The 72089-nt window shown below is 34.2% G+C and overlaps 5 protein-coding genes and 1 long non-coding RNA gene across 6 annotated transcripts; 1 reads left to right on the forward strand and 5 right to left on the reverse strand.

Annotated features, from left to right (window-relative positions):
- The first annotated feature begins 24172 nt into the window (after positions 1–24172).
- On the forward strand, positions 24173–24444 carry LOC142219545 (uncharacterized). The gene is made up of 2 exons (XR_012717625.1): positions 24173–24249; positions 24336–24444. It is a non-coding gene; the product is annotated as an uncharacterized LOC142219545 (long non-coding RNA).
- An 8529-nt stretch (positions 24445–32973) lies between these two features.
- LOC142232185 (turripeptide OL11-like) lies at positions 32974–33389 on the reverse strand. The gene is made up of 2 exons (XM_075303253.1): positions 33148–33389; positions 32974–33068 (listed from the first exon to the last, which is right to left on the reverse strand). The coding sequence occupies exons 1-2, from the start codon at positions 33326–33328 to the stop codon at positions 33034–33036; spliced, it is 216 nt and encodes a 71-aa protein (XP_075159368.1). The 5' UTR covers positions 33329–33389; the 3' UTR covers positions 32974–33033.
- A 10596-nt stretch (positions 33390–43985) lies between these two features.
- Positions 43986–45084, reverse strand: LOC142233042 (uncharacterized). The gene is made up of 3 exons (XM_075304153.1): positions 44788–45084; positions 44269–44421; positions 43986–44207 (listed from the first exon to the last, which is right to left on the reverse strand). The coding sequence occupies exons 1-3, from the start codon at positions 45020–45022 to the stop codon at positions 44164–44166; spliced, it is 432 nt and encodes a 143-aa protein (XP_075160268.1). The 5' UTR covers positions 45023–45084; the 3' UTR covers positions 43986–44163.
- An 8867-nt stretch (positions 45085–53951) lies between these two features.
- Positions 53952–55072, reverse strand: LOC142233818 (U-Kazal-Dg21.2-like). Its single transcript, XM_075305195.1, has 3 exons — positions 54779–55072; positions 54323–54475; positions 53952–54261 (listed from the first exon to the last, which is right to left on the reverse strand). The coding sequence occupies exons 1-3, from the start codon at positions 55008–55010 to the stop codon at positions 54218–54220; spliced, it is 429 nt and encodes a 142-aa protein (XP_075161310.1). The 5' UTR covers positions 55011–55072; the 3' UTR covers positions 53952–54217.
- Positions 55073–59891: 4819 nt separating this feature from the next.
- LOC142234695 (uncharacterized) lies at positions 59892–62750 on the reverse strand. Its single transcript, XM_075306185.1, has 3 exons — positions 62425–62750; positions 62214–62366; positions 59892–60055 (listed from the first exon to the last, which is right to left on the reverse strand). Exons 1-3 carry the CDS (start codon positions 62660–62662, stop codon positions 60003–60005), a joined length of 444 nt encoding a protein of 147 aa, XP_075162300.1. The 5' UTR covers positions 62663–62750; the 3' UTR covers positions 59892–60002.
- A 3766-nt stretch (positions 62751–66516) lies between these two features.
- Sgs5bis lies at positions 66517–71915 on the reverse strand. The gene is made up of 3 exons (XM_075306919.1): positions 71624–71915; positions 71404–71556; positions 66517–67119 (listed from the first exon to the last, which is right to left on the reverse strand). Exons 1-3 carry the CDS (start codon positions 71838–71840, stop codon positions 67076–67078), a joined length of 414 nt encoding a protein of 137 aa, XP_075163034.1. The 5' UTR covers positions 71841–71915; the 3' UTR covers positions 66517–67075.
- Between the last annotated feature and the right edge of the window lie 174 nt (positions 71916–72089).

Raw genomic sequence — 72089 nt, forward strand, 5'->3', positions numbered from 1 at the left:
CGATACTAACATATTAAACGTACTCCATGTGCAAAATTTGAAGCATGTCAGAGCAAAACTCCGGCTTTTGAGGCCATATAAGCGCAAATAGGACGAAAGATATATATGTGGGAGCTATGTCTAAATCTTATCCGATTTAAACCAAATTTGGCACACATAACGCCACCGCTAAACATACCTCTCGTGCAAAATCTGAAGCAAGTCAGGGCAAAACTCTGGCTTTTGAGGTTATATAAGTGCAAATCGGACGAAAGATATATATGGGAGCTATATCTAAATCTGAACCGATTTCAATCAAATTTACCAAGCATTGGTAGAATGCCAACTCTACTCTCTGTGCAAAATTTTACGAAAATCAGTAGTAAACTTTAGCCTCTGTTGACATATGAGTCTAAATCGGACGAAAAATATATATGGGAGCTATATCTAAATCTGAACCGATTTGGATAATATTTTGCAAGTTTTTCGAGACTCATAAAATATTCGGATGTACGGAATTTGAAGAACATCGGTTGATAAACACGCCAATTATAACCAGATCGGGCATAAATATATATGACAGCTATATCTAAATCTTAACCGATTTTTTCCAAAGTCAATAGCGATCTTTGTCTTTGGTCTTTGTTCCCCAAAACGACCCTGTGCCAAATTTGAGGACGATCAGACTTAAACTGCGACCTGTACTTTGCGCTCAAAAATACATGAACAGACAGACAGACAGACGAACGGACAGACAGACAGACAGACGGACATCGCTAAATCGACTCAGAATTTAATTCTAAGACGATCAGTATACTAAACGATGGGTCTCAGACTTTTCCTTCTTGGCGTTACATACAAATGCACAAACTTATTATACCCTGTACCACAGTAGTGGTGAAGGGTATAAAAAGAGTTGTTCCACCAAGACAACGCACCGTGCCACAAGTCATTGAGAACGATGGCAAAAATTCATGAATTGGGCTTAGAATTGCTTCCCGACCCACCGTATTCTCCAGATCTGGCCCCCAGCGACTTTTTCTTGTTCTCAAACCTCAAAAGGATGCTCGCAGGGAAAAAATTTGGCTGCAATGAAGCGGTGATCGCCGAAACTGAGGCATATTTTGAGGCAAAACCGAAGGAGTACTACCAAAATGGTATCAATCGTTGTATCGCACAGAGAATACAGATTGGTTGTGATAACCGAATTTACTGCCAACCTCATTTTGGCAGTTGTGTCACCCGACTGATTCGGTCGACACAACTAATATCTCGTATGGTGTTGGTTGGGTCTGCCGACGAAATCGGTTGTAGGTACCTTCATCATTCGGGGACTTATCAGCCAATCTGTTAGCACTACACAGGCTATCTCCATATGACTATGATCTAGTTTTGATAGTGATCACGGCCAATTTGATAATTTTAATATAAAACTAAACTATCTTTCCCATATTTCCACAACATCGAACCATCTTTATTCATTCCAAACTTCATACAATTCATTACAATGTTGCAACTATAAATTGGTTTCATTTGTATTCTCAATGCAAAAGGTTTGAAAAAACAAATACTTAGTGGCACTTCAAATTCAACATTTGTGTGCGGTAAAAAATGAACCAAAAATCCTCCACACTTATGCTCACGAATCCAACATTTGGCGTTGACCTGTTGCTCGTTGCCGCTATTCAAACATCCACGCATGCGTAGCATCTGGCATATTTCATACTATGCTATACTCGTATAAGGTCTAATACGTGAGACTTTGGACGTACCCCACATGCATGTTCTACGAATATAGTATGGTTTTGTGCAAACCGTCCATTTCAATCATGTTGTTCAAGTTGCTCTAAAGGTTTAATTTGATATCAAATCTAAACTCTTGATTTTATTCACTTCAGCATTGGTTGATGGCATACGGTGGCATAAATGCAAACATTTACTTAAGCTGTGGCGTTGGTATTGTTGTTGCTGATAAAAGTAGCTTGCATTGTTTATGCTTAGTCTAGAAATCTTTTGGTGCAGCAAGTGTATTTTGTTTTAAGTGGTTCAAGTATTTGTTTCCACTATGACGTCATAGACAAAATTTATATAACTAAGATATATGTCATTGCTTTCTATAGCACATTTGGAGCTCCCAATTGTACAACCTTATTCTAAGAAGATTTTTTACTAGATTTTATGGTCGTATGGTTTGTCTACATCTTAATCGAAATAACTGATGATTGACACTTGGGACAAGCACTGCCAACACGATGGCGGTTCGGAAACTTCTTAGCCTATCAATGAAGGAGAATAGTTAGTTTTTAAAAAATATTTTTATTTTTCAACATAAACTCCTGAAACTTCAATACACTTAGTCCAACGCTTTTCTAGCAATTCTATCCCTTGATTAAAATAGTTTTCCTCAAGGTCTTCAAAATAGTGGTTTACAACTGTAATTGCATATTCATTTGAGGTAAAACGATTGCCAGCAAGGAATTTTTTTAAGATTTCGAAACAAGTAAAAGTCACTGGTAGCTAAATCAGGAGAATAAGGTGGGTGGTCAAGAAACTCGTACTTTAATTCGTTGATTTTAGCCATTGTTAAAACACTCTTGTGCGCAGGTGCGTTATCTTGATGAAAAATTATTTTGTTGTGTTGTAAGCCAGGACGTTTTTCTCGAATTTGTACATTTAATTGATCCAAAAGGTTACAATAGTACTCTGAATTTATTGTGTTACCCTTTCAATCAATAAAATACCTTTGAAGTCACAAAAAACCGTTGCCCTTACCAGACGATTGAATTGCTTTTGCCTTCTTTGGGACACTTCCTCCAGCTTTAGCCCATTGTTTGGATTGTTCTTTTGTCTCTGGAGTATAGTGGTGGATCCATGTCTCATCAACAGTTAAGAAACGACGCTTAAAATCCATTTTATTTCGCTTAAAACGATCCAAACAAGCTTGAGAAATGTTCATACTTATGCGTTTTTGAACGACTGTTAACAAATGTGGCACCCATCTAGCAGAAAGCTTTTTCATCTGAAGTTCTTCATCATCGATCATTTAATACCATACATGCATTTTGGCTATAATTTCTGTTGTTGTTGCTGTTTTTGGACGTCCACTACGTGGTTAACCTTCAATGCTTGTACGACCACGTTTAAATTCAGCAACCCAATTTTTTACTGTTGCCTATGAAGGAGCACTTTCACCTAACACATTCACCATATCATTATGAATTTCTTGTCCCGATAAACCTTTTTTATGTAAATATTTAATGACAGCACGCATATCTAATTTTTCCATTGTAAAAAAATTGCGGATGCGTCTTTTTTTTAACACATGTTTCTATATGAAGGAGTTGCCAGATCGAAACAAAATTTAACATGTGTTCATAACAGAGATGGAAGTTTCCAAAACACTTAACTTTTTTCTGTTTATACCGCGCTTTTTGTGCTAGTCTAAGGAGTTTCCGAACTGTCCTCGTACATACCCTTCGTCCCAATTTTTGTTGATGCGCTAAGAATGCTTATTTTGGAGATACCTCAATCAGAGAGGCAAAAGTATTTTATAAACCTCAAATACCTCTTGATTTGCAATTTCAAGCAAGTCAAATAAAAATTGCGTGTGTATACACAGAAAAAATTTTCACGAAAATATTTCCAATTAAAATTTTAATTGAGTTTTAAAAAATATTCAATTAAAAAAATTAATTGAATCAATAAATTTTTTAATTGAAACAAAAATCAATCACAAAAATTAATATTGTCAATTAATATTTTAATTGGATCAATTAATTTTTAATTGACCGTCAATTAATTTTTTAATTGATACTATCATTTCTGTGATTGAAGACATTCCAATTAAAAAATTAATTGGATCAATTAATTTCGTGATTGAATCAGAATTTTTTTTTTGTGTGTAGATGCACTGAAAAAATATTGTCGTGAGGTCAAAGATTTCATGTCTTTAAAATACGAATACAAATTTTGCTTAGCATAGAAGACGCATTTCTCTAAAATAAAGTTTCCTTGTCCAAAAGTCGATAAACTTTTCAATGAAGTCGTATTGGCCTTATAATTAAGTGATTTGACTTAAAAATGGGTATCTTAACATGAAAGAAAAAAATTATAGGCTAAGGTCTACTCGACTTTAATAACTCAGAAAAATTCTTTAAATTTAATGAAAGTGTCTTTAAATTTGTTGTCTTTTTGCATCTTGACTACAAAGCAAAAAATCGTTCAAATATAGGACATGTTTTTCAAAACTTTATTTTAAAGAAGTTTTTTACTTCAAACATAGCATAATTTCTACTGGAAGTCGAGTCGTAATTTGGAAAATAAAGTTGCGGTTACCACGTTTTTAAAGGACTTTGATAGCATATGAAGAAAACAAGCTGAGAAAGCTAAAAATTAAAATTTGCTTCCTAGAAGCAACTACACAAAACCTAAATTTAAAAGAGAATTGTGTCTTAAAAGTATCCTTACTTGTATTCTCCGCTTCTTTGGCTCGGAATCAATACCAAATTTTTTAAAGTAAAGACAAAAATTCTTTGGAACCGAGTATGCTTTTTTTTCAGTGTGCCCAAGAAGTCAAATCGGGAGATCGATCTCTATGAGGACTATACCACACCATGTACGATACACCTATTAGTGAACATTAAAATTGAACCTCAAAAAATTCACATTTCAAATCTGGTGATCGATCTTTACGTAGGCTATAACCGTAGGCTATAACAGCCCGATATTTCAGTTTCATTAAGACTATTTAATCGATTGTAATACCACAGTGGAGAACTTCTCTCTTATCACTGAGTGTTGCCCGCTTCTATGTTTCTGTCAACGACAAGAGACCTCTTTTTTATAGGCGAGTCTGAATCAGGATGTGGAGTCGAGCCAATTTAGCTCGACTCCGGCTTCAACACCGACACCGACTCCAGAATTTTTCATCAACCTCGACTCCGACTCCGGAGTCAACTCCGGGTAATATAACTAAATCGCTTTTTAATAACACACATTTGTATTTTTAAGGTGTATCCTCCACCAAAAATGGACCAATATAAATTATCTTATTTATTTATGTGCGCATAAGAGCCCTAAATTTGCATTTGACGCCAATTGCCTACTGACAAACCCTAGCATTTTAGAGGCCCAAAAGAAATTTAGGGCAATTGGCTCATATTGTCAACAAATTAAATTATGACATAAAACTACATAGAGACCCATCATAATATGAACAGAAAAGGAAAGTCTAAAGTCGAACGGGGTCGAAAATATTATACCCTGCTCCACTTTGGAGATCTACGTTTTCTATACCATATGAAAACCTTCAAATTTGTTGGTATATATAAAGCTTTATGTCTCCGTATACATATATTTATATATATCTGAATTGATTTAGAAAAAATTTTTAGAATTCTACAAAATCTCTACACCCTCAAAAAATCCGCTTCTGTAACATATACTCCCAAACACATATTGCTTCAAGCATATATATTTTCAGGATTGGCCCAAACAAAATATTGTTTGTATTGATCAAACATTTATGCTTCACCTTAATGAAATTTTCTTTGTATGGATATATTTGTAAGGTGCCAATTGGTTACTCCCATTATTTTACTTGCAGCATGGTCTCTCTTTCTAAACACATATATGTTTATAGGCTATTTCCAAATTAATATATGTTTGCATCTAAGCATATTATATTTACAAACATTTTATGTCCCAAACATAATATGTTCTAACATATTAACATATATGTCCGAAACATATTATGTTAGTTTATGAACAAAAATTTGAGTTCCAAACATATAATTTTTACACCCAAACATATGCAAAACAGTCTTTTTCGTCCGTGTAGAGTTAAAAATTAAATAGGCTAATCAATGCCCTGGGGCGGAGCACAATCACGGTTGCCACTGTTTAGTATATTGATAGAATTCTTAATGTTTTGGTAGATTTTTCAAAATATTTCTCCCCAACTGAGAGTTATTTCACAAATTTCCTCTAGAAGTGAAATGTGGACAAATTTTTCTTTAGAAATAAAATTTTGACAAAATTTTCTATACAAATAAAATGTTGACAAAATTTTCTATAGAAATAAAATTTTGGCTAAATTTTCTATAGAAATAAAAATTTTGACAAATTTTTCTATGGAAATAAAATTTTGGCAAAATTTTCTATAGAAATAAAATGTTGAAAAAAAATTTTAGAAATATAATTTTGAAAAAAAATTTCTATAGAAATAAATTTTGACAAAATTTTCTGTAGAAAAGAAAATATTCTATAGAAACAAAATTTTAGATTTTTTTTTTTGTGAAAATAGCCAATATCTTTAAAAGTTTTAATTTTTGTTTTAGGCCATACTATCAATGTCTCCCTTTTGTAGAAGTAGTAACTTTTTCCTGCACTGAAAAAAACATGCCCGGTTCCAAAGATTTTGTCTTTACTTTAAACAATTTGGTATTGATTACGAGCCAAAGAAGCGGAGAATACAAGTAAGGATACTTGTAAGACACAATTCTCTTTTAAATTTGAGTTTTGTATACTTGCTTCTAGCAAGCAAATTTTAATTTTTCGCTTTCTCAGCTTTTTTCTTCATATGCTATCAAAGTCCTTTACAAACGAGATAACGACAACATTATTTTCCAAATTAAGACTCGACTTCCAGTAGAAATTATGCTATGCTATCAAGTAAAAACTTCTTTAAAATAAAGTTTTAAAAAAACATGTCCTATATTTGAACAATTTTTTGCTACATATGGAAAAAGACAACAAATTTAAAGACAATTTCATTAAATTTAAAGAATTTTCTGAATTATTAAAGTCAAGTTGACCTTAGCCCAAACATGTTTTCTTTAATGTTATGATTCCCATTTTTAAGTCAAAACACTTAATTTAAAGGACAATACGACTTCATTGAAAAGTTTACCGACTTTTGGACAAGGAAAAAACTTTATACTAGAGAAATGCATCTTCTATGCTAAGCAAAATTTGCATTCGTATTTTAAAGACATGAAATCTTTTTCCTCACGACAATATTTATACCCTGCGCCACACTGTGGAACAGGGTATTATAAGTTAGTGCATATGTTTGCAACACCCAGAAGGAGACGAGATAGACACATGATGTCTTTGGCAAAAATGCTCAGGGTGGGCTCTTGAGTCGATATAGCGATGTCCGTCTGTCCGTCTGTCCGTGAACACATTTTTCTAATCAAAGTCTAGGTCGCAGTTTTAGTCCAATCGACTTCAAATTCGGCATAAGTATGTGTTTTGGCTCAGAATAGATCCCTTTTGATTTTGAAAGAAATCGGTTCAGATTTAGATAGAGCTCCCATATATATATTTCGCCCGATATGGACTTATATGGCCCCAGAAGCCAGAGTTTTAACCTAATTTGCTTAAAATTTTGCACCAGAAGTACAATTAGTACTGTAGTCAAGTGTGCCAAATTTTATTGAAATCGGTTCAGATTTAGATATAGCTCCCATATATATCTTTTGCCCGATATGGACTAATACGGTCCCAGAAGCCAGAGTTTTACCCCAATTTGGTTGAAATTTTGCACAGGGAGTAGAATTAGCATTGTAGCTATGCGTGCCAAATTTGGTTGAAATCGGTTCAGATTTAGATATAGCTCCCATATAGCTTTCGGCCGATTTACACTCATATGACCACAGAGGCCAATTTTTTGCTCCGATTTAGTTGAAATTTTGTACAGGGAGTAGAATTAGCATTATAGCTATGCGTGCCAAATTTGGTTGAAATCGGTTCAGATTTAGATATAGCTCCCATATATAGCTTTCGCCCGATTTACACTCATATGACCACAGAGGCCAATTTTTAACTCCGATTTAGTTGAAATTTTGCACAGGGTGTAGAATTAGCATTATTGCTATGCGTGTCAAATTTGGTTGAAATCGGTTCAGATTTAGATATAGCTCCCATATATATGTTTTTCTGATTTCGACAAAAATGGTCAAAATACCAACATTTTCTTAAACTTCTAATACATGTATATCGAGCGATAAATCATAAATAAAATTTTTCGAAGTTTCCTTAAAATTGCTTCAGATTTAAACGTTTCCCATATTTATACCCTGCGCCACACTGTGGAACAGGGTATTATAAGTTAGTGCATATGTTTGTAACACGAGACGAGATAGACACATGGTGTCTTTGGCAATAATGCTCAGGGTGGGTCCCTGAGTCGATATAACCATGTCCGTCAGTGCGTCCGTCCGCCCGTCCGTCCATCCGTCCGTCCGTCTGTCTGTGAACACATTTTTGTGATCAAAGTCTAGGTCGCAATTTAAGTCCAATCGCCTTCAAATTTGGCACATGTTCCTAATTTGGGTCAGAATAAAACCCTATTGATTTTGGAAGAAATCGGTTCAGATTTAGATATAGCTCCCATATATATCTTTCGCCCGATATGCACTAATATGGACCCAGCAGCCAGAGTTTTTTACCGATTTGCTTGAAATTCTGTACAAACATAACACTTAGTCGTATAGTCAAGTGTGCAACATTTGATTGAAATCGGTTCAGATTTAGATATAGCTCCCATATATATCTTTCGTCCGATATTGACTAATATGGCCCCAGAAGCCAGATTTTTGGCCGAATTTGGTTGAAATTTTGCTCTAGGAATACAATTAGTAGTATAGTCAAGTGTGCAAAATTTGATTGAAATCGGTTCAGATTTAGATATAGCTCCCATATATATCTTTCGCCCGATATGGACTAATATGGTCCTAAAAGCCAGAGTTTTGGCCCAATTTGGTTGAAATTTTGCACAGGGAGTAGATTTAGCATTTTAGCTATGCGCGCCAAATTTATTTGAAATCGATTCAGATTTAGATATAGCTCCCATATATATCTTTCGCCCGATATGCACTTATATGGACCCAGAAGCCAGAGTTTTATCCCGATTTGCTTGAAATTTTGCACAAGGAGTACAAGTGGTAGTATAGTCATGTATGTCAAATTCGATTGAAATCGGTGCAGATTTAGATATAGCTTCCATATATATTTTTCGTCCGATATGGACTTATATGGCCCCAGAAGCCAGAGTTTTAGCACAATTTGGTTTAAATTTTGCACTAGGTGTACAATTAGTAATATAGTCATGTGTGCCAAATTTGATTGAAATCGGTTCAGATTTAGATATAGCTCCCAAATACCAACATTTTCCTTGTTAAATCGCCACTGCTTAGTCGAAAAGTTGTAAAAATGACTCTAATTTTCCAAAACTTCTAATACATATACATCGAGCGATAAATCATAAATAAACTTTTGCGAAGTTTCCTTAAAATAGCTTCAGATTTAAATGTTTCCCATATTTTGTTACTAAAATTGTGTTCCACCCTAGTGCATTAGCCAACTTAAATTTTGGGTCTATAGATTTGGTAAAAGTCTATCAAATTCTGTTCAAATCGAGTGATATTTAAATGTATGTATTTGGGACAAACCTTTATATATAGCACCCAACACATTTGACGAATGTGATATGGTATCGAAAATTTAGATCTACAAAGTGGTGCAGGGTATAATATAGTCGGCCCCGCCCGACTTTAGACTTTCCTTACTTGTTTTTTACTAAAATTGTGTGCCACCCTAGCGCATTAGCCGACTTAAATTTTGAGTCTATAGATTTTGTAGAAGTCTATCAAATTCTGTTCAGATCGAGTGATATTTAAATGTATGTATTTGGGACAAACCTTTATATATAGCCCCCAACATATTTGACGGATGTGATATGGTATCGATAATTTAGATCTAAAGGGTGATTCTTTTGAGGTTAGGATTTTCATGCATTAGTATTTGACAGATCACGTGGGATTTCAGACATGGTGTCAAAGAGAAAGATGCTCAGTATGCTTTGACATTTCATCATGAATAGACTTACGATCTGCCACAACGTCGAATTTTCAGTGAATGGGCCCTAGAAAAGTTGGCAGAAAATCCGCTTTTTTATCGACAAATTTTGTTCAGCGATGAGGCTCATTTCTGGTTGAATGGCTACGTAAATAAGCAAAATTGCCGCATTTGGAGTGAAGAGCAACCAGAAGCCGTTCAAGAACTGCCCATGCATCCCGAAAAATGCACTGTTTGGTGTGGTTTGTACGCTGGTGGAATCATTGGACCGTATTTTTTCAAAGATGCTGTTGGACGCAACGTTACGGTGAATGGCGATCGCTATCGTTCGATGCTAACAAACTTTTTGTTGCCAAAAATGGAAGAACTGAACTTGGTTGACATGTGGTTTCAACAAGATGGCGCTACATGCCACACAGCTCGCGATTCTATGGCCATTTTGAGGGAAAACTTCGGAGAACAATTCATCTCAAGAAATGGACCGGTAAGTTGGCCACCAAGATCATGCGATTTGACGCCTTTAGACTATTTTTTGTGGGGCTACGTCAAGTCTAAAGTCTACAGAAATAAGCCAGCAACTATTCCAGCTTTGGAAGACGACATTTCCGAAGAAATTCGGGCTATTCCGGCCGAAATGCTCGAAAAAGTTGCCCAAAATTGGACTTTCCGAATGGACCACCTAAGACGCAGCCGCGGTCAACATTTAAATGAAATTATCTTCAAAAAGTAAATGTCATGGACCAATCTAACGTTTCAAATAAAGAACCGATGAGATTTTGCAAATTTTATGCGTTTTTTAAAAAAAAAAGTTATCAAGCTCTTAACAAATCACCCTTTACAAAGTGGTGCAGGGTATAATATAGTCGGCCCCGCCCGACTTTAGACTTTCCTTACTTGTTTTTTCAGTGTGTTGGTGCAAACTGGGCCCATATAAATGCACAGTAGTGAATTTCTCCCTTATCACTAAGTGCTGCCCGATTCTATGTTTAGCTCAATGACCTAAAAATGAATGTGTACCAAATTTCAGAATAATAGCTTCCTTATTGAGGGCGTGATTACAACAGATAGACGGACATCTTTAGATCGTCTTATATTTTCTCCATGATCCTGCATATTTATACTTTATTGAGCCTTAAATCGATATATAATGTCCAAAGTTATTTGGTGTTTCTCTACGTGTACCTTACATGTCTCAACACCAATTGGGCGAGGCAATTTTCAATTTGGTCATAACCAATCTTAGTCTGTAATATTTCCCACTAAACAGCGGAAGTTCTAATACCAATTTTTTCTTAATCATATTAACACATTAACCGGCTTGACAAATGATGTTTGCAATTGGCTCGGGTGTTTCGATCGTTTAACTTAACCGCATTTGCAGATAATAATGATTTGCTGATTTCTTTCAATTGCAATTCATTGCACTGTGAACAAGGTGAGTTGGTGTGGCGTAGACTGAGGACTAGCTATCACCGTAATACTCTTAGCAAAAATAATTTTTTATAAATGCTTGTAAATTCAGTCATTATCAATACGCTGCGATATGATTAGCATTGCAGCTAATCGAGGATCTAATTTAGTTATACTTGATTTAAGCGATTCACGTAGATTGCAATTGATTCGTAGTAAATGTTCTTCTATATGAATTGAATTGTGAGTACACTTGTGTGTAGTGACTACTGATGTGTAAGAAATTAATTTGCAAGTCCAAGTTTTTTAATCGTAGATCAAATGTCTGTGATATGTTCTTTGACTTGAATTCCCTCATCATTCATAACAACACATTAACATGTTGATGGCCTAGTTTTGTAGAAGTCAATAACACTAACAGTTTCGATACAATATATGTTTTTTATACATACACTGTTAGCAAAGTGTTTCCATCATAAAGCCTATCGACTTCGGACTTTATGAAGTATCTGTGGACTTTTGGTAAAACAAGAATTATGTAAACTTCCATTTTTATCATATGAAGATATAAACTTCAAAAGTCAAACATAAGTGGAATTTCTCCCTATTTCCATTTGAATGCACATATGCTAATAAAATTTCTCACATCTTCCCAAAAAAATTGCAATTGAAATGTTTCCAATTTGATTTCATGAGGGTTTTAATTCCAAATGTATTCTAAGTCCACTAAGGTCAATGAGAAATTGTGTTTGTAAGGGGTTCTTGTTTTTTATAGCCCCCATATAGACCATCCCTCCGATATTACATCTTTAGCATGAAGACTTCCCTATTTTTGTGAGGGTTGTCGTTTACATTTTGGGATTAGAGCAGTGTTGCCTGGTTAGGGGGTTTTCCCCCCAAATTTAGGGGGTTTTCCCCCCAAATTTAGGGGGTTTTTTAACGTTTAGGGGGATTTTTAGGGGTAACATTTATTTGGGGGGATTTTTGGGGGTAAACAACTATCTTAGACCTTATAAAGTAGAGCAATTTTCGACCGAATTTGGAACAATTCTGGCATGATAGGATAGGTTGATTTCCTTTTCCTAAATATTAGCAAGTATGCATTATCATTATTTTCATTATCCTTTTCAGCTTCTTCTTTTGAAAGGGCATTTTTAATATTTCACACAGTTAAAAACAAATTAAGAAACCTATTTTAACTTTGCAGCTGAAAGCATTTTAAGAGTTAAATTTTCATTCGATTATGGGTCTTAGGGAGCCACCGTGGTGCAATGGTTAGCATGCCCGCCTTGCATACACAAGGTGGCGGGTTCGACATTTCTGTGTGTTTCAAAGCTTCTCTAATTGGTTTCACTACAATGTGAAACGCCGGGAGGGTCCACAAGGAGGTCCCTTGTCATTGCGCTTAACATTGAATCGGCCAGCACTCAGTGATAAGAGAGAAGTTCACCACTGTAGTATCACAATGGACTGAATAATCTAAGTGAGCCTGATACATCGGGCTGCCACCTAACCTAAACTATGGGTCTCATAATGTATCACCTACTATTTGTACACTGCCACAGCACACAATTTGAAATGTTAGTCTAACATTGTTAGACTCTTTGTAGAGAATAATGTATATATTTACTGAATTTCGTTTATTTTTCTACTTTATAAAACGATTTTTTTAAAATTAATTTGATTCAAAAGATTTATACATTAAATTATTTTGTTTTGTCTGCTTTTTAAATTGATATTGTGTTATTATACATTTTTATTCAATTTAATTTTTAAAATGTATCACTAAAGCATTTATTCACGAAATTTGGGATCCCATTTTGTACTTTTTACATTCTTAAATTTTTGGGGTTTTTGAAAAAATTCTAGACCAATTTAGCGGTTTTTTTCTCATGATTTGGGGGGAAGATTCACAAATCACCTGGCAACCCTGGATTAGAGAACAAAAATATTGGCTACATCTCGGCAAGATAACGTAGTTTTGCCATCGGGAGCCACCGTGGTGCAATGGTTAGCATGCCCGCCTTGCATACACAAAGTCATGGGTTCGATTCCTGCTTCGGCCGAACACCAAAAAAAGTTTTTCGGCGGTGGATTATCCCACCTCAGTAATGCTGGTGACATTTCTGAGGGTTTTCAAAGCTTCTCTGAGTGGTTTCACCGCAATGTGCAACGCCGTTCGGACTCGGCTATAAAAAGGAGGTCCCTTGTGATTGAGCTTAACATGGAATCGGGCAGCACTCAGTGATAAGAGAGAAGTTCACCACTGTGGTATCATAATGGACTGAATAGTCTAAGTGAGCCTGATATATCGGGCTGCCACCTAACCTCACCTTTGCCATCGGCTGAGGTAGACCAGTGATTTTCAACTTTCAGGACCTACGAACTTTAAATTAAGACCACACGATCTCCTGTTTACAAATTGTCCAAGCACATTTACCATTCTGATTGAGGTCCAAACAGGCATCAACCTCATCTTCAGGTGTCGAAAAACGTTGATCTCTCTTTTTATTGTTTAGCACTAGAATAAAGAAAATTCAATCGGTGACAAGTCAGAACTATTCGGCGGATAGCCCATCAACTCGATATTTTGAGTGCTCCAAAATGCAATTGTTTCAGCTGATGTATGAAAGCTCACATTGTCGTGGTGAAGAGTAATCCGTCTTCGGCGGTTGGTTTTCCTGATTATTTACCACTGCTTTCGTAGCACTAAGAATTTACTGTTCTGTGTTGTTCTAGAGGTATTATTGCGACATACGAAGTGCTTCGTGTGCGTGCAATTTTTGTTGAATTTGGCTCATACAGTCTAGTGCTGGTTACTTTGGCGCTCATTCGCGTAAATCCATGATTCATTACCCGTTAGGATCGTATTTTTAGAGCATTTCTTACGACCAATCGACATGAGCCTTGTTTTTGAAAATTGTGTGCAATCCAACACGAACAATGCTGGTCCCACTAATACCTAAGGTTATCTCAATCTCACTATAGCTCACATGGCAATCTTGCAATATCAATTGACGCTTGTCACTTGTCATTGGCGGAGCTTCATCTCCAAAAATTCATTTGGTTCATCGATTCAATGTTGTTGAGTTAAGCCACGTCGAAATTTGTAGAAAATAATCGTACGAAAATGTTCACGAAATGCTGTAAACTACAGAAACAGTGCAAGTAGTTATGGTAAAACCTTAAAAATGCCAAGCTTTACAATGGAACTGTGAGTTGGCAAATGACACCACTAGGACTGCCCAATCCCGACATACCAAATACAACCCAGTATCCCAGTTTGCTGAAATTGGTAATCTATAAATATTCTACGTCAATAAAAAGCTACGCGACGCCCAAATATATGTCGATCTCCAGATTGGACTTTTTGAGTTGAAGGAAGCCGTCATTTTCATCCTATTTGCTTGAAACCTGAAATCAAGAGGTACTTTTGGTCTGTATAAAGATCAGTTGCCGAATACGGGTTTCTCCGATGAGAAGCTATTCAAAATTGAAGAAGTGTGTGAAAATATTCTAAAGACAGCATCGAAGCTCATGGGCAGAAAAAGATTTCGGCCGCAGACTATGGATATTCCAAAAAGGACTCAGAACCATCGCACTCAGCCAGCACCAACCAAGAAGGTTAAAAATGAGGTTAGGTTGCATATCCGTCATTCATACAAAAAGAGCATATCCCTCATTCATACAAAAGGTGCTGGGTTCAATACCATTTTCGAAAACAAATTTCAGTGGTGTATTATCCCATCTCAGTTATGCTGGTGACATTTCTGAGTGCTTCAGAGCTTCTCTAAGTGGTTTCATCGTAATGTGAAACCCCGTTCGGACTGTATGTTAAAATAAAAACAAGTATATACGGCCGTAAGTTCGGCCAGGCCGAATCTTATGTACCCTCCACCATGTATTGCATAGAAACTTCTACGAAAGACTGTCATCCACAATCGAATTACTTGGGTTGTGGTATCTTAAAACTTCTTAACATCGTTTTCCAAATTGTGAGTTAGTCCATACGTGGTATATATATTACAAAAAAAAGGTATGTATAGTTAAGTCTACAAATAATTACGAATCGATATGGACTTTTTGCACGGTACGTAGAGAGCCAGAATTGAAATATGGGGGTCGCTTATATGGGGGCTATATACAATTATGAACTTGATATGGACCAATTGTTGTGTAATTGGGCATCGATTTATCTGAGGGCTATATATAACTATAGACCGATATGGGCCTAGTTGGGCATGGTTGTTAACGGCCATATACTAGCACAATGTACCAAATTTCAACTCACTCGCATGAAATTTGCTCCTCCAATGGGGGCTATATATGATTATGGATTGATATGGACCACTTTTGGCATGGTCGTTAAATATCATATACTACCACCACGTACCAAATTTCAACCAGATCGGATGAATTTTGCTTCTCCAAAAGGCACCGGAGGTCAAATCTGGGAATCAGTTTATATGGGAGCTATATATAATTATGGACCGATGTGGACCAATTTTTGCATGGTTGTTAGAAACCATAAAGTAACACCATGTACCAAATTTCAGCCGGATCGGGTGAAATTTGCTTCTCTTAGAGGCTCCGCAAGCCTAATCGGGGGATCGGTTTATATGGGGGCTATATATAATTATGGGTCGATGTGGACCAAGTTTTGCATGGTTGTTAGAAACCATATACTAACACCATGTACCAAATTTCAGCCGGAGCGGATGAAATTTGCTTCTCTTAGAGGCTCCGCAAGCCAAATCGGGGGATCGGTTTATATGGGGGCTATATATAATTATGGGTCGATGTGGACCAATTTTTGCATAGTTGTTAGAGACCATATACTTACACCATGTACCAAATTTCAGCCGGATCGGATGAAATTTACTTCTCTTAGAGGCTCCGCAAGCCAAATCGGGGGATCGGTTTATATGGGGACTATATATAATTATGGACCGTTGTGAACCAATTTTTGCATGTTTGTCAAAGACCATATACTAACACCATGTACCAAATTTCAGCCGGATCGGATGAAATTTGATTCTCTTAGAGGCTCCGCAAGCCAAATCGGGGGATCGGTTTATATGGGGGCTATATATAATTATGGACCGATGTCAACCAATTTTTGCATGGTTGTTAGAGACCATATACTAACACCATGTACCAAATTTCAGCCGGATCGGATGAAATTTGCTTCTCTTAGAGGCCTCGCAAGCAAAATTTGGAGGTCCGTTTATATGGGGGCTATACGTAAAAGTGGACCGATATGGCCCATGTGCAATACCATCCGACCTACATCAATAATAACTACTTGTGCCAAGTTTCAGGTCGATAGCTTGTTTCGTTCGGAAGTTAGCGTGATTTCAACAGACGGACGGACGGACGGACGGACGAAGAAGCTCAGATCGGCTCAGAATTTCACCACGACCCAGAATATATATACTTTATGGGGTCTTAGAGCAATATTTCGATGTGTTACAAACGGAATGACAAAGTTAATATACCCCCAATCCTATGGTGGAGGGTATAATGACAAAGTTAATATACCCCCATCCTATGGTGGAGGGTATAATAACGTCCCTTGTCAGTTAGCTAAACATGGTCAGCACTTAGTAACAAGAGAGAAGTTCAACACTATGATATCACAATGGACTGAATAGTCTAAATGAGATTGAAGTAACGGGCTGTTACTATACCTAACCTAGATTGGCACTAAAAAATGAAATGAGGAACGTGTTAAAATTCAGCAGAGTCACTTTCATGCCGCTTTGCCACAATTCGTGCCGGGAAAAGGTTATGTTCAAAACAAATATCCTTTAAACATGGGATCTCTGAGGGGTTCTATTCAAAACAAATGCATATGGAACAAATACGTCCTATGTACCTAAATATCTTAATCTCTACACTGAAAAAAATATTGTCGTGAGGTCAAAGATTTCATGTCTTTAAAATACAAATGTAAATTTTGCTTAGCATAGAAGACGCATTTCTCTAATATAAAGTTTTTTTTCCATGGCCAAAAGTCAATAAACTTTTCAATGAAGTCATATTGTCTTTATAATTAAGTGATTTCACTTAAAAATGGGTATCATAACATGAAAGAAAAAATGTTTGGGCTAAGGTCAACTTGACTTTAATAATTCAGAAAAATTCTTTAAATTTAATGAAATTGTCTTTAAATTTGTTGTCTTTTTGCATCTTGACTACAAAGCAAAAAATAGTTCAAATACAGGACATGTTTTTCAAAACTTTATTTTAAAAACGTTTTTACTTGAAACATAGCATAATTTCTACAGAAAGTCGAGTCTTAATTTGGAAAATAAAGTTGTCGTTAACTAACTCATTGATAGCATATGAAGAAAAAAGGCTGAAAAAGCGAATAATTAAAATTTGTTTCCTACACAGAAAAAAATATCACCAAAATATTTCCAATTAAAAAGTTAATTGAAGTTTAAATTTTTTTCAATTAATAAATTAATTGGTACAATTAACTTTTTAATCAAGATAGAAACATTAAGTTAATTAAGTCAATGATTGAAAATTTAAAAATTTTTAATTAAAAAGTTAATTGATACAATAAACTTTTAATCATATTCGGAAGACTAAGTCAGTTAAAAAAGTGATTAACATTTTTTTAATTTTTTAATTAAAATTTTTTTTCAAACAATCAATTGTTAATCCAAATAAAAATTCTAAGCCAATTCAAAAGGTAATTGAAAATAGTTACCTTTTTTTAATTAATAAATTAATTGAGTTTTGCAATCAACATCAATTAAATTTTTAATTGAATCAATTAAAAAATTAATTGAAATTTGGTAATGAAATCAATTAATTTTTTAATCAAGATTTTTTTCTATGTCCAATTAAAACTGTGATTGACACTATCATTTTCGTGACTGAGGACATTTCAATTAAAAAATTAATTGGATCAATTAATTTCGTGATTGAATCAGAAAAAAATGTTTTTGTGTGTAGAAGCAAGTACACAAAACCCAAATTTAAAAGAGAATTGTGTCTTAAAAGTATCCTTACATGTATTCTCCGCTTCCTTGGCTCCGAATCAATACCAACATTTTTAAAGTAAAGACAAAATCTTTAGAACGGGGCATGCCTTTTTTCAGTGTAGCATAGTGTTTACATTTGAGTTTATTACTTTTTCTTTCCATTTATAAAGATAAAAAATCAATATGTTCCAGCGAATCTAAGAGACACTTATCTGTGAGGGTGTTTTCAAAGGGTTGCAACTACAACTCTAGTGGATGTGCATGTTCACTTGGGATCGTTCGTTAGGTGATAAGAGAGCTAGAAAAATGATAACAGATATGTTGTTCTCAATTATGTTATGATTTTCATTATTCTAGATGTAAGTTTTTAGTCAATAAAGAAATTATTATTCATTTGGAACTTAAGCAGAAAAGAAAGTTTTTTTTTTGATTTTGGATTTCAAATAGAGCTCACTGCAATTGTTGTCAATGACAATTACATTGTACAGGTTATTTGGCACACCCAAAATTGTATAATATTTACATATTTCCCTTTTCAATCTTGAGTCCATGAATTAGCTCTGGTTTTTGTCCAAAATTTGTATAGAATTAGGTATCAAACCTAAAGATGTAATGTATCACGTTTATTTTTCGTGAAACAAATGTCTCAGTAATTTGATCAAAAATTCCTTCGTCACGCAAGAAATTGTGAACCCTATTTTGGGGGGTGCAAAATCGTATTAGCTAAATCCATACCAAATAAGGAAATCCCAACAGTTATTTTCAAGTCAATAATTTAATAATTGAAGTAGTTCGGACCAAATGTGGTGCGTATTCATAAATCGTATAGATCATGTGAAATATTCAACGCTTAAATCAAGAATTTATATTTTTCTCATAAAATGTTTTTCATGCATATCCGGCCAATTAGTAGGTATTTCTCACAAATCGCAGTTTTCTTAAGCGCGTACATGGCTTCACATATTTGGACGGCTAAGCATGTGGACAATTAAAACTTAAAGTAGCGATTTTTAAAAATATTCAATGAAAAAAATTTAGTTTTTGTCGAGTATTTTTGTGTGGTTCTTTCTAAAGTGCCGTTAAGTGCAAAATAAAAAAGCAAAACCGAAAAATCAATAGCAGCATTTTTAAGGTGTCATGAAATCAATGAAAAAAGACACCAAACCACCAGCCAGACCTAATGAAGAAAAATACCATCAGACATACGAAAAGTGAACGCATTATATTAAAAAAAAAACGAAAAAATAAAATAAAATTCAATTGAATTGAATGATTGATTGAAAACTTTTTTGTTGGACGCAATTCGTAGTTGTAGTGTACATTTGTGACGTTTTACCTCTCTGCCTTTGGCATTCATTCTTCGCCTAACAGATGCTGCAGTAGATGTTGTAGCCAATGAGGCCTGCTGCTGTCTTAAGTCTTTTGATTTTTGGCATTTTTTCTGCACATTTTCTGACGAAGGTTATTTCACAATTTCATCTTAATTAAATGTTACCATTTTTTATGTTCTTCCACCGAACATAATTCGGCATTGCTATTCTGTGGCAATTCGGGCGCAGTTTCTGTGTCAATTAAAGACTTTGTTTGGTGTTTTTTTGCAGTGATTTTATTGTTTGTTTTTCTTCCAATATTATTAAGCTATTGTGGCAGTATTCACGCTTTAGCCTATTGGCAAGGTAAACTATAAATAAATTCTTTGGCACTGAATTATGCGCCTTTCTGATGGTATTCCAATTTAGGGCTAACTTCAACAATAGCAATCATACAATTGAGCTGTGAAGGTTATATGCAGATATGACGTTGAACCAATGGATTTTGGTAAAAATATGAATAAATTCCCATTAAATTGTGACCTGCAGTTACTTGTTTCAACTATTTCTAAAGGTGACAAAAAGTCAGATGAAACCAATAACCGATAACTAACGGTTAAAAACTTGTATTGTAGAAAACCTATACTATTTTAAAAATTAGATAAAAAAATCAAAATTTTAAATACAAACAAGTATATACAGCTGTGAGTTCGGCCTGGCCGAATCTTATGTACCCTCCACCATGGTTTGCATAAAAACTTCTACTAAAGACGGTCATCCACAATTAAATTACGGCCGATGGCCGCATCCCAAGTAACAAAATTTTGTATAGAAATTATATTTTGACAAAATTTCCTAAAGACATAAAATGTTGACAAAATTTTCTATAGAAATATAAAATTTTGACAAAATTTACTATGGCAATAAAATTTTCGTAGATTATTTTTGCCTCGAGCCGTGATTTTTCTGTGATTGGGGATCGGTTTTTATTGGGGCTATATATAATTATGAACCGATATGGACCAATTTTTGCATGGTTGTTATCGGCCATACACTAGCGAAAAGTACCAAATTTCAACCGGATCGGATGAATTTTGCTCCTTCAAGAGGCTCCGGAGGTCAAATCTGGGAATCAGTTTATATGGGGGCTATATATAATTATGAACCGATATGGACCAATGTTTGCATGGTTGTTAGAGACCATATACTAACACCACGTACTAAGTTTCAACCGTATCGGATGAATTTTGCTTCGGGTGTCAAATCTGGGGATCGGTTTATATGGGGGCTATATATAATTATGGACCGATATGGACCAATTCTGGCATGGTTGTTAGAGACTATAAACCAACACTTTGTTCCACGTTTCAGCCGGATCGGATGAAATTTGCTTCTCTTAGAGGATTCGCAAGCCAAATCTGGGGGTCCGTTTATATGGGGGCTCTATGTGGACCGATATGGCCTATTTGCAACCGACCTACATCAATAACAACTACGTGTGCCAAGTTTCAAGTCGATAGCTTGTTTCGTTCGGAAGTTAGCGTGATTTCAACAGACGGACGGATGGACGGACATGCTTAGATCGACTCAGAATTTCACCACGAATATATATACTTTATGGGGTCTTAGAGCAATATTTCGATGTGTTACAAATGGAATGACAAAGTTAATATACCCCATCCTATGGTGCAGGGTATAAAAAAATGTGAAGCCCCTATTCGGCAAGCCCATATACGACTGGATACAACTGGACCTACACCAGCCGTCGAAAAAAAAGCAATTAGCAAAGGACGCCCGAGTAGGGAAGCCAATCAAACTTATCAAGATACAAATGCTTAGTACAGCATTGGAAAACTTTCGTCAGGATCTTGAGAATGAATTAAGATTTGAGAAAAATACCATATTCATTAGAGGCGATTGGATATATCTGGGCCTACGCCAGCTGTCGTAACACAAACTTAAAAATGGCGACCGAGCAGTGACGAAATGACATACGCCACGAGACTTAATTTTGTAATATTCAAGTCTTATGAATGGAATTTTTTGGAAATCTAGTGGAATCGACTAATCGACATTTGATATTGGCCAAAGTCGGCGAATCGAATTTGCATATTAACAAAATCTACTAATCAATCTTTTTTCGAAAAAGTCAACTTAAAATTGTGATGTACCCCTTTTATTCAAATAATATTTTTCGATATCATTTAGAACGTAAATACGCCCTAATATACAAAGCTACCTGTATCTAGTGATACGATGTAGTTTTGTCACCAATATTTTGCTGACAATTAGAATTAATTGTTTTCCAAATATGAATGTTTATCATCAACAGAGCGGTACTTTTTTTTACAACAATCGCGTGCCAAATTTTATCATTGTTCGATGAAAAATAATTTATATGAAAATCGTGACTATTTGGTGACGTCATTGTTGACGTGATTTGTGTGCTATATTTTGTTTGATTTATGTACGAGTGTAAACAATTGCAAATATTATAATAATAAAAAATAAGTAAAAAACAAATAATGATGAGTTGATTCGAGTCAATCGAAATGAAAAACACGTGACACTTTGAAAATTTCAATCACCGAAAAAATATTTTAATACATGAGCTCTTAGAAACCAACAATTCAAAAAATTCAATTGAAGTTGTGAATTTAAATATTAATAAATAATACACATATTTTTACTCAAGGTGGGACGAACTTAAAATAAAACGGATATTTATCAAACGAATCTGGAAGTGTTATACCATCTAATTTCATCATAATTCATGATTTCATAGAAATGCTATTTGATTCTGATCTTAAACTATTTTATTTTAATTTTATTAATTATTTTTTTCTCTTATTAAATGTTTAAATTTTATTAGAATTGAAACTGTCGCCAATGGAGCTAAAATAAATTTTACATTAAATATAAATATCCGATCATATAGAGTGTCCAAATATTGCTTATGAGGAAAACATCTTAAAATATCTAGCGATATTCGTCCGACTGTTATTCTTAAACTTGAGAACTACTATTAAATTATTAAGAAGCTATTTCCATGAAATTATAGAGAGATTCAACTCAAGCATATCTGCATGTTTTAATATCAATATATAAATTATTTATTTCTGACTTTTTTGTTATCTTAATACTTGGGATTGGCAAATATATATATGAGAATGACAATGTAATGACCAAATTCAGTTTCCAATAAATCAGCATCTAGACTAGCACAATGAATTTATTTCTAATTTATATTTCAATATTCACATTATTATTTGCTTTAATAAATGAGATTGCTACCGACCTTGTTCTTTGGAGTAAAGGGTGATACGGTCAAAATTTGGTCAATATAAACTTGACGTATTTCTTTAAATTTTGCATTTAAAAAACATGAACACCCCTCATTTTGAAGGTGTGTGTGTGTAGAATGTTGCTCCTATTTTGATTTTGGAATTCACTCTTCAGTTGTCAAAACGCCGTCCAAGCAAGAAGAGCAGCGTATCAAAATTTTGCTCGCGCATCGCGAAAATCCGAGCTACTCGCACGCAAAGCTGGCAAAATCGCTAAAAGTTGCCAAATCAACCCTTGCAAATGTAATTAAAGTGTTTGGGGAACGTTTGTCGACAGCCAGGAAGTCTGGATTGGGGGGAAATCGAAAACCGGAAGCCGCTGAGACGACAAAGAGAGTTGCTGGTAGTTTCAAGCGAAACCCTAACCTCTCTCTCCGGGATGCCGAAAATATGCTGGGTGTATCGTCTACAACCGTGCATCGAGCCAAAAAACGAGCCGGGCTATCGACTTACAAGAAGGTAGTGACTCCAAATGGCGATGATAAACAAAATACGACGGCCAAAGCGCGATCCCGGAGGCTGTACACGACGATGCTGACGAAGTTTGACTGCGTGGTAATGGACGACGAAACCTTCGTCAAAGCCGACTACAAGCAGCTTCCGGGACAGGAGTTTTATACGGCAAAAGGAAGGGGAAAGGTAGCAGATATTTTCAAGCACATAAAACTGTCAAAGTTCGCAAAGAAATATCTGGTTTGGCAAGCCATCTGTACCTGGGGCTTGAAAAGCAGTATTTTCATAGCTTCCGGGACTGTCAACCAAGAAATTTACGTGAAAGAGTGTTTGAATAAACGTCTGCTGCCTTTCCTGAAGAAACACGGTTGTTCCGTACTGTTTTGGCCGGATTTGGCATCTTGCCATTATGGTAAAAAGGCCATGGAGTGGTACGCCGCCAACAACGTGCAGGTGGTTCCCAAGGACAAGAACCCTACCAACACGCCAGAGCTCCGCCCAAGTGAGAAATACTGGGCTATTGTCAAGCGGAACCTAAAGAAGACCAAAAAAACTGCTAAGGACGAGCAGCAGTTCAAGGCAAACTGGCTTTCTGCGGCGAAGAAGGTGGACAAGGTGGCTGTACAAAATCTGATGGCAGGTGTCAAGCGTGAGGCCCGGCAATTCGGATTTGGAAAAGCGAAAGCCTAACTGAATATTTTTCCTGAATTTTATACTAATTGAACTTGAAAAATAAATTTAATTTGATTTTTTAAATAAACGATTTCACCGATTTACACGCGTTTTCCCTTGCCCAAATTTTGACCGTATCACCCTTTATATTCCAGTTTGTACTAATCGTAATGGTTATTTGCTTACTTATCCCAATGAATGTGCAATGCAAGCTGCTGAAATGTAAGTTTCTTACAATTTTAAAAATTTATAAATTTTAATATATAAAATTTCTCAAATTTTATACACAAAACAATCTTTTTTTACAGGAATTACTAAGGCGTTCGATGGAGAGTGTACAATAAGTAATACAATTCCATGAAAGGCCTATTCTAAATAAAAATAAAACATTGAATAAAGTATGATTAGTTATTCGTATCGTACCTTTGTATTTATTTTATACTAGCAAAATTTATTTACGCATGGAATTTTGCAGACCTCATTGAAAAGTTTAGCAACTTTTGGACTTGAAGCCTTAGTCCTCAGGACAATATTTTATATGGAATTTATAGAAATTTTTTTCAAAATTTTAATTCTAAGTTTCAATAGTTTTATTTATTTTTTCTATAGAAAAGGTTTTCAAAATTGTATTTCTATAGAAAATTTTGTTAAAATTGTATTTCTATAGACTGTTTGCAACACCCAGAAGGAGACGAGATAGACACATGGTGCCTTTGGCAAAAATGCTCAGGGTGGGCTCCTGAGTCGGTATAGCCATATCCATCTGTCCGTGAACACATTTTTTTAATCAAAGTCTAGGTCGCAGTTTTAGTCCAATCGACTTCAAATTTGGCAAAAGTATGTATTTTGGCTCAGAATAGAACCCTATTGATTTTGGAAGAAATCGGTTCAGATTTAGATATAACTTCCATATATATATTTCGCCCGATATGGACTTATATGGCCCCAGAAGCCAGAGTTTTACCTAATTTGCTTAAAATTTTGCACAAGAAGAACAATTAGTCAAGTCAAGTTTGCCAAAATTTATTGAATTTATGATCAAGTGTGCCAAATTTTATTGAAATCGGTTCAGATTTAGATATAGCTCCCATATATATCTTTCGCTCGATATGGACTAATACGGCCCCAGAAGCCAGAGTTTTAACCCAATTTGGTTGACATTTTGCACTAGGAGTACAATTAATAGTGTAGTCAAGTGTGCCAAATTTTATTGAAATCAGTTCAGATTTAGATATAGCTCCCATATCGTTCGTTCGCCCGATTTACACTCATATGACCACAGTGGCCAATCTTTTACTCCGATTTAATTGAAATTTTGCACAGGGAGTAGAATTAGCATTGTAGCTATGCGTGCCAAATTTGGCTGAAATTGGTTCAGATTTAGATATAGCTCCCATATATAGCTTTCGCCCGATTTACACTCATATGACCACAGAGGCAAATTTTTTGCCCGATTTAGTTGAAATTTTGTACAGGGAGTAGAATTAGCATTGTAGTTATGCGTGCCAAATTTGTTGCTCCGATTTAGTAGAAATTTTGCACAAGGAGTAGAATTAGCATTGTAGCTATGCGTGCCAAATTTGGTTGAAATCGGTCCAGATTTAGATATATCTCCCATATATAGCTTTCGCCCGATTTAAACTCATATGACCACAGAGGCCAATTTTTAACTCCGATTTAGTTGAAATTTAGCACAGGGAGTATAATTAGCATTGTAGCTACGCGTGCCAGATTTGGTTGAAATCGGATAAGATTTAGATATAGCTCCCATATATATGTTTTTCTGATTTCGACAAAAATGGTCAAAATACCAACATTTTCATTGTAAAGTCGCCACTGCTTAGTCGAAAAGTTGTAAAAAGGACTCTAATATTCCTAAACTTCTAATACATATATATCGAGCGATAAATCATAAATAAACTTTTGCGAAGTTTCCTTAAAATTGCTTCCGATTTAAACGTTTCCCATATTTATACCCTGCGCCACACTGTGGAATAGGGTATTATAAGTTAGTGCATATGTATGTAACGCCAAGAAATAGTGGTCATAGACCCATCTTTTAGTATACCGATCGGCTTAGAATTAAATTCTGAGTCGATTTAGCGATGTCCGTCTGTCTGTCTGTCGGTCTGTCTGTCCGTCTGTCTGTCTGGCCGTCTGTCTGTCTGTTCATGTATGTTTGTGCGCAAAGTACAGCTCGCAATTTAAGTCCGATCGTCCTCAAATTTGGCATAGGGCCGTTTCTTGGGACAGAGACAATCGCTATTGGTTTTGGAAAAAATCGGTTCAGATTTAGATATAGCTGCCATATATATTTATCCCGATGTGGTCATAGTTAACGTGTTTATCAATCGATTTTCTTGAAATACCGTACATCCAAATATTTTATGAATCTCGAAAATCTTGCAAAATATCAGCCAAATCGGTTCAGATTTAGATATAGCTCCCATATATATCTTTCGTCCGATTTAGACTCATATGACCACAGACGCCAATGTTTACTACCGATCTCCGTGAGGGTAGTAAACTTTGGTAGAATTGACATTCTACCAATGTTTGGTTAATTTGATTGAAATCGGTTCAAATTTAGATATAGCTCCCATATATCTTTCGTCCGATTTGAACTTATATGGCCACAAAAGAGTTTTGCCGTGATTTGCTTCAAATTTTGCACAAGGGGTACGTTTAATAGTATCGTTAAGTGTGTCAAATTTTGTTAAAATCGGTTCAGATTTAGATATAGCTCATATATATATATATATATATATATATATATATATATATATATATATATATATATATATATATATATATATATATATATATATATATATATATATATATATATATATATATATATATATATATATATATATATATATATATATATATATATATATATATATATATATATATATCTTTCGCCCGATTTGGACTTATATGGTCTCAAAAGCCAGAGTTTTGCCCTGACTTACTTCAAATTTTGCACAAGCGGTACTTTTAACGATACTATTGTATGTATCAAATATGGTCAAAATCGATTCAGATTTAGATATAGCTCCCATATATATATTTCGTCCGATTTGAACTTATATGGCCTCAAAATCCAGGGTTTTGCCGTGATGTGCTTCAAATTTCGCACAAGGAGTACGTTTAGTAGTATAGGTAATTGTGGCAAATTTGGTTGAAATCGGTTCAGATTTAGATATGGCTCCCATATATATCTCCCGTCCGATTTGCACTCATATGACCAGGGGGGCCATTTACGTGAAATTTCGCATAGATACCAGAATTATTATTCTAACTATGCATGTATTGCACCCATATATACGTACACCAGAGTTGGGGAAATATGGTAGACTGTTTCATATTTTAGACCCATTTTCAATGGGATTTTCCTCCAATTGACTGGATAGTTTCCTCAGAGAATACAAATATGGCCAAAATTCTCACACTTTACACAAAATTCTGTGATGATTTCCCCATATCCTACACACCGCAATGCCAAAATTTCCACAGAACGGATGAGTTTTAAATAAGGCTCCAAGTCGCCCGACTAGACCAAATAATATATCACAACCCACACTTGACCACATATCTTGGCGAGATCTAACCAATATCCTTGTAAAATCGCCACTGCTGAGTAGCAAAAATTGTAAATATTACTCTAATCGTCCTATATCTCGAATACATATGTATCGCCTGAAAACTCATAAATCTCTTTTGTACAATTTCTCTCGCTTCATATTTCCCATATTTTTTACTAACATTGTGTTTCATCCCAGGGCGTTAGCCGATTTAAATTTTAATTCTAGAGTTTTTGTAGAAGTACAAAAAAATTGTTTCCATTAAAAGTATTTGTATCTGGAAATGCAAGCTTTTATATAGCTCCCAGCAAATTTTAAGTAGTTGAGATGGTAACACAAATGTTTGTCTACATAGTGGTGCAGGGTATAATATATTCGGCCCCGCCCGACTTTAGACTTTACTTACTTGTTTTTTACTAACAATGTTCCACCCTAGTGCATTAACCGACTTACATTTTGAGTCTATAGTTTTTGTAGAAGTCTATCAAATTCTGTCCAGATCGAGTGATATTTATACCCTTCACCACTACTGTGGTACAGGGTATAATAAGTTTGTGCATTTGTATGTAACGCCAAGAAGGAGTAATCATAGACCAACCTTTTAGTATACGGATCGGCTTAGAATTAAATTCTGAGTCGATTTAGCGATGTCCATCTGTCTGTCTGTCCGTCTGTCTGTCCGTCTGTCTGTCTGTCTGTTGATGTATTTTTGTGTGCAAAGTACAGCTCGCAGTTTTAGTCCGATTGTTCTAAAATTTGGTATAGGGTCCTGTTTCGGCTCAAAGACGATCCCTATTGATTTTGGAAAAAATCGGTTCAGATTTATATATAGCTGCCATATATATTTTTCACCGATCTGGTGATAATTGGCGTGTATATCAACCTATCTTCCTCAAATTCCGTACATCCGAATATTTTATGAGTCTCGAAAAACTTGCAAAATATCAGCAAAATCGGTTCAGATTTCGATATAACTCCCATATATAGCTTTCGCCCGATTTACACTCATTTGCCCACAGAGGCCAATTTCTTGCTCCGATTTAGTTGAAATTTTGCATAGAGAGTAGAATTAGCGTTGTTACTATGCGTGCCAAATTTGGTTGAAATCGGTTCAGATTTGGATATATCTCCCATATAAAGCTTTCGCCCGATTTACACTCATATGACCACAGAGGCCAATTTTTAACTCCGATTTAGTTGAAATTTCGCACAGGGAGTAGAATTAGCATTGTAGCTATGCGTGCCAAATTTTGTTGAAATCGGTTCAGATTTAGATATAGCTCCCATATATATGTTTTTCTGATTTCGACAAAAATGGTCAAAGTACCAACATTTTCCTTATAAAATCGCTACTGCTTAGTCGAAAAGTTGTAAAAATGACTCTAATTTTCTTAAACTTCTAATACACATATATCGAGCGATAAATCATGAATAAATTTTTTCGAAGTTTCCTTAAAATTGCTTCAGATTTAAACGTTTCCCATATTTATTTTTTACTAACATTGTGTTCCACCCTAGTGCATTATCCGACTTAAATTTTGAGTCTATAGATTTTGCAGAAGTCTATCAAATTCTTCCAGATCGAGTGACATTTAAATGTATGTATTTGGGACAAACCTTTATATATAGCCCCCAACACATTTGACGGATGTGATATGGTATCGAAAATTTAGATCTACAAAGTGGTGCAGGGTATAATATAGTCGGCCCCGCCCGACTTTAGACTTTCCTTACTGGTTTAATGTATGTATTTGGGACAAACCTTTATATATAGCCCCCAACACATATGACGGATGTGATATGGTATCGAAAATTTAGATCTACAAAGTGGTACAGGGTATAATATAGTCGGCCCCGCCCGACTTTAGACTTTCCTTACTTGTTTATATTATTTTTTTAATTGCATAACATTGCATAAAAATGCTTTTTTTTAATTTTATTTTTATACAAGATTGAATTCATTATGATTTTGTTGTTGAAATGCATAGTTGTGTTAATTTTCTGTTCTAAAGAACATATAAATATGAAATAAATATTTTTGTTTTTAACCAAAAAATTAGTTTGGTTTTAATATTATTAACATTGCAGATTTTTTGAAGATTTTTAAAATGGAAGTGACGATTATGACGATTTTTTCAGAAAAAAAAATGACGACTATTCTTGAAATTTTATTGGCAGCCCTGCTAGTGACTAAAGTACTGATTACATTTATTGCTTAGTGGTAATGAAATTTTGCATATGTCATTTTTTGGACTAACAGATTAGTTCGCTGAAAAATTGTCAATAATTTAGAATAGGCACCACATATATATCTAACCAATATTTTTAGAGCTCATACTCAATAAATTGAAAGTCATTAAAAAATAAAAACAAAAAATAAAACTTAAAATCAGATTTATATGTATCGCTCGATTTAAATTAATGTAGTATGTGTGAATACCTTCAACAGTCCATGCTCTTATATTGGCCATATAAAACTATTGAAACTTAGTTTCAAGACTGAACCACGTAAAAATTTAGATGGATTCTGAGGAAAGGGCCAGTGTTTATCGATGCCATAGTGAATTCAAACGACGTCGTAATTCACTCCAAGACGAATTTCGTGAAGGTCGAGCAAACTCAGTTTCGTTCCGATATCGCATGATCGTCAAGTGACTTATCGTGAGATTAAGACAACCTTAGGCATTAATGGGACCAGCATACAATCAATATTGCATGAACATTTGACCGTCAAAAAAATTTGTTCGTGTTAGCACACGAAAAGGCTCATGTCGATTGGTTGAAAGATAAATACGATCACGGTGTTTAGAAACACGTCTGTGGCATCGTGGCAGGTGATGAATCGTGAATTTATGCGTATGATCCCGAAAGTAAGCAGCAGTCGGCTGAATGAGTATTTCAAGATGAGCCGAAACCAAAAAAAATTGCTACCTCGCGAAGCACTTTGCATAAGAAAATGATCGCCTGTTTTTCGGAAAAACTGGACATGTCGCACTCGTAGCACTAGAGCAACGCAGTGCTATACAACTAACTGGTATACAACCATTTGCTTGCCAGTTGTATTCAAAAATAACAAGTAAGGAAAGTCTAAAGTCGTGCGGGCCGACTATATTATACCCTGCACCACTTTGTAGATCTAAATTTTCGATACCATATCACATCCGTCAATTGTGCTGGGTGCTTTATATAAAGGTTTGTCCCAAATACATACCTTTAAATATCACTCGATCTGGACAGAATTTGAGAGACTATTACAAAATCTATAGACTAAAAATTTAAGTCGGCTAATGCACTAGGGTGGAACACAATTTTAGTAAGAAAATATGGCAAACATTTAAATCTGAAGCAATTTTAAGGAAACTTCGCAAAAGTTTATTTATGATTTATCGCTCGATATATATGTATTAGAAGTTTAGGAAAATTAGAGTAATTTTTACAACTTTTCGACTAAGCAGTGGCGATTTAATAAGAAAAATGTTGGTATTTTGACCATTTTTGTCGAAATCAGAAAAATATATATATGGGAGCTATATCTACATCTGAACCGATTTCAATCAAATTTGGCACACATGACTATATTACTAATTGTACTCCTAGTGCAAAATTTCAACCAAATTGGGCCAAAACTATGGCTTCTGGGGCCATATAAGTCCATATGGGGCGAAAAATATATATGGAAACTATATCTAAATCTGAACCGATTTCAATCGAATTTGACATACATGACTATACTACCACTTGTACTCCTTGTGCAAAATTTCAAGCTAATCGGGATAAAACTCTGGCTTCTGGGATAAAGATATATATGGGAGCTATATCTAAATCTGAATCGATTTCAACCAAATTTGGCATGCATAGCTACAATGCTAAATCTACTCCCTGTGCAAAATTTCAACCAAATTGGGCCAAAACTTTGGCTTTTAGGACCATATTAGTCCATATCGGGCGAAAGATATATATGGGAGCTATATCTAAGTCTGAACCGATTTCAATCAAATTTTGCATACTTGACTATACGACTAAGTGTTATGTTTCTACAAAATTTCAAGCCAATCGGTATAAAACTCTGGCTGCTGGGTCCATATTAGTGCATATCGGGCGAAAGATATATATGGGAGCTATATCTAAATCTGAATCGATTTCTTCCAAAATCAATAGGGTTCTATTGTGACCCAAATTAGGAACATGCGCCAAATTTGAAGGCGATTGGACTCAAATTGCGACCTAGACTTTGATCACAAAAATGTGTTCACAGACAGAAGGACGCATAGACAGACGGACATGTTTATATCGACTCAGGGACCCACCCTGAGCATTATTGCCAAAGACACCATATGCACTAACTTATAATGCCCTGTTCCACAGTGTGGCGCAGGGTATAAAAACACTAAAACCAAACGCGTCGATTTGATGGGTCATTCGCCGCATAGACCTGACTCGGCCCCCAATGACTTCTTTTTATTCCCATACGTATTGCCATATTGCCACTTGGAGAACCATTCTAAATTGGGGCTGATTATTAATTTAAATCTGTGCCGTTGGTATTTTGCATGTCCACACGGTTTAGCTAAACCGGATTTTGCCACAACAATTTTTACATTTTCAACAATTTGAAAACGCGTTGCATTCAGACGTTTTTCAAATTGCTCTTCAGTAAGAATTTCACAATTTTATTAGTCATGTTTTCTTGTAGTCCTCGATGCTACATTTGTGTGAGCTATCCAGAACCTTGTTGCACTGGTGATCTATCCAGAACATCTCATAACGTCGGTGTTGCCAAATGCCATTTTGATAAAATAACGTTTATTCGATTTACAAAAGCAATTTAAGGTGATTAATTTGTCGAATAACATGAAATTAAGAGTGGTAAAGTGTCCCAAATAATCACAACAGTAAATATTTATTACTATTTAAGCACTTCATACATTAAAAATGTAAGATTTCACTTGTTTTCTGTGATCCTGTACTATAAAAAAAATCTAAAATATTTTCAATGTCACGTTTTCATGCCTTAAGGTGCTAAGCCCTAATAAACCTCGTGGAAGTGAAAAGATGTGAGGAAATATGTAATTAACCAGAAAAGTAAAAAAATTAATTACTTTTCATAGAAATGTTTCTACATCTTGTAAAAAAAATCAACGTTTATCACAAAAAGTATATGATTTTCTTCCAAACAAACTTCCTCGCAGCGAAAAGCAAATGCGAAACAATAAAGCGATTTTCGATGATTAATATTTGTATTTGCTCTAATGCGAAAATATAAATGGTAACCCTCGCTACGTATTTTCCCATATAATTAGGGCTTATTTTTTAATCGATTTTTCCCCGATTAATCTGTCCGATCACAAACCACATAAAATGATTCTTTAAACTTTTTATTTAAGGCACATTTTTCTCATTCCATTTACATTATCACATTTTATTTACATTCTCCATCATAAGCTTTTGTAACAGCTGCAACAAAAAAAAATTATAAGATAACACAAAATAAAATTCCAATAGAAAAAAATTGCATCGCAATAAATTCTCTTACATTTTCCTAGCTTGCAAGCAGCAGCTTCCATGGCGCATTCGTTGGGATAGGTGTTATAGCTTCCATCATGTTCTCCGCAAACAGGAGAAAAGTTCATGGGGCAAGGACGCAAGCAATCATCTCCTCTAGCCAAGGCCAACAAGGTCACAACCAAAGTGAAGCAAAGAAATAAGAAACGCATTTTTGTTTTCTTCTAAACGAACTGAGCAAACAATACTATAGAAATATTTTTAAAGACTATTCTTTAAGCTACGAATTGAATTCTATTTATATAGTTTCAAGTACTTTTATATGTTTTGTTTTTCGTTCTACATGAAGACTAGACAAACAAAAAAAAAAACTAATCAAAATAGAAATATTTGACCCAGTAGATAAGAAATGTCATTCGAGCGGATTTATGGCACATTGTAGAAAAGATTTTTCGAAGAATTAATAGATTTTCAAAGAAATGTAATAGAATAGATTAAATTGTGCAATTGAGGAAGATTTGTAAATAATGCAATATTTTTAAATAAAAAAAATATTAAGTGTTATGATCTTATGCTTTTTTTATCTTAAATCTATGGATAAAAATATCCTTAGAGACTAAAAATAATTATACAATGGGTAAATATATAATTCAATGTGGGCAATTGAATAATACCGAGGCGATCCTTATAAGACGGGAGATTATGAAAATGCCAACCGCTATTTCAAAGACAAATAAAAAGGAACTATTTCTGAAGATTCTGTTTTGTTCGAAAAAAATGCTAAAGACTAATAATATATTCTTGTTTAATTTTTATACCCTGCGCCACACTGTGGAACAGGGTATTATAAGTTAGTGTATATGTTTGCAACACCCAGAAGGAGAGGAGATAGACATATGGTGTCTTTGGCAATATTGTTCAGGGTCGGCCCCTGAGTCGATCTAGCCATGTCCGTCTGTCCGTCTTTCTGTGAACACATTTTTATAATCAAAGTCTAGTTCGCAATTTAAGTATTTTGGGCCAGAATAGAACCCTATTGATTTTGGAAGAAATCGGTTAAGTTTTAGATATATCTCCCATATATATCTTTTGCCCGAATTTTAGCCTGATTTACTTTAAATTTTGCACAAGAAGTGCAATTGATAGTGTCGTAAAGTGTGCCGAATTTTGTTGAAATAGGTTCAGATTTAGATATAGTTTTCGCCCGATATGCACTTATAAGGCCCCCGAAGCAAGAGTTCTTCCCTACTTTGCTTTAAATTTTGCACAGGGAGTAAAATTAATATTGTAGCTTTGCATGCCAAATTTGGTTTGAAATCGGTTCAGATTTAGAGATAACTCCCATATTTTTTTTCATTTGATGCCACATATAATTATGAGCTATACCTGAATTTGCTATGAACGGTATTTTACAAGTATGTTTTTTATCAATCTTGAATTATGTCGATTAACAAATTAAATAAATATGGTCACTAGATAGGGTCAAATTTCTGTAACGGTACCTTTGTATACATGCTCGTTGTTTCCACTACGGCAATTTGAGAGCCTACTTTTTTATACCCTCCATCATAGGATGGGGGTATATTAACTTTGTCATTCCGTTTGTAACACATCGAAATATTGCTGTAAGACCCCATAAAGTATATATATTCTGGGCCGTGGTGAAATTCTGGGTCGATCTAAGCATGTCCGTCCGTCCGTCCGTCCGTCCGTCCGTCCGTCTGTTGAAATCACGCTAACTTCCGAACGAAACAATCTATCGACTTGAAACTTGACACAAGTAGTTGTTATCGATATAGGTCGGATGGTATTGAAAATGGGCCACATCGGTCCACTTTTACGTATAGCCCCCATATAAAGGGACCCTCAGATTTGGCTTGTGGAGCCTCTAACAGAAGCATATTTCATCCGATCCGGCTGAAATTTGGTATATGGTGTTGGTATATGGTCTCTAACAACCATGCAAAAATTGGTCCACATCAGTTCATAATTATATATAGCCCCCATATAAACCGATACCCAGATTTGGCTTGCGGAGCCTAAAAGAGAAGCAAATTTCATCCGATCCGGCTGAAATTTGGTACATGGTGTTGGTATATGGTCTCTAACAACCGTGCAAAAATTGGTCCATATAGGTCCATAATTATATATAGCCCCCATATAAACCGATCCCCAGATTTGGCTTGCGGAGCCTCAAAGAGAAGCAAATTTCATCCGATCCGGCTGAAATTTGGTACATTATGTTGGTATATGGTCTCTAACAACCATGCAAAAATTGGTCCACATCGGTCCATAATTATATATAGACCCCATATAAACCGATCTCCAGATTTGGCTTGCGAAGCCTCAAAGAGAAGCAAATTGCATCCGATCCGGCTGAAATTTGGTACATGGTATTGGTATAAGGTCTCTAACGACCGTGCAAAAATTGGTTCACATCGGTCCATAATTATATATAGCCCCCATATAAAGCGATCCCCAGATTTGGGTTGCGGAGCCTCAAAGAGAAGCATATTTCATCCGATCCGCCTGAAATTTGGTACATGATATTGGTATATGGTCTCTAACAACCATGCAAAAATTGGTCCACATCGGTTCATAATTATATATAGCCCCCATATAAACCGATCCCCAGATTTGGCTTGCGAAGTCTCAAAGGAAGCAAATTTCATCCAATCCGGTTGTAATTTGGAACATGGTGTTAGTATATGATCTTTAACAACCGTGGCAGAATTGGTCCATATCGGTCCGTAATTATATATAGCCCCATATAAAACGTTCGCCAGATTTGACATCCGGAGCCTCTTGGAGGAGCAAAATTCATCCCATCCGGTTCAAATTAGGAACGTGGTGTTAGTATATGGTCGCTAACAACCATACCAAAATTAGTCCAATCACACAAAAATTGGTCCATATCGGTTCATAATCATGGTTGCCACTAGAGCCAAAAATAATCTACCAAAATTTTATTTCTAGAGAAAATTTTGTCAAAATTTTATTTCTAGAGAAAGTTTTGTTAAAATTTTATTCGGTTCATAATAAAATTTTCATCATTGTCAAAATTTTATTTCTATAGAAAATTTTGTCAAAATTTTATTTTTATAGAAGATTTTGTTTAAATTTTATTCGGTTTATAATCATGGTTGCCACTCGAGCCAAAAATAATCTACCAAGATTTTATTTCTATAGAAAATTTTGTCAAAAGTTTATTTCTATAGAAAATTTTGTTAAAATTTTATTTCTGTAGAAAATTTTGTCAAAATTTTCTTTCTATAGAAAATTTTGTCAAAATTTTTATTTCTATAGAAAATTTTGTCAAAATTTTTATTTCTATAGAAAATTTTGTGAAAATTTTATTTCTGTAAAAAATTTTGTCAAAATTTTATGTCTACTTTGTCAAGCTGAATTATATACGTATTGAATCGATCTTTTTGATTTAATATATACCACGTATGGACTTACATCAATTTAGAAGATGGTGTTAGGAGGTTTTAAGATACCTTGCCATCGGCAAGCGTTACCGCAACTTAAGTAATTCGATTCTGGATGGCAGTGTTTAGAGGAAGTTTCTACGCAATCCATGATGAAGGGTACATAAGCTTCGGCCTGGCCGAACTTACGGCCGTATATACTTGTTTAAAATTCTAACTATCACTTTCGCTTTTGGGGGGTCGGAAAAAAGTTTTGGTGTTCTGAAATTGTCTTCGAATATGCTACAAAACTGGGGGGTGACCGCATCAACTTTTTTTCGTGACCCTATCTAATGGTCACATTTCGGATAACACTAGTTTACAAAATAATTTTTTTTCATGGACATTTGATGAGATGTGACTTTTCTTATGTATATTAATCTGCTGAATTCGACAAAAAAATAATAAATGTTATTATGCAATAGTTTTTGAGATATCCTGTTATTTTTTTGTTTTTCGCTTTTTTTTTCAACAAATTATATCTTGAGTTAGAAATGTCCGATTATATCGCTGTTGGTACTTAAACGAAAGGTATTAATATGACGAATAATCGTGTGTAAAATGCATTTTTGTGTGGGTGCGTGACTAATATTTTTAATTTTTTTTTTAATTCAGCAAATCAAAATACATTATTTTAGAAAAATTTTTATTCTTTCAATATTTAAGTTAAAAAAAAGTAAAAAAAGCAATTCTTTTGAGGAAAAAAGTATTGGCACAGGTAGTTCTAAATTAGTTGTTTGGTACATTTAGTACTTTCTGAGCATTCCTTTTTTTATTTGATAACAGCATCAAGCAGTCTAAACAATGGGTGGACTCAGTTTTTGTTTTTTTTTTGTACCTATATTCTCCCATTCTTCCATAAAAATTGTACCAAATCCCAGCAAAATCGGTTAATAATAGTGGCCTGAATACAGCGAACAACAAATAAAGGGTGATTCTTTTGAGGTTAGGATTTTCATGCATTAGTATTTGACAGATCACGTGGGATTTCAGACATGGTGTCAAAGAGAAAGATGCTCAGTATGCTTTGACATTTCATCATGAATAGACTTACTAACGAGCAACGCTTGCAAATCATTGAATTTTATTACCAAAATCAGTGTTCGGTTCGAAATGTGTTTCGCGCTTTACGTCCGATTTATGGTCTACATAATCGACCAAGTGAGCAAACAATTAATGCGATTGTGACCAAGTTTCGCACTCAGTTTACTTTATTGGACATTAAACCAACCACACGAATGCGTACAGTGCGTACAGAAGAGAATATTGCGTCTGTTTCTGAGAGTGTTGCTGAAGACCGTGAAATGTCGATTCGTCGCCGTTCGCATCAATTGGGTTTGTGTTATTCGACCACATGGAAGATTTTACGCAAAGATCTTGGTGTAAAATCGTATAAAATACAGCTCGTGCAAGAACTGAAGCCGAACGATCTGCCACAACGTCGAATTTTCAGTGAATGGGCCCTAGAAAAGTTGGCAGAAAATCCGCTTTTTTATCGACAAATTTTGTTCAGCAATGAGGCTCATTTCTGGTTGAATGGCTACGTAAATAAGCAAAATTGCCGCATTTGGAGTGAAGAGCAACCAGAAGCCGTTCAAGAACTGCCCATGCATCCCGAAAAATGCACTGTTTGGTGTGGTTTGTACGCTGGTGGAATCATTGGACCGTATTTTTTCAAAGATGCTGTTGGACGCAACGTTACGGTGAATGGCGATCACTATCGTTCGATGCTAACAAACTTTTTGTTGCCAAAAATGGAAGAACTGAACTTGGTTGACATGTGGTTTCAACAAGATGGCGCTACATGCCACACAGCTCGCGATTCTATGGCCATTTTGAGGGAAAACTTCGGAGAACAATTCATCTCAAGAAATGGACCGGTAAGTTGGCCACCAAGATCATGCGATTTGACGCCTTTAGACTATTTTTTGTGGGGCTACGTCAAGTCTAAAGTCTACAGAAATAAGCCAGCAACTATTCCAGCTTTGGAAGACAACATTTCCGAAGAAATTCGGGCTATTCCGGCCGAATTGCTCGAAAAAGTTGCCCAAAATTGGACTTTCCGAATGGACCACCTAAGACGCAGCCGCGGTCAACATTTAAATGAAATTATCTTCAAAAAGTAAATGAACCGATGAGATTTTGCAAATTTTATGCGTTTTTTTTTTAAAAAGTTATCAAGCTCTTAACAAATCACCCTTTACATGGTCAGGCAGACGGACACCAATGGCTAAACCGACTCAGGAAGTGGTTCTGAGACGATCGATATATATTATGGAGTTTAAATTAAATAAAGGGTGATACGGTCAAAATTTGGTCAATATAAACTTGACGTATTTCTTTCAATTTTGCATTTAAAAAACCTGAACACCCCTCATTTTGAAGGTGTGTGTATGTAGAATGTTGCTCCTATTTTGATTTTGGAATTCACTCTTCAGTTGTCAAAATGCCGTCCAAGCAAGAAGAGCAGCGTATCAAAATTTTGCTCGCGCATCGCGAAAATCCGAGCTACTCGCACGCAAAGCTGGCAAAATCGCTATAAGTTGCCAAATAAACCGTTACAAATGTAATTAAAGTGTTTGGGAAACGTTTGTCGACAGCCAGGAAGTCTGGATCGGGGGGAAATCGAAAACCGGAAGCCGCTGAGACGACAAAGAGAGTTGCCGGTAGTTTCAAGCGAAACCCTAACCTCTCTCTCCGAGATGCCGCAAATAAGCTGGGTGTATCGTCTACAACCGTGCATCGAGCCAAAAAACGAGCCGGACTATCGACTTACAAGAAGGTAGTGACTTCAAATCGCGATTATAAACAAAATACGACGGCCAAAGCGCGATCCAGGAGGCTGTACACGACGATGCTGACGAAGTTTGACTGCGTGGTAATGGACGACGAAACCTACGTCAAAGCCGACTACAAGCAGCTTCCGGGACAGGAGTTTTATACGGCTAAAGGAAGGGGAAAGGTAGCAGATATTTTCAAGCACATAAAACTGTCAAAGTTCGCAAAGAAATATCTGGTTTGGCAAGCCATCTGTACCTGTGGCTTGAAAAGCAGCATTTTCATAGCATCCGGGACTGTCAACCAAGAAATTTACGTGAAAGAGTGTTTGAATAAACGTCTGCTGCCTTTCCTGAAAGAAACACGGTTGTCCCGTACTGTTTTGGCCGGATTTGGCATTTTGCCATTACGGTAAAAAGGCCATGGAGTGGTACGACGCCAACAACGTGCAGGTGGTTCCCAAGGACAAGAACCCTCCCAACATGCCAGAGCTCTGCCCAATTGAGAAATACTGGGCTATTGTCAAGCGGAACCTAAAGAAGACCAAAAAACTGCTAAGGACGAGCAGCAGTTCAAGGCAAACTGGCTTTCTGCGGCGAAGAAGGTGGACAAGGTGGCGGTACAAAATCTGATGGCAGGATTTGGAAAAGCGAAAGCCTAACTGAATATTTTTCCTGAATTTTATACTAATTGAACTTGAAAAAGGAATTTAATTTGATTTTTTAAATAAACGATTTCACCGATTTACACGCGTTTTCCCTTGACCAAATTTTGACCGTATCACCCTTTATTATTGGTAGGCAAATTTTCTCACAGATACCCTGACCATTATGTGGTTTAGGATGCTGTGCCAATACTTATGTGCGGCACCGTATATAAAGTAGCTGTATCTAAATCTGTACCGATTTTGATGAAATTTCGCATACTTGAAGGGTGTTACAAAAAATACTCTGTGTTGACTGATCGGTTAGTAAATAGGGGCGATACGGTCCTGTTTATTGAAATCGGGCGATACATATGTGTATATATAGGAGCTATATATCAAATTCAATAGCATTTGTTCTTGTGGCAAAATATGCAATATACCAAATTTCATCGAAAAATTTCAGATGGACACATCCTGATATCGTTCTCCCCAACATACCATAAATTCCTCCTTCATTCGCTTTGTTTACACCTCAATTTTTCATTTGGTTGACATTTCTAATTTTTTTATATATTTAAAATTAAACAAGTAAGGAAAGTCTAAAGTCAACTTTTCGACTAAGCAGTGGCGATTTAACAAGGAAAATGTTGGTATTTTGACCATTTTTGTCGAAATCAGAAAAACATATATATGGGAGCTATATCTACACTCAAAAAAAAGTGAACTCTCTATTTCACTTAAGCCATATTAACTTTATATTAGTTCATAGAATCATTATGTTTGGAAAAAGTTTATTTTAGTCAAATAATTTTTTGCGTATGTTAGTTAAATGAACTAAAAAACGGGAAAAAGTTATACACAAATAAAGCATAAAGATTTCCTAATTTCGTATTTCTTACAAAATAAAGGGTGATTTGTTAAGAGCTTGATAACTTTTTTAAAAAAAAAACGCATAAAATTTGCAAAATCTCATCGGTTCTTTATTTGAAACGTTAGATTGGTCCATGACATTTACTTTTTGAAGATAATTTCATTTAAATGTTAACCGCGGCTGCGTCTTAGGTGGTCCATTCGGAAAGTCCAATTTTGGGCAACTTTTTCGAGCATTTCGGCCGGAATAGCCCGAATTTCTTCGGAAATGTTGTCTTCCAAAGCTGGAATAGTTGCTGGCTTATTTCTGTAGACTTTAGAGTTGACGTAGCCCCACAAAAAATAGTCTAAAGGCGTCAAATCGCATGATCTTGGTGGCCAACTTACCGGTCCATTTCTTGAGATGAATTGTTCTCCGAAGTTTTCCCTCAAAATGGCCATAGAATCGCGAGCTGTGTGGCATGTAGCGCCATCTTGTTGAAACCACATGTCAACCAAGTTCAGTTCTTCCATTTTTGGCAACAAAAAGTTTGTTAGCATCGAACGATAGCGATCGCCATTCACCGTAACGTTGCGTCCAACAGCATCTTTGAAAAAATACGGTCCAATGATTCCACCAGCGTACAAACCACACCAAACAGTGCATTTTTCGGGATGCATGGGCAGTTCTTGAACGGCTTCTGGTTGCTCTTCACTCCAAATGCGGCAATTTTGCTTATTTACGTAGCCATTCAACCAGAAATGAGCCTAATCGCTGAACAAAATTTGTCGATAAAAAAGCGGATTTTCTGCCAACTTTTCTAGGGCCCATTCACTGAAAATTCGACGTTGTGGCAGATCGTAAGTCTATTCATGATGAAATGTCAAAGCATACTGAGCATCTTTCTCTTTGACACCATGTCTGAAATCCCACGTGATCTGTCAAATACTAATGCATGAAAATCCTAACCTCAAAAGAATCACCCTTTAGTTCATTATTTCTTTAAATTTGTAAATTTTACCAAAAATGTGTCCATCATGAACTTCGTATGTCACTAAAGACATTCTTGCAATTTTGAACTCCAAGATTTCTCTTAAAACTACAAAATTTTCTTTAACTACTGAAAAAATTTAGTTATGTCTAATAAATTTTCTTGAATTTGTCGAAAAATATTTACTTATTTTTGCCATATCGGAGTGATGCCAGCGCTTGTATTACCGTTTAGTTAAAATTTTCTAAAAATGTTCCAAATTTTCTAAAATTAATCGAAAGTTATCTTTTCTGGTGGGTTCACTGTTTTTTCAGTGTAAATCTGAACCGATTTCAATCAAATTTGGCACACATGACTATACTACCAATTGTACTCCTTGTGCAAAATTTCTAATCGGGATAAAACTCTGGCTTCTGGGTCCATATAAGTGCATATCGGGCGAAAGATATATATGGAAGCTAAATCTGAATCGATTTCAACCAAATTTGGCACGCATAGCGACAATGCTAAATCTACTCACTGTGCAAAATTTCAACCAAATTGGGCCAAAACTCTGGCTTTTAGGACCATATTAGTTCATATCGGGCGAAAGATATATATGGGAGCTATATCTAAATCTGAACCGATTTCAATCAAATTTTGCACACTTTACTATACTACTTATTGTACTCCTAGTGCAAAATTTCAACCAAATTCGGCCAAAAATCTGGCTTCTGGGGCCATATAAGTCCATATCGGGCGAAAGATATATATGGGAGCTATATCTAAATCTGAACCGATTTCAATCGAATTTTGTACACTTGACTATACGACTATGTGTTATGTTTGTACAAAATTTCAAGGAAATCGGTATAAAACTCTGGCTTCTGGGTCCATATTAGTCTATATCGGGCGAAAGATATATATGGGAGCTATATCTAAATCTGAACCGATTTTTTCCAAAATCAATAGGGTTCTATTCTGACCCAAATTAGGAACATGTGCCAAATTTTAAGGCGATTGGACTTAAAATGCGACCTAGACTTTGATCACAAAAATATGTTCACAGACAGACGGACGGACGGACGGACAGACAGACGGACATGGTTATATCGACTCAGGGACCCACCCTGAGCATTATTGCCAAAGACACCATGTGTCTATCTCGTCTCCTTCTAGGTGTTACAAACATATGCACTAACTTATAATACCCTGTTCCAAAGTGTGGCGCAGGGTATAAAAAATATATTTCAAATAATATAGATTCTAACATATACACGCAAAGAAAAAAAACGTTTGGAAAACGTGTACCGAAAACGTTTTTCTTTTGTTAGAGTTTTTTGAATTGCTTCGAAAAGTATACACTTTTATCACCAAAAAAATTCGTTTGTTACAAAATTTTTATTTTTTCAGTAAAAAAAGTTATTTTTGAACCAACAACACAGTCCATTTCGTTTATATCAAACACTGTTCTTTTCTAAATTTAGGTCTTTAATAAGACTCGTTTTACAGTTCATAGTAAAAATTTAATATAGTAGATTGTAATGTTGAAAATTTTTCGGAATCTTCCGATCACATCTGGAATATATGTAAAAAAAAAAAAAAAAAAACTTTGGTCGAAGCAGGGATCGAACCCACGACCCTTGGCATGCAAGTCAGACGTAGCAACCACTACTCCACGGTGCCCAACTAAATGTATTTTTCTGTTAAATAAACTTTATTTAATCGGCTCGTGGGTGCCGCAAGCTATGCTATATAAATATAACTTAGTTATATGGATAATTGTCTATTGATGACAATAATGGCTACATGGCTCAGTGGATAGTGTGTTGGCTTACAAATTGCATGGTCCGCGGTTCGATTCTCTGTCCAGGCGAAAGGTAAAAAAAATTTAAAATTTATAAAATCGTATAATTTCTTCTACATTGTTTGTGTTACAGAAAAAGGTGCTAAGAACTAAAAAACTTCGTGGAAGTGGGAAAGATGTGAGGGAAAATGCAATTAGCCAGAAAAAAAAATTTTTGAGTTAGTCTTTATGAAATTGTTTTTACATCCTGGAAAAGAATAAACGTTTATCACAACAAATATGCTTTTCTTCCAAATACACTTCCTTTCAACGAAAAGCAAATGAGAAACGAACCTTGTTTGTCTAAAATTTCGTTTGGGAGGAAAGAATTATTTTTTTGCGTGTATGTCCATTAACATTTCATACATACATATTAATTACATACTACCCTATTGTTAAAAAATATATTTTTTCCGCATATGATATACTGCAGTATGGAGGGTACATATACTTTCGGAATCTGGTAGTTATTATACTCTGTATCCAACTATACCAAAGCTCTGCATTCGCCATCATAGGTGAAATTATAAACTGAAATAAAAAATTTACAATTGTGTTTCCTTTTATATAATTGAGTTTTTACAAAACTTACTTCTGTCATCCCTACATTGGGAAGCAGCCATGAAGCATGCATTGGGGAATGTGTATTCCACGCCATTATGTTCAACACATATTGGAGCATATTCCAGAGTACAAGCTTGTATACAATTTTGTTGGCATTCAGTACGGTTCACAAGTCTAAGGGCTAGAAGGAAATAAATTGTATTTAATTAATATCTACTAAAAATGAGTAATAGTTCATATTAATCGTTGTGGCTGTCTATTCTTATATCACAAATGTTGTAAGAGACAAACGAATTGTCAAAAGAGTCTTTCGAACCACAATTATATCGGGGCCCGATAATAAATCATTATAGATATACATATATGTTATCCATCCCTATGTCCGTCTGTTGAAATCACGCTAACTTTCGAACTAATCCAATCTGGCTGATATGTATTGCAACCAACTTCCGGTTGTTATAATTTCCAAACAGCTCGTATAAATTTTGACAGTTTTATTCCAGAATGGGAGGTAAGAATGTCCTTCAAAGTGTATATCATTACTTACCAGGTTGGTTATTAGCTCGCCTTTGACACATGTCATTAAGGAAGAAACATGGATTTCTGAACAAAACACAACGATTGGTTTCATCCAAGGCTCGTAAAATATTTTCAGTAAAGTCACATTTTCGTTGAGCCCGACATGGATCGTTTACTGCGACACCAGTGGAACCCGCATAACCGGCATAACTTCCTGCTAACGACACTAATAACAAAATCGCTAAAACCTTAGTGGAATACATTTTTTTGTTTGGTTGTGGGTATTGCAATGAACTTGTGAACGATATAAGCGTAGACTGATCGAAAATGGAATTTATCACGACTTTTATAGAATGATTTTTGAATGAACTACCAACTATAAAATGTATTTAGAAATTTAAGGAATTTCTTATAAACAATAGATCCGATAATATAATTTTGGGGATAAGTGCACGTGTTTGGAACTCAACCGCATATGAGCTTTGATCAATGTGAAATATTACGTAAGATACAAATAATACATTTTTACACTGTTAGAAAAATATGTTTTTCATATGTTCCGATATAAACAAAATGTGTTTCGGGCACGATTTTAAACCACAATATATTTAAGTGCGAACATGTAATGTTCCTAAACTAACACTAAATGTTTGGGACATCTATGTTAATATGTTAGAAAATATTATGTTTGGGGCATGAATGTTTCATAAAAATCATATGTGTGAATACAAACATATATAAATTTACAAATTTCGACTAAACATACATATGTTGTGATATTTTATTCAAAGCGACAGAGAGAGTATAGAGAGAAATAGAGATGGAAACCGGGAGAGTTGACGAAAGATATCAATATAACACAGCAAAAGAGTCAAAAAAGAACAATTTCTGTGAAACCGCTTGTATGTTGTTTCGGAAAACTGTTTTATGATAAGGCCAAAAATTTGATATGTTTAAGTCTAAATATTATTTAATTTGAATAAAGAGAATATACATTCTGAACCAAGAGAATAGACATTTGAAAAACAAACAGCTTATGTTTTCGCCTTGAGAGCAGCATTTTATGTATGTGTGGACATGTGTTTTGTTTATCATTTTGGCATTATGGGCACAATTTTTTTCTTGGTTCTTTAAAAGAAATCAGGGGTCTTCATAAAAATAACGAAAGGGCACTATACTCTTTTTAGAGTTGGGACAGTAAAATGAAATAAGGAGGAAATAGTGAAAAATTACACAGTAAAATGTAAAAAAACAAACTTTAGTTCCTCTTTATTAAAAAGTAGTCCACGAGGAGTTGACGGACACCATCAAATATAAAAGCGGGCATTAAGTTCGAGTTTTACAGCTAAAACAATTTAAAAAGTTTATTTTCTTTAAAATGAATTATTAAAGAAAAATAAAAGGAATTTTAGAGCGATGGTGTTAAATGCTAGTAAAAAACTGTTCACTCCTAAATAAATTTATGTTTATATTATAAAATTATGTATGTATGTTTATACTCGACTCCACGTTCTTCTTTTGTTAGTTTTTGATTTCCTTCCAAATTTTAAAGTTTTGTACAAAAACAGTTTTTTATTACAAGATTGTTATTTTTGCAAAAAAAATAATATTTTATCCAAAAATCAGTCAATTTCGTTTATATCAAGCACTGTTACTGACTATAAATCTTTAATAACGCACATTTCGAAGTTTCATTAAAAAAAAATAATATAGTATAAATATAAATGTTAAATTAAAAAAAAAAACAAAAAAAAATGTTCGGTCGGAGCAGGGATTGAACCCACGACCCTTTGCATGCAAGGCAGACATGCTAACCACTGCTCCACGTGGCAAACAAATGTATGTTTCTGTTAAATAATGTTATGTTTGCATAGGCTCGTGGGCGCTGCAAACTATGCTATATAAATGTAACTTAAAACGATAATTATCTACTGGTGACTATAACAGCTACGTAGCCCAGTGGATAGTGTGTTGGCTTACAAACTGTATGGTCCTCGGTTCGATTCTCCGTGCAGGCGAAAGGTAAAATTTAAAAAATTTATAAAAGTGAATAACTTCTTCAACATTATTTGTATTACAGAGAAAGGTGCCAATAACTAAAAAATTTCGTGGAAGTGAAAATTACGAGTATGTTAGGGAATGAGCACAATCGTGTTTGGGAAAAAGTCTTCCAAGCATATAATATTTTTGGCTCAAAATGCTTCCAAACATATAATATGTTCACATAAAACAAACATATTAATGTTTCGGCAGTATGCAATAATATATGTGCCTCCTGCAAAATATGTTTGGAACATATGTTAAAGAAGCGATTTTTTTTGAGGGTGTAGGAAATCCGGAAAAATTGAACCCACCAGGAAGGAAAATTTTAGAAATTTTTAGCCCCTATATTATGTTAGGGTCATTTGGAGCCCCAAGTCATATTTAACAAAATCGCATTTCTTACTGTTGGAATATAGTTATATATACTTCTTACTACACGGATGAAAAAGACTGTTTTTCATATGTTTGGCTATAAACATTATATGTTTGGAACACAAATTTTTAAACACAATATTTTTGAGTGCAAGCATATAATGTTCATAAACTAGCATAACATGTTTGGGACATATATGTTAATATGTTAGAACATATTATGTTTGGGACATAAAATGTTTGTAAATATAATATGCTTGGATGCAAACATATATTAATTTAGAAATAGCCTATAAACATATATGTGTTTAGTAGCTTGGAGCGCTATTTAACAGGGAGCGATATTGAATTAAGTTGGTGGTTGTTGCTTGTTATTACAAAATTAACATTTTATTTTTCCTTGGGCAATTGACCAGCTACTTCTTTGTTCCTTACAAACTGTGTGGTCCGCTGTTCGAATCCCCGTCCGGCAAAAGGTAAAATTAAAATAAAAAAAATCATACAATTGAATAATTTCTTCTACAATGTTTGTATTACAGAAAAAGGTGCTAAGAACTAAAAAATCTCGTGGAAGTGAGAAAGATGTGGAGGAATATACAATTGGGCAGAAACAAAATGTTGAGCATTCAGGTCGAAAACCTATGCTGTTAGCACCTATATTACCTGTTTATTTTCATAATTCATTATGATTGTAAATATATAAATAAATAAATAAAATTTTGAGCACAATATTGTTTGGGAGAATTTTTTTTAAGCATATAATATTTTTGGGTGCAAAATGCTTCCAAACATATTATATGTTCACATAATAACATATTGTTTCTTGGAAGACAACATTATTGAATTTGGATGCAAAAATACAAAATGTTTGGAACTTAGACTACCCAAACATATATTGTTTAGACCAATATGCTTTCAAACATATTATATATTGGAAGAGATCAAACATATAAATGTTCGGGCAATACCCAAAAATGTATATGCTTGAAGCAAAATATGTTTGGGAGTATATGTTACAGAAGCGATTTTTTGTGAGCGTGTACTCAGTGCATGAATTGTAAACATATACTAAATTCATGCTGAGTACACGCAGAGAAGGAATATGATCACCTCAAACATGTTTCAAGAGCAAAATGTTATTATGTATGGTGAACATGTAACATGTTTGTCACTAAAATGTTATTTTCTCGTCAAATATAACCTGCTTGCCGAAATCAGATACACGATTTCCGAGAAAATAACATGGTTGCGAAAACCATGTTACATGGTCACCACCCAAAAATAACATTTTGCTCTTAAAACATGTTTGAGGTGATGATATTCCTTCTCTGGGTGTAGTACAAACTTTTAAAATTTAAATTCCAACAGTAATATGATGTTAATTATGACTTTGGTCACCAAATGACCCAAACGCCGATAACATAAAAATAAGTAAATATTTTACGATAAATTCAAAAACAAAATTATTAGACATAATTAAATTTTTTCATTTGTTAAAGAAAACTAGTAAGTCTAAAGTCGGGCGGGGCCGACTATATTATACCCTTCACCATTATGTAGACCAACATTTGTGTTACCATCTCAACTCCTTCAAATTTGTTGGGAGTTATTATCAAGGTTTATATTTGGAGAAAATTTTTTGTACTTCTACAAAATCGCTCGAATTAAAAATTAAATCGGCTAACACCCTGGGATGAAACACAATGTATATACGGCCGTAAGTTCGGCCAGGCCGAATCTTATGTACCATCCACCATGGATAGCGTAGAAACTTCTACGAAAGACTGTCATCCACAATCGAATTACTTGGGTTGTGGTATCTTAAAACTTCTTAACATCGTTCTCTAAATTGTGAGTTAGTCCATACGTGGTATATATTAGATAAAAAATTGCACGGTACGTAGGGAGCCAGAATTGAAATATGAGTGTCGCTTATATGGGGGCTATATACAATTATGAACCTGATATGGACTAATTTTTGTGCGATTGGGGATCGATTTATCTGTGGTCTATGTATAACTATAGACCGATATGGACCTAGTTAGGCATGGTTGTTAACGGCCATATACTAGCACAATGTACCAAGAGGCTCCAAAACCAAATCTCGGGATCGGTTTATATGGGGGCTATATATAATTATGGACTGATATGGACCACTTTTGGCATGGTTGTTAAATATCATATACTACCACCACGTACCAAATTTCAACTAGATCGGATGAATTTTGCTTCTCCAAAAGGCACCGGAGGTCAAATCTGGGGATCGGTTTATATGGGGGTTATATATAATTATGGACTGATATGAACCAATTCCTGCATGGTTGTTGGATACCATATACTAATATCATGTACCAAATTTGAACTGAATCAGATGAATTTTGCTCTTCCAAGGGGCTCCGGAGGTCAAATCTGGTGATCGGTTTATATGGGGGCTATATATAATTATGGACCGATGTGGACCAATTTTTGCATGGTTGGTTAAAGACCATATACTAACACCATGTACCAAATTTCAGCCTGGTCGGATGAAATTTGCTTCTCTTAGAGGCTCCGCAAGCCAAATCGGGGGATCGGTTTATATGGGGGCTATATAATTATGGACTGACATGAACCAATTCCTGCATGGTTGTTGATACTATATACTAACATCACGTACCAAATTTAAACCGAAGCGGATGAATTTTGCTCTTCCAAGGGGCTCTGGAGGTCAAATCTGGGGTTTATCGGTTTATATGGGGTCTATATCTAATTATGAACCGATGTGGACCAATTGTTGCATCGTTATTAAAGGTCATATACTAACACCATGTACCAAATTTCATCCGGATCGGATGAAATTTTCTTCTCTTACAGGCTCCGCAAGCCAAATCTGGGGATCAGTTTATATGGGGGCAATATATAATTATGGACGGATGTGGACCAATTTTTGCATGGTTGTTAAAGACCATATACAAACACCATGTACCAAATTTCAGCCGGATCGGATGAAATTTACTTCTCTTAGAGGCTCCGAAAGCCAAATCGGGGGAGCGGTTTATATGGGGGCTATATATAATTATGGACCGATGTGGACTAATTTTTGCATGGTTGTTAGAGACCATTTACTAACACCATGTACCAAATTTCAGCCGGATCGGATGAAATTTGCTTCTTTTAGAGGGTCTGCAAGCCAAATTTGGGTGTCCGTTTATATGGGGGCTATACGTAAAAGTGGACCGATATGGCCCATTTGCAATACCATTCGGCCTACATCAATAACAACGGCTTGTGCCAAGTTTCAAGTCGATAGCTTATTTTGTTCGGAAGTTAGCGTGATTTCAACAGACGGACGGACGGACATGCTCAGATCGACTCAGAATTTCACCACGACCCAGAATGTATATATACCTTATGGGGTCTTAGAGCAATATTTCGATGTGTTGCAAACGGAATGACAAAGTTAATATACCCCCTTCCTATGGTGGAGGGTATAAAAATATGGGAAATATAAAGTTAGGGCAATTTTGATGCAATTGCACAAAAAAGAATTTAGATATAGGACAATTTGAGTAATATTTACAATTTTTGCTACTCAGCAGTGGCGATTTTACAAGGATAGTTGTTAAATCTCACCAAGATATGTGGTAAATTGTGAGTTGTGATATATTATTTGGCCAATTCGGGCGATATTTCCACAAGACGGAGCTTTATTCAAAATTCGACCATTCTGTGGAAAGTTTGACATTACAGTATGTAGAATATGACTACGATAAGGGGAAATCATCACAGAATTTTTTGCAAAATGTGGGTATTTTGGCCATATTAGATCAAGATGGCACACTTAAATAGCATATTAAATGTATTCTCTGTGGAAGCTCTCGAGTCAATTGAAGGAAACTCCCATTGAAAATGGGTCTAAAATATGAAACATTCTACCATATTTCCCCTACTCTGGCGTACATATATATGAGAGCTATATCTACATATGAGCCGATTTTGACCAAATTTGACATGCATAGTTAAAATAATAATCCTGCTTGGCTGGTATTTTGCATATCTTACGAAAGCCCCAAAATATTTGGCTGCCCGAAATTTTGAGAAAATACGTTGATAAATACGTCAATTATGACCAGATCGGTGATAAATATATATGGCAGCTATATCTAAATCTGAACCGATTTTTTTTTCAAAATCAATAGCGATTGTCTTTGAGCCAACGTAAAACTATGTGCCAAATTTGAGGACGATCGGACTTAAACTGCGAGCTGTACTTTGCATACAAAATTACATATACAGACAGACGGACAGACAGATGGACATCGCTAAATTGACTCAGAATTTAATTCTAAGACGATCGGTATACTAAACGGGTCTCAGACTTTTCCTTCTTGGCGTTACATACAAGTGCACAAACTTATTATGCCCTGTACCACAGTAGTGGTGAAGGGTAAAAAATTGTGAATTTTTGAAAATATTTGAGGTCAAACGTTTAAGACAAGAGTTAGAATCCATTAAAAATTATAAAAAAATATAAAAATTATTTATTTGCCAAAATATTACAGAATTTTTTAAGTTACATCCAAAACATTGAATTTGGATCACACCTAAAGAAGTGATGGAAATTCAGTGCACCGGCTGTTGAAATGGAGGACTTCCGTCTTATGACAAGCCCATGTTAAATTCATCGCTTCTGCGTCAATTTTGCACCACTTCCGGATCCAAAAAGAACATTTTCATTACTGTTTTGGTGACGGTTTTTTGTTGGTATATTCAAAGTGGCATTTATTTCTCCGTGGATAGCTTTGCAAAAATTTGGTACATAGTGTCAGCATATGATCTCTAACAACCATGCAAAAATTGGTCCACATCGGTCCATAGTTATATATAGCCCACATATGAATCAATCCCCCGATTTGGCTTGCGGAACCTCTAAGAGAAGCAAATTTCATCCGATCTGGCTGAAATTTGCTACATGGTTTAAGTATATGGTCTCTAACAACTATGCACAAATTGGTCCACATCGGTCAATAATTATATATAGCCCCCATATAAACCGATCCCCCGATTTGGCTTGCGGAGCCTCTAAGAGAGTAAAATTTCATCCGATCTTGCTGAAATTTGGTACATGGTGTTAGTATATGGTCTCTATGTTCCCCATATAAACCGATCACCAAATTCGACCTCAAGAGCCTCTTGGAAGACCAAAATTCATCTGATTCAGTTGAAATTTGGTACGTGTTGTTAATATATGGCCTCGAACACCCATGCAAAAATTGGTCGAAATCGGTCCATTATTATATATAGCCCCCATATAAACCGATCCCCAGTTTTGACTTCCAGAGCCCCTTGGAAGAGCAAAATTCTTCCCATTCGGTTGAAATTTAGTACGTGATGTTAGTATATGGTATCCAACAACCATGCAGGAATTGGTTCATATCAGTCCATAATTATATATAGCCCCCATATAAACCAATCCCCAGTTTTGACCTCCGGTGCCTTTTGGAGAAGCAAAATTCATCCGATCTGGTTGAAATTTGGTACGTGGTTGTAGTATATGATATTTAACAACCATGCCAAAAGTGGTCCATATCAGTCCATAATCATATATAGCCCCCATATAAACCGATCCCGATATTTGGTTTTGGCGCCTCTTTGAGGATCAAATTTCATCCGAGCCAGTTGAAATTTGGTACATTGTGCTATTATATGGCCATTAACTACAATGCCTAACTAGATCCATATCGGTCTATAGTTATATATAGCCCTCAGATAAATCGATCCCCAATCACACAAAAATTGGTCCATATCAAGTTCATAATTGTATATAGCCCCCATATAAGCGACCCCATATTGTGGATGACAGTCTTTCGTAGAAGTTTCTACGCAATCCATGGTGGAGGGTACATAAGATTCGGCCTGGCCGAACTTACGGCCGTAACCGAAGCCGATACGACTACCACACTATACCGATACCGCTTCCTTGAAGAAACATTATACCATGATGACTTAGTAAGGGAGCCACCGTGGTGCAATGGTTAGCACGCCCGCCTGGTCGTGGGTTCGATTCCTGCTACGTCCGAAAACCAAAAAGTTTTTCAGCGGTGGATTATTCCACTTCAGTAATGTTGGTGACATTTCTGAGGGTTTCAAAGCTTCTCTAAGTGGTTTCACTGCAATGTGGAACGCCGTTCGGACTCGGCTATAAAAAGGAGGTCCCTTGTCATTGAGCTTAACATGGAATCGGGCAGCACTCAGTGATAAGAGAAAAGTTCACCACTGTGGTATCACAATGGACTTAATAGTCTAAGTGAGCCTGATACATCGGGCAGCCACATAACCTAACCTAACCTAGTAAGTTGAAGAATTGAATCGATTTGGTAATAAATCAACACATTTTTTGCATGTTTATTTGTCCAGCATATGGAATTTTATTTGTAAATTTTATGATATTTAATACTAAATTCTAGATATTGTGTAATTGGCACATCAAATACATGCAGAGAAGAAATATGATCACCTCAACCATGTTTCAAGAGCATAATGTTATTCTTGGATGGTGACCACGTAACATGTTTATCGCAAAAATTTTGTTTTCTCGCCAAACATAAAATACATAATTTCCGAGAAAATAACATGGTTGCTATAAAAATGTTACATGGTCACCATCCAAAAATAACATTTCGCTCTCGAAACATGTGATGAGGTGATCATATTCCTTCTCTGGGTGTATGTAGCCAAATTTAATATATAACACAGAAGTTTCCCAATTGTTTTGAACCCAACTACTACATGGTATGGTTTCATTATGCCCGAAATACCATATATTTCTCATTCATTCATTATTCTTAAATTTCTAAATTTATATTTAAAACAAAAAATATATTTCAAATAAATTATTATCTTATTAGCATACATATGTATGTGTCTATTAACATATTCTACAAATTGTGTAAAACAAGCCCATTGCTAAAGAAAAAAATATATTCCGAATATGATATATTACAGTACCGACCAAAGTACATATATTGTGTGGGAATCTGATAATTGTAATTGACTATACCCAATTATACCAGAGATCCGCATTCACCATCATGGACAAAATTATAAACTGAAATAAAAAAATTTGCAATTATATTTCATTTATATAATTGAGTTTTTGCAAAACTTACTTTTATCATCCCTACATTGAGAAGCAGCCATGACGCATGCATTGGAGAAAGTATATTGTTCACCATTATGTTCAGCACATATTGGCGCATATTGCATAGTACAAGCTTGTATGCAATTTTCTTGACACTTTGTACGATTCACAAGTTTAAGGGCTAGAAGGAAATAAATTTCATTGAATTTAAATCTAATAACATAAAGTAATGGTTCATATTAATAATTGATCCGATAAGTATTTAGTCCTAAGGAATCGTAGATGCCCACACGACACAGTCTGTCCGTCCGTTTCTACATCGAGTTGTTCGTGTCGAGAGGGTTTAGGTGTGCATTCACCCACCACCCACGTTACTGATAATCTCATGAGAAAATTTTAAGATGCCCAATATATTTAATGGTCCAAAATATAAACAAAATTTCTGGTGGCATAAATGTCCTACAAAGTGTATATCATTACTTACCAGGTTGGTTACTAGCTCGCCTTTGACACATGTCATTAAGGAAGAAACATGGATTTCTGAACAAAACACAACGATTATTATCCAATGCCCGCAAAATATTTTCAGTAAAGTCGCAATTTCGTTGAGCCAGACATGGATCGTTTACTGCGACACCAGTGGAACCGGAATAACTGGCATAACCTCCAGTTAACGACACTACTAACAAAATCGCTAAAACCTTAGTGGAATACATTTTTTTTGTTTGTTTGTGGGTATAGTTAATAAGTTGTGAACGATGTAAGCGTAGACTGATCGAAAATGGAATGTATCATGACTTTTATAGAATGATTTTTGAATTAACTTCCAACTATAAAATGTATTTAGAAATTTGAGGAATTTTTTTACAAACAATTGATCCGATAATGTCGTGTCGTGAAAGGGGCACGTGTTTCAAATTCAATTAAAAATGAATGTTGACCAATGCAATATATTACGTACAATACAAATAATACATTTTTTGGAAATCGTAAAGAGGTATAGTCCTATAATGAATGTTTTAGTTATAATTTTAAATTTTTTTGTTGATCAGCATAAAATACAACAAGTATATACAGCAGTAAGTTCGGCCGGGCCGAATCTTAAATACCCACCACCATGAATCAAATATTAGGGTTTCCTTTTGAAATTTCAGGGGGTTTGATGACAGATATTCTCCCAAGCAGAGCAAATCAACTAGTACACTTCCCCAAGATAAATTTCCAGATTTTACCTATGAAGACTATATCAGATTCTGGATTTATAAAAACCATTTATGTTTGAGTTTTAAGGGAATCATTAACATCTCTTGTAAGTGTGCAAGAAAATTATAAAATAACGTCTTGATTTGAAATCTTAAATCTGTAGATTTTCACCCGAGAAGTAAAATCTGGAAATTTTACATTGAGTTTCAAGCAGTTTTCATGATCAGTGCGACTTCTATACCGTCAAGAAGTGAAATCGGTCTATATGAAGGCATTACCAAACCGATAAAAAAAACTAATCCGATACACGTTTTTGTGAGCCTAAAATACCAGAATATTTACAATTTCCGGCAAATCGGATAAAAACTGCGGATTCTAGAAGCCCAAGGAGTTTAATCGGGAGATCGTTCTTATGGGGGCTATATTAAAATATGGACCGATACTCACCGTTTTCGGCACACTTCTTTATGGATCGAAAATACCTCTAGATTTCCAATTTCAGGCAAATAGGATAAAAACTTCGGATTCTAGAAGCCCAAGAAGTAAAATCGGGAAATCGGTCTATATGGGGCTATACCAAAATATGGACCGATATTCACAATTTTCGGCACACCTCTTTATGGTCCGAAAATACCTCTAGATTTCCAATTTCAGGCAAATTGGATGAAAACTACGGTTTCTATAAGCCCAAGAAGTAAAATCGGGAGATCGGTATATAAGGGGGCTATATCAAAACATGGACCGGTACTCACCATTTTCGACACACGTTTTTATGGTCCCAGAATACCTCTAGATTTCAAATTTCAGGCAAATTGGATAAAAACTACGGATTCTAGAAGCCCAAGAAGTAAAATCGGGAGATCGGTCTATATGGGAGCTGTACCAAAACATTGACCGATACTCACCATTTTTGGCACACCTATATAAAATACCTCTAGATTTCCAATTTCAGGCAAATTGGATAAAAACTGCGATTTATATAAGCCCAAGACCCCAATCAGGAGGTCAGTTTATATGGGGACTATATCAAAACCTGGACCGATATAGCCCATCTTCGAACTTGACCAGCCTGCAGACAAAAGACGAGTTTGTGCAAAATTTCAGCACGATTGCTCCATTATTGAAGACTGTAGCGTGATTACAACAGACAGACAGACAGCCAGACACACAGACGGACATGGTTATATCGTCTTAGAATTTCTCCCTGATAAAGAATATATTTACTTTATATAGTCGGAAATCGATATTTCGATGTGTTACAAACGGAATGACAAACTTATTACACCCCCGTCACCATTCTATGGTGGTAGGTATAAAAAAAAAACAAATTTGGAAGAACAAAGAAAAGCGTCACCAAAAAAAGTAGTGAAAATGTTCTTTTTGGATCCGGTGAAGTGGTGCAAAATAGGCGCACAAGTGATGAATTTATCATTGGCTTGTAATAGGATGGATGTCCACCATTTTAAAAGCAATTGCACTGAATTTGCATCAGGGATGAAAAATGCAGTACTATAGTACTTTTTTCAATACTTTTTCACCCCGGTCAGTACCGTAGTACCCCCGCGAATGATTTAGTACCTTTTGTGTAGACATTTTTGAGTCGATGTCAGATTTATGGTACAATAGCTTTGACAAAATATTTTAATATTTTGAGAAAGTCTTTATCAACCTTATTTGCTAATAGTCTTTTGCAAATATGGCAAAACAGACAAGTTCATGCGTGAAGAAAATCTCGATTTTGTAAAAGCCATAATCAAAAACAGGATTTTATTGAATTTCAAGAATGTTTTAGTCGAAAAAAGAATGCGATTCTATATTTTCGATTTTTTTCGGTAGAAAAAATGTTCCAAGGTTTTATTTCTATATAAAATATTTGCAAAATTTTATTTCTATACAAAATTTTGTCAAAATTTTATTTCAATTGAAAATGTTTTAAAAATTTTATTTCTATAGGAAAATTTTGCAAAATTTTATTTCTATAGAAAAATTTTTGCAAAATTTTATTTCTATAGAAAATTTTTGCAAAATTTTATTTCTATAGAAAATTTTTGCAAAATTTTATTTCTATAGACATTTTTTGCAAAATTTTATTTCTATAGAATATTTTGTCAAAATTTTATTTATATAGAAAATTTTGTCAAAATTGTATTGATATACACGCAAAGAAAAAAAAAACGTTTGGAAAACGTGTACCGAAAACGTTTTTCTTTTGTTAGAGTTTTTTGAATTGCTTCGAAAAGTATACACTTTTATCACCAAAAAAATTCGTTTGTTACAAAATTTTTATTTTTTCAGTAAAACAAGTTATTTTTGAACCAACAACACAGTCCATTTCGTTTATATCAAACACTGTTCTTTTCTAAATTTAGGTCTTTAATAAGACACATTTTATAGTTCATAGTAAAAATTTAATATAGTAGAATGTAATGTTAAAAATTTTTTCGGAATCTTCCGATCATATCTGGAATATATGTAACAAAAAAAAAAAAACTTTGGTCGAAGCATGGATCGAACCCACGACCCTTGGCATGCAAGTCAGACGTAGCAACCACTGCTCCACGGTGCCCAACTAAATGTATTTTTCTGTTAAATAAACTTTGTTTAATCGGCTCTTGGGCGCCGCAAGCTATGCTATATAAATATAACTTAGTTATATGGGTAATTGTCTATTGATGACAATAATGGCTACATGGCTCAGTGGATAGTGTGTTGGCTTACAAATTGCATGGTCCGCGGTTCGATTCTCCGTCCAGGCGAAAGGTAACAAAAAAATTAAAAATTTATAAAATCGTATAATTTCTTCTACATTGTTTGTGTTACAGAAAAAGGTGCTAAGAACTAAAAAACTTCGTGGAAGTGGGAAAGATGTGAGGGAAAATGCAATTAGCCAGAAAAAAAATTTTTTGAGTTAGTCTTTATGAAATTGTTTTTAAATCCTTGAAAAGAATAAACGTTTATCACAAAAAAATATACTTTTCTTCCAAATACACTTCCTTTCAACGAAAAGCAAATGAGAAACGAACTTTGTTTGTCTAAAATTTCGTTTGGGAGGAAAGAATTATTTTTTTGCGTGTAGAAAACGTTTTCAAAATTTTATTTATATAGAAAATTTTGTCAAAATTTTATTTTTATAGATTTTTTTTCAATATTTTATTTCTATAGAAAATTTTGTCAAAATTTTATTTTCTTTAAAACTCAGTCTAAAGCAGCTCTTGACAATAATCTTCCAGTGATTTTTTTTTTTAATTTAGTAAAAAAGTACCTTTTCGCTCAAACAAATACCTTTTTTGTACTTTCTTAAAAATTGAATTTTCCATCCTTGATTTGCATCACTTCTTAATATACGATCCGGCCCCCATATAAACCGATCTCCCGATTTTACTTCTTGGGCTTCTAGGATCCGTAGTTTTTATCCAATTTGCCTGAAATTGGAAATCTAGAGATATTCTAGGAAAATGAAGAGATGTGCCGAAAATGGTGATTATCGGTCCATGGTTTGTATATGATTTAGTTTTATCGGTCCATTGGGTAAGGCCTCCATATAGACCGATTTCACTTCTTGAGGGTATAGAAGGCGCAGTGATCATGAAAATTGCTTAAAACTGAATGCAAAATTTGCATATTTTACTTCTCGTAATCATTTATCAAACTTTTCTGGTGGCTTTGTGAAAATATCAAAATGTGTTCAATTTAGTTAACTTTTGGCAGGAATTAGTTCATTCTTCCTATAAAACAGTTAACGGTTGGGTCTTCACAAAAGTAAGGTCTTCTGTCAGTTAGGACTGTTGTGCTCCTTCGGAACCGTAAATCCTTTTAAAAACCTCTAAAAAATACTTCGAAAATGGCTTACATCAATACATAGGAAAATTAAAAAAAAAAAAACTACAATAAAAGTTCAGAAAAAATCATAAACTCTTTATTTGAATCGATCGTAGAGTCCATATAATTCAATGTGTAAAGATTGTTTCATGCAAATGTTGATACGGCACCAGCTGCTGAGCCCCAATTGCCACGAACGGCGATGAATCGATGATTGATGGTCATCAGCTACAATATTTTCTTCCGTTCGTATTCTATAAAAGCATTGTTTTATGTCCAACAATGTAAATTTGATGCGAAATTTAGTCACAACAGCCCGAATAGTCGCTTCGTCAGATCTTTAAATCAGTGTTGCCAAAAAGATAATATCTAAAAAATTACCCTTTATATGGGAGCTATTTAAAACCCTAAAACTGTTCGCCAAGTGAACGATCGAATTCGCCGAATTCCAAGAAGCTGCCATAATGGAACTTCAGACATTTGTAAAAGAAAACCACGTTACTGTAGAATAGGGCATGCATTGCACCACGGTGGTTATCTAGAATTATATGCTTGATATTTCCTATTCGCCAATATTAAAACTTTCATTAAATTTTATTTCAAATTATTTTTAAATAAATTGTATTTATGTGTAATGAAATTTATCATTTTAGCTTGTTTATTTCCATAAGATTTCGATTCTTGGATTATACGGATGATAGTGGATTCCCGCATTCGCCATTTTTTGTAATTCTGTAAGCTAAAATAATTAAAATATATTAAAAACAAACAGATTAAATATAAATATGAAACTTAAGTTTTAAAAGTATTTTTTTTTTGAGATTTTTGCTGAACTTAACTGATGGCAAAAGTAGCTTATTTCGTTATAGTTTGTGTTTTAATTTTTTAATAAATTTTCCTCATACCAATAAACTGTTTCTAATATGTCTAAAAAATTTTATGAAATAAAAAAAATTTAAATTTTTAAATTTAAATTTTCTTTCTTTCTTCTAAGTATGTAATAGACGTGGGCATAATTTTTAATGCTAAATAAAGCAGAAGAATTTTTTTTTCGCACGTGGTTAATAAATATGATATGATTTATTTCTTTACTTTTAGAAATTTAAACTTTTATGAAATAAAAAAAATATAAAAATATTCTTTCTTCCAAGTATGAATAAAAAATTGTGGGAAATAGACTTGGGCATAATTTTTAATGCTACTGAAAGCAGAAGAATTTTTTCGCACGTGGTTAATATGATATGAATGATTTTTTTACTTTTAGTAATTTTAGCTTTTATGAAAGAAGAATTTCGTTAAATTCTCTTTAGTTTAAATACGCATTACGAAATTCTCAAAATATGGAAAATAATTTAGTTCAATTTTGGCACAAGGTAGTTCTTTCTCCCATAAAAGAGCTTAATTTTTTTTGTGTAATAAGTTTACCGAAATAGCGAAAAAAAAAAATAAAAAATAGACCCATAGAAAAACTTTAGCATAAAAATAATATATGTTAAGATCAATAATAATATCAACAAGAAATAATAACAATGTTGATCTTAAAATGTCGATTAAAAAGAATTAAAGGGAGATACGGTCAAAATTTGGTCAATATAAATTTGACGTATTTCTTTCAATTTTGCATTTAAAAAACCTGAAAACCCTTCATTTTGAAGGTGTGTGTGTGTAGAATGTTGCTCCTATTTAGATTTTGGAATTCACTCTTCAGTTGTCAAAATGCCGTCCAACCAAGAAGAGCAGCGTATCAAAATTTTCTTCGCGCATCGCGAAAATCCCGGCTACTCGCACACAAAGCTGGCAAAATCGCTAAAAGTTGCCAAATCAACCGTTACAAATGTAATTAAAGTGTTTGGGGAACGTTTGTCGACAGCCAGGAAGTCTGGATCGGGGGGAAATCGAAAACCGGAAGCCGCTGAGACGACAAAGAGAGTTGCCGGTAGTTTCAAGCGAAACCCTAACCTCTCTCTCCGAGATGTCGCAAATTAGCTGGGTGTATCGTCTACAACCGTGCATCGAGCCAAAAAACGAGCCGGACTATCGACTTAAAAGAAGGTAGTGACTCCAAATCGCGATGATAAACAAAATACGACGGCCAAAGCGCGATCCCGGAGGCTGTACACGACGATGCTGACGAAGTTTGACTGCGTGGTAATGGACGACGAAACCTACGTCAAAGCCGACTAAAAGCAGCTTCCGGGACAGGAGTTTTATACGGCAAAAGGAAGGGGAAAGGTAGCAGATATTCTCAAGCACATAAAACTGTCACAGTTCGCAAAGAAATATCTGGTTTTGCAAGCCATCTCTACCTGTGGCTTGAAAATCAGCATTTTCATAGCTTCCAGACAAGAAATTTACGTGAAAGAGTGTTTGAATAAACGTCTGCTGCCTTTCCTGAAGAAACACGGTTGTTCCATACTGTTTTGGCCGGATTTGGCATCTTGCCATTACGGTAAAAAGGCCATGGAGTGGTATGCCGCCAACAATGTGCAGGTGGTTCCCAAGGAGAAGAACCCTCCCAACACGCCAGAGCTCCGACCAATTGAGAAATACTGGGCTATTGTCAAGCGGAACCTAAAGAAGACCAAAAAAAAACTGCTAAGGACAGCAGCAGTTCAAGGCAAACTGGCTTTCTGCGGCGAAGAAGGTGGACAAGGTGGCTGTACAAAATCTGATGGCAGGTGTCAAGCGTGAGGCCCGGGAATTCGGATTTGGAAAAGAGAAAGCCTAACTGAATATTTTTCCTGAATTTTATACTAATTGAACTTGAAAAAGAAATTTAATTTGATTTTTTAAATAAATGATTTCACCGATTTACACGCGTTTTCCCTTGACTAAATTTTGACCGTATCACCCTTTATGAATTCTATTAGAATGATTAACTGTTCCACATAACTTACATATATCACGTTCGCATGCCAACCTAGACACTTCACATCCATTGGGGAATGTATATTCGATTCCATTGTATTCAGCACATACTGGAGCATACAGATCCATACAGTGTTCAATACAATTTCTTTGACATTGAGTGCGCTTAACTTTTCTAAGAGCTGCGGGGAATGGAAATTGCATTAAATATGAACCCGATTAGTTACAGTTATGACCTACCCGGTTGATTAGTTTCTCGCCTTTCGCACATATCATTTAGGAATAGACATTCGTTTCTGAACAACACGCAATTATTATCACTATCCAATGCACGTACAATGATTTCTTCAAAGGAACATCTTCGCTGAGCTTCACATGGATCAGTTGCCATGTCTCCAGGATGATTTACAGTGGCTGCGGCAGATGTTTTGGATATAAATAACAATGATGTGAATACGAGTAGAATGATTTGCCACATGCTTCCTAGTTTTTTGTTGTTTTTTGTTATTAAAAAATAATTGAACTATTAACCGAGTTCAGCAAAAGCTGCTCTAAAACTGAATCATTGTGTGAATTTATTTACCTATTTAAGCTATATTTCGATTTTATAAAATATGTGGGGAATCACGGAATTAAGTGTAAGATAAAAACTCAATTGTGCTGTTCTGTTAAATATCTACGTTTAGACTATTCTATGATTATTTTACACAATGAGCTTCCAACGGTGTTTTATTTTAGCAACCATCATAGGATGGATTGCATTCGTAGAGCAAATATCGATTTCCTACTATATAAAGCTTATATCGATGTCCTGATTCCGAAGTACGCTAAGTCGACTTTGCATTTTTTGATGGAGTTCGTTGTTTTCTATTCGGATTGATGTGAATTTCATCCTGTCAAAAGTTCGAATTTATTCCTTCAAAAGTTATGATCAATATTATATGTAGCCTGCGACTAAAGTTTTAAAAATGTCCAATCCAAATAGGGCAAAAAGCTTTGTTCGGTCTGAAGTGGTCTAAGTCATTTATAGTCATGTTCTATTATCACTATTTTGAATTCGTACATACTAACAAAATCTACAATAAACATGATTTTAAGACTGAAAAAAGTGAATTAATATCTTATACGGTTTTTGAGAAATTAAAAAAAAAAAAAAAAACTTTGGACTTGTTTCCTGTAAAAGTCACTTATTAGAGTTAGCATACTTTGGAATGGACTTTGGAGACATCGATATGAACTCATCTTCCTAGGCTTGATGGGGTATAGCCCAACGCAAGTTTTCACAAAGTTTGTATTCCTTAAAAAGTATTATTAAAGAAAAGTAATCGTGAAAAAATGGCGATTTTAGCGGCTAAACTCGAACTTAATACTCACCTTTAGGTTAGGTTGGACTATTCAATCCATGGTGATACCACAGTGGTGAACTTTTCTCTTATCACTGAGTGCTGCCCGATTCTATGTGTAGCTCAATGACAAGGGACCAACTTTTCATAGCCGAGTCCGAACGGTATTCCATATTGTTGTGAAACCACTTAGAGAAGTTTTGAAGGCGGGCATGCTAACCATTGCAACATGGTGGGTGGCTTCCTTATTTATCCAGCAAAAAAAGCGTTGCCAAAAGAAGTAGTGAAAATGTATGTTCGTTTTTGGATACGGAAATGTTGACAAATTGGCACAGAAGCGATGAATTTAACATGCACACAATTTTTTCCGATTCAATCACGAAATTAATTGATGCAATTAATTGTTTTTATTGAAATGACTGCATTCACACACAGAAAAAAATTAAAATAAAAAATTTTAAATTAAAGTCTTAATTGAGTATCAAAAAATATTCAATCAAAAATTTAATTGATTCAACAAATGTTTTTAATTGAAATAAAAATCAATCACAAAAATTAATAGTATCAGTCAATTTTTATACCCTCCACCATAGGATGGGGGTATATTAACTTTGTCACTCCGTTTGTAACACATCGAAATAATGCTTTAAGATCCCATAAAGTATACATATTCTAGGTCGTGGTGAAATTCTGAGTCGATCTGAGCATGTCCGTCCGTCTGTTGAAATCACGCTAACTTCCGAACGCAACAAGCTATCGACTTGAAACTTGGCACAAGTAGTTGTTATTGATGTAGGTCGGATGATATTGCAAATGGGCCATATCAGTCCACTTTTACGTATAGCCCCCATATAAACGCACCCCCAAATTTGGCTTGCGATTGCTCTAAGAGAAGCAAATTTCGTCCGATCCGGCGGAAATTTGGTACATGGTGTTAGTATATGGTCTCTAACAACCATGCAAAAATTGGTCCACATCGGTCCATAATTATATATAGCCCCCATATAAACCGATCCCCCGATTTCGCTTTCGGAGCCTCTAAGAGAAGCAAATTTCATCCGAAACGGCTGAAATTTGGTACATGGTGTTAGCATATGGTCTCTAACAACCGTGCAAAAATTGGTCCACGTCGGTCCATAATTATATATAGCCCCCATATAAACCGATTCCCCGATTTCGCTTTCGGAGCCTCTAAGAGAAGCCGGATCGGATGAAATTTGGTACATGGTTTTAGTATATGACCTTTAATAACGATGAAACAATTGGTCCACATCGGTTCATAATTAGATATAGCCCCCATATAAACTGATCCCCAGATTTGACCTCCAGAGCCCCTTGGAAGAGCAAAATTCATCCGCTTCGGTTTAAATTTGGTACGTGATGTTAGTATATGGTATCAACAACCATGCAGGAATTGGTTCATGTCAGTCCATAATTATATATAGCCCCCATATAAACCTATACCCAGATTTGACCTCTGGTGACTTTTGGAGAAGCAAAATTCATCCGATCTGGTTGAAATTTGGTACGTGGTGTTAGTATATGATATTTTACATCCATGCCAAAAGTGGTCCATATCAGTCCATAATCATATATAGCCCCCATATAAACCGATCCCCAGATTTGGTTTTGGACCCTCTTACAGGAGCAAATTTTATCCGTGTCAGTTGAAATTGTGCTAGTATATGGCCGTTAACAACCATACCTAACTAGGTCTATATCGGTCTACAGTTATATATAGCCCTCAGATAAATCGATCCCCAATCACACAAAAATTGGTCCATATCAAGTTCATAATTGTATATAGCCCCCATATAAGCAACGCCCATATTTCAATTCTGGCTCCCTATGTACCGTGCAAAAGTCCATATCGATTCGTAATTATTTGTGACTTACCTACACATACCTTTTTTGTCTAATATATACCACGTATGAACTAACTAACAATTTAGAAAACGATTTAAGATACCACAACCCAAGTAATTCGATTGTGGATGACAGTCTTTCGTATAAGTTTCTACGCAATCCATGGTGGAGGGTACATAAGATTCGGCCTGGCCGAACTTACGGCCATATAGACTTGTTTTAATTGAATCACTTAATTTTTTTAACTGACTTTCAATTAATTTTTTAATTGAAACTATCATTTCTGCGATTGGAGACATTTCAATTAAAAAGTTTATTGGATCAAATAATTTCATAATTGAACCAGAATTTTTTTTTGTGCAGAAATTATAGTATCAATTAAAAATTAATTGATACTATTAATTTTTGCCCTTGAGTTTTGTTCCAATTAAAAAATTTGTTGGATCAATTAAATTTTTAATTGAATATTTTTTAAAACTCAATTTACATTTTAATTGGAAAAATTTTCGTGAAATGAAATGGCTGAGTGGGCCATTCGTAGGATGGAAAAAATGTTCTTTTTGGATCCGGAAGTGGTGCAAAATTGGCGCAGAAGCGATGAATTTAACATGGGCTTGCCAAAGGACGGATGTCCACCAATTCAACTGCAGTTGCACAGAATTTGCAGCATTTGTTAAGGTGTGATCCGAATTCAGTGTTTTTGATGTGAATTAAAAAAATGTGATGGTTTGGTTTTATAATTTTCATTGCATTCTAACGCTTATCTAAAATCATTGACCTCATATATTCTCAAAAATTCGCAATTTCTTCTAGAATTGATTTAGAATTCTTTTCGACAAAATTTAAATAATTTGTATCCTATTATTAATTCTTACTCTGTTTTTACCTATTTGAAAAAAAATATTTTTTTAATTGGAATGTCTTCATTAACAGAAATGATACTATCAATGAAAAATTAATGGATACTATTAATTTTTGCGATTGATTTTTATTTCATTAAAAAAAATTTTGAATCAATTAAATTTAAATTAAATGCACTGAATTTGCATCACTTTTTAAGTTGTGATTCGATTTCAGTATTTTGGATGTAAACTTAAAAAAATGTAATGATTTTACAAATAAATAATTTTTATATTTTTTATTGCATTCTAACGCTTATCTAAAATGATTGACATCATATATTTTAAAAATTGTTTTCTTTTTGACAAAATTTAAATAATTTGTACCATTTTATTAAAAATCAACTCATTTTTTTGAGTGTGTTGTAATTTTGTTATATCTGATGGCTTTCGCTATTAGAATACATTTCCTGCTCGAATTCCAAGATGCCATTCTCTGCACTGAATGGTGGGTTCAAAAGATCTATTGTCCTTATAATACGAATTTTGCATTGCCAACACTGATCATTAGTGTAAAGACAAAATCATTGGAACCGGGCATGCTTTTTTCGGTGCTGTTTCGACCGAACGGCAAAGAGTTCTTCACAACAGTTTATTTAAAAAGAAAAACAATGTTTTAATACAAAAAAAACAGTAACAGTAAAGAAAACTTGTATTATGGAAATTTTTAAACTTATATTCTAAAACAATTTCTTTATATCTTACTAGCCGATAATGTTCTTGTTAAATAGAGATTTGTTCACATCATTTTTTTCCAATTAAATATCCATAGAATAACAAAAATCATTCGGTTTTCTCGCATGCTCCATAATGGTTAAAAATGTATGCTGCAAACAAAAAAGAAAAGAAGAATTAATGCAAATCACATTATATATAAATCGAGTGTAAGTGCAGAGACGGTTGCATAATGCGGTATTTTTTTTTTTTTTGGTTTAATATATTTTTCTATCTGTATTTTGGTGAATAAGACAAATTTTTGTTAGTTTTTCAGGTACGAGTATAAATAAGAGGAGAGTACTAAATAAGAGTAAAATACACGCCATTTTTTAATACACTAAAATAAACTCTGCGGACCAACAGAACAATTGGTACAAGTTCACATTGTTATTGCGGTTACCACAGTTGGTAGAATTCTACCAAAAATGATAGATTTTTTTACTGTTTAGTAGATTGGTAGAATTTTTGCTGGTTTGATAGATTTTTAAAAATATTCCTCTCTAAAAATTTCGACGAAATTTTCTATTAGAATACAATTTTGACAACATTTTCTATATAAATAACATTTTGGCGAAATTTTCTAGACAAATAAAATTTTGGCAAAATTTTCTTAGAAATAAATTTTTGACAAAATTTTCTGTAGAAATAAAATTTTGACAAAATTTTCTATAGAAATAAATTTTAACAAAATTTTCTATAGAAATAACATTTTGGCAAAATTTTCTATAGAAATAAAATTTTGACAACATTTTCTAGAGAAATAAATGTTGGCAATATTTTCTAGAGAAATAAAATTTTGGCAAAATTTTCTAGAGAAATAAAATTTTGACAAAATTTTCTATAAAAATAAAATTTTGGCAAATTTTCTATAGAAATAAAATTTTCGCAAAATTTTCTATAGAAATACAATTTTGACAACATTTTCTATAGAAATAAAATTTTTGCTAAATTTTCTAAAGATATAAAATTTTGGCAAAATTTTCTATTAAAATAAAATTTTGGCAAAATTTTCTATACAAATAAAATTTTGGCACAATTTTCTATAGAAATAAAATTTTGGCAAAATTTTCTATAGAAATAAAATTTTGGCAAACTTTTCTATAGAAATAAAATTTTGGCAAAATTTTCTATAGAAATAAAATTTTGACAAAATTTTCTATAGAAATAAAATTTTGACAAAATTTTCTATAGCAATAAAATTTTGATAAAATTTTCTATAGAAATACAATTTTGACAACATTTTCTATAGAAATAAAATTTTTGCTAAATTTTCTAAAGATATAAAATTTTGGCAAAATTTTCTATTAAAATAAAATTTTGGCAAAATTTTCTATACAAATAAAATTTTGGCACAATTTTCTATAGAAATAAAATTTTGGCAAAATTTTCTATAGAAATAAAATTTTGGCAAACTTTTCTATAGAAATAAAATTTTGGCAAAATTTTCTATAGAAATAAAATTTTGACAAAATTTTCTATAGAAATAAAATTTTGACAAAATTTTCTATAGCAATAAAATTTTGATAAAATTTCCTATAGAAATAAATTTTGACAACATTTTCTAGAGAAATAAAATTTTGGCAAAATTTTCTAGAGAAATAAAATTTTGGCAAAATTTTCTAGAGAAATAAAATTTTGGCAAAATTTTCTATAAAAATAAAATTTTGGCAACATTTTCTATAAAAATATAATTTTGGCAAAATTTTCTATAAAAATAAAATTTTGGCAAAATTTTCTATAAAAATAAAATTTTGGCAAAATTTTCTATAGAAATAAAATTTTGTTATTGTTGGCTTCTCTTTAATCGTTATTGTTGTTTTTTTATCTCAGCTTAAAGCCATTCATTGACTAAACTACAAGTGTAGCTTAACCAAAAGAGGAAAAGTATGCTTGTCAAATTTATTTGGGCAAAGCCCTATAGACTGCCAGATGGTTGGATGTACAGCTGTTTCGGAATTACCACATTCCTCATCAGCATCCTCTACTTGCAGCAAAGCTATCAACCAATTATCAGAATAAATTCGGGTAATTCACTCAACCCAAAGTTAATTACACTTGAACATTCCGAAAAAGGGTTTGTAGTCGGCTACTACCTAAACAAATTTTGCAAGCATAGCTCTTTTCCTTTGTTTGGTTAAGAAATAAAATTTTGGCAACATTTTCTATAGAAATAAAATGTTGGCAACATTTTTTATATAAATAACATTTTGGCAAAATTTTCTAAAAAATAAAATTTTGGCAAAATTTTCTTAGAAATAAAATGTTGGCAATATTTTCTAGAGAAATAAAATTTTGGCAAAATTTTCTAGAGAAATAAAATTTTGACAAAATGTTCTATAAAAATAAAATTTTGGCAAATTTTCTATAGAAATAAAATTTTGGCAAAATTTTCTATAGAAATAAAATTTTGACAAAATTTTTTATAGAAATAAAATTTTGACAAAATTTTCTATAGAAATAAAATTTTTGCAAAATTTTTGCAAAATTTTCTAAAGATATAAAATTTTGGCAAAATTTTCTATAAAAATAAAATTTTGGCAAAATTTTCTATAAAAATAAAATTTTGGCAAAATTTTCTATACAAATAAAATTTTGGCACAATTTTCTATAGAATAAAATTTTGGCAAAATTTTCTATAGAAATAAAATTTTGGGAAACTTTTCTATAGAAATAAAATTTTGGCAAAATTTTCTATAGAAATAAAATTTTGACAAAATTTTTTATAGAAATAAAATTTTGACAAAATTTTCTATAGAAATAAAATTTTGGCAAAATTTTCTATAGAAATAAAATTTTGGCAAAATTTTCTATAGAAATAAAATTTTGAAAAAAAATTTTCTATAGAAATAAAATTTTGGCAAAATTTTCTATATAAATAAAATTTTGGCAAATTTTCTATAAAATAAAATTTTGACAAAATTTTCTATAGAAATAAAATTTGGCCAGAATTTTCTATAGACATTCTTTTCCTCTGTTGACTAAGCTACTCTTGTAGTTTAGTCGACGGAGTGGTTTTTAAGCTGAGATCAAAACAGCAAATATGATTGAAGTACAAACCAACAATAACAAAACGAATGATGTAAGAGGAAGCACACTCAAAATAAACCCAGCCAACTGCACCCAAATCGATGATTTGAAATTGGCAAAGGAAAAGAGAAATGTTTGTACAAAGATTTATTTCGGCAAAAGCCGACTATCATAAACCTTTTTTCGGAAGGTTCAAGAGCGGTTCACTTTAGGTTTGGTGAACTACCAGAATTTGTTCTGATAATTGGTTGATAGTTTTGCTGCAAGAAGAAGATGCTGATGAGGAATGTGGTAATTCCGAAACGTGCATCCATCCAACCATCTTGCAGTCTATAGAGCTTTGCCTAAATAAATTTGACAAACATTATTTTCCTCTGTTGGTTAAGCTACACTTGTAGTTTAGTCAATGCATGGTTTTAAGCTGAAATCAAAAAAACAACAACAATGATTAAAGAACAAAACCAACAATAACAAAACAAAACGGACATAAAATTTTGGCAAAAATTTTGACAGAAATAAAATTTTGACAAAATTTTTTATAGAAATAAATTTTGACAAAATTTTCTATAGAAATAACATTTTGGCAAAATTTTCTATAGAAATAAAATTTTGACAAAATTTTCTAGAGAAATAAATGTTGGCATTATTTTCTAGAAAAATAAAATTTTGGCAAAATTTTCTAGAGAAATAAAATTTTGACAAAATTTTCTATAAAAATAAAATTTTGGCAAAATTTTCTATAGAAATACATTTTGGCCATATTTTCTAACGAAATAAAATTTTGGCAAAATTTTATATATAAATAAAATGTTCTACAGAAATAAAATTTGGCCAAAACTTTCTAAAGAAATAAAATTTTTCCAAAATTCTCTATAGAAACCCTTTACTATCCTTTGCCAAAGGGCTACCAAAACGTTTCACGTTTGAGTTAATTTAAAATCAAAGTTATTCGTGATTAAATTCAAGTGTTACACGGTGTTAAAGATGAATAGAATGTCATAACTAGGAATAGTCAGCTTGCTCAAACATTTCAAACTGAACAAAATATTTCGCACCATAAACCAATATAATGCTGGTAGTGCTAGCAAACACCTAACAAGATCGGCTCGAATTCAACTAAAACTCTCAAAACTCAGTACCTCTCTTCGTTTAGAATAAAGCTAGTATCACTTAATATATTTTTGCAGAAAGAACACCGAATCAATATAAAATCCGGAGTATCTTATCGCCAAAATATCAATGAGTATTGAAGCGAACAAAAGATTCACTTTTGGAACATTTATAAGTCCTTAGGAAAAACACGGACTCACTAATTGTCATGCAAAAATTTAAAGTTTTTCGTCGTTACTTTTTACATATTAACTTACATTTATCCTGTTGACAACTGGTTCTGTGAAATTCACACTTATTGGAGAAAGTTTTCAATTTACCACCGTATTCTGTACAAACCGGAAACAATTCCTCTGTACAAAAATCTCTGCATTTCTCTTTACACTCGTCCTTAGTGACAATTTTCAAGTCTGTAAATAGAAAATAGTTTACATTAAATTCTAATGTTTACAACCCTTTTTTAGCAACTCTTCTTACCTTTTTCTCCCTTCTCCCTTCGCTGACAGATTGAAGTTTCGTATATGCAGGGATTACGGAAAAGATAACACTGCTGATCATCTACAGCATATATTTTATCTTCAGTCGTGGAACATTTTCTATGAATCAAACAGGGATCAGGTACTGATGTACTGCAAACAGAATTGAGAGCAAAAGCAATCAGTAGACATGATGTCATCAATTTCAATGAAAACATTTCTATTCGTTATGGAAATCACAGCGACTGTGATATCTGATCAGTGGTTTACGCTAGACTGAACACAAATCGATATGAAACCAAGAAATTTATAATTTTCAAAGTTATCAGAATAGGGGGTTTTTCAATTTATCTCTCATTGTGGTTAGATGTTGGGTTCATTTGTTTACTTCTAACTTCATTTAACATAAAGAAATTATTGATAACTAAAGTGCAAAAAAGTACAAGTGTGGAAAAAGTTAAACTGGA

The sequence above is a fragment of the Haematobia irritans genome, chromosome 1 (assembly GCF_050003625.1).
Source record: "Haematobia irritans isolate KBUSLIRL chromosome 1, ASM5000362v1, whole genome shotgun sequence".
In the NCBI taxonomy this organism is placed as follows: domain Eukaryota; kingdom Metazoa; phylum Arthropoda; class Insecta; order Diptera; family Muscidae; genus Haematobia; species Haematobia irritans.

Coding starts and splice junctions, on each gene's coding strand:
- LOC142232185 (XM_075303253.1), bottom strand. CDS start 33,328: ATGCGTTTCTTATTTCTTTGCTTCACTTTGGTTGTGACCTTGTTGGCC. Junction 33,069..33,147: donor TGCTTGCAAGCTAGGAAAAT/GTAAGAGAATTT, acceptor TTTTTGTTGCAG/CTGTTACAAAAGCTTATGAT.
- LOC142233042 (XM_075304153.1), bottom strand. CDS start 45,022: ATGTATTCCACTAAGGTTTTAGCGATTTTGTTATTAGTGTCGTTAGCA. Junction 44,422..44,787: donor GCGAGCTAATAACCAACCTG/GTAAGTAATGAT, acceptor ATTTCCTTCTAG/CCCTTAGACTTGTGAACCGT. Junction 44,208..44,268: donor CCAATGTAGGGATGACAGAA/GTAAGTTTTGTA, acceptor TTTTTATTTCAG/TTTATAATTTCACCTATGAT.
- LOC142233818 (XM_075305195.1), bottom strand. CDS start 55,010: ATGTATTCCACTAAGGTTTTAGCGATTTTGTTAGTAGTGTCGTTAACT. Junction 54,476..54,778: donor GCGAGCTAGTAACCAACCTG/GTAAGTAATGAT, acceptor ATTTCCTTCTAG/CCCTTAAACTTGTGAATCGT. Junction 54,262..54,322: donor TCAATGTAGGGATGATAAAA/GTAAGTTTTGCA, acceptor TTTTTATTTCAG/TTTATAATTTTGTCCATGAT.
- LOC142234695 (XM_075306185.1), bottom strand. CDS start 62,662: ATGTGGCAAATCATTCTACTCGTATTCACATCATTGTTATTTATATCC. Junction 62,367..62,424: donor GCGAGAAACTAATCAACCGG/GTAGGTCATAAC, acceptor CATTCCCCGCAG/CTCTTAGAAAAGTTAAGCGC. Junction 60,056..62,213: donor GGCATGCGAACGTGATATAT/GTAAGTTATGTG, acceptor TAATTATTTTAG/CTTACAGAATTACAAAAAAT.
- Sgs5bis (XM_075306919.1), bottom strand. CDS start 71,840: ATGTTTTCATTGAAATTGATGACATCATGTCTACTGATTGCTTTTGCT. Junction 71,557..71,623: donor AAGGGAGAAGGGAGAAAAAG/GTAAGAAGAGTT, acceptor TTCTATTTACAG/ACTTGAAAATTGTCACTAAG. Junction 67,120..71,403: donor CAGTTGTCAACAGGATAAAT/GTAAGTTAATAT, acceptor TTTTGTTTGCAG/CATACATTTTTAACCATTAT.